The sequence below is a fragment of the Nicotiana tomentosiformis genome, chromosome 7, assembly GCF_000390325.3.
Source record: "Nicotiana tomentosiformis chromosome 7, ASM39032v3, whole genome shotgun sequence".
Lineage (NCBI taxonomy): Eukaryota > Viridiplantae > Streptophyta > Magnoliopsida > Solanales > Solanaceae > Nicotiana > Nicotiana tomentosiformis.
The window spans coordinates 77948358-78020446 of record NC_090818.1 but is presented as its reverse complement, the minus strand read 5'-3'; the positions used below and the strand labels follow the sequence as shown (position 1 = coordinate 78020446).

The following is a 72089-nucleotide window of genomic DNA, read 5'->3' as shown; positions in this document are numbered from 1 at the left end:
ATGAGCATCAGCGGCCAGGCGGATTGCTTCAGAGGCTAGAGATTCCAAAGTGGAAATGAGAGCGGGTTACTATGGATATTGTTGTTGGGCTACCACAGACTCAGAGGAAGTTCGATGCAGTATGGGTAATTGTGGATAAGTTGATCAAGTCGGCTCATTTTATTCCAGTGGTGACTACTTGTTCTTCAGAGCAGTTGGCTCAGGTTTATATTTGCGAGATTGTCCGACTTCATGGCGTGCCAGTATCCATCATCTCTGACCGGGGTACGCAGTTTACATCACGATTTTGGAGGGCCGTACAATGTGAGTTAGGCATGCGGTTTGATTTGAGTATGGCGTTTCACCTTGAGACAGACAAATAGTCTGAGCGCACTATTCAGATATTGGAGGATATGCTTCGTGCGTGTGTGATGGAGTTTGGGGGTTCTTGTGATCATTTCTTGCCACTCGCGGAGTTTACCTACAACTACTGTTACCAGTCGAGCATTTAGATGGATCCATATTAGGCCTTGTATGGGAGGCGGTGTCCGTCTCCGGTGGGTTGGTTTGAGCCGGGTGAGGCTAGGCTATTGGGTACAGACTTGGTTCAGGATGCTTTGGAAAAGATTAAATTTATTCAAGATCGACTTCGTACAACCCAATCTAGACAGAAGGGTTATGTGGATCGGAAGGTTCGCGACGTTGCATTCATGGTTGGGGAGGGGGTCTTGCTCTGGGTTTCGCCCATGAAGGGTGTTATAAGGTTCGAGAAGAAGGGCAAGTTGAGACCTAGGTATATCAAACCTTTTAAGATCGTTGAGAGGATTGGAGATGGCCTACAAGCTTGCACTGCCACCTAGTCTAGCTGCAGTTCATCCAGTATTCCATGTTTCTATGCTCCGAAATATCATAGTGATCCGTCTCATGTGTTAGACTTCAGCTCAGTCCAGTTGGACAAGGATTTGTCTTATGTTCAGTAGCCGACAACTATTTTGGACAGGGAGGTCCGAAAGTTGAGGTCGAAGAACGTTTCTTCAGTGAGGGTCTAGTGGAGGGGTCAACCAGTCGAGGAGGCAACTTGGGAGACCGAGCATGATATGTGTAGCCATTATCCTCATATTTTTACCACTTCAGGTATGTCTCTATACTCGTTCAAGGATGAACGTTTGTTTTAAGAGGGGGAGGATGTAACTACCCGGCCGGTTGTTTTGAGTATTTTAGCCTCGATCCCTTATTTATTGCCTCCTTTATGTTATATTGTGTTTATGTAACTTGCCGGGGTGTTTTGTTTTGGTTTCGATTGAGTTTCAAAGTGAAATGTGATACATAGTCCATAAGTTGGAGGTTTAAGTTGTAAGTGTTGACCGTAGTTTGACTTTTATGTAGACCACTCCAGAATGGAGTTTGGTCGGTTCCAATAGCTCCGTATGGTGATTTGTAACAACCCGAGTGATCATTTTGAGAATTAGCGTTCCTTTCGGTGGTTTAAGGTCTCGAGAAGCTTCGTATTATGTGTTATGACGTGCGTGCGTGGTTGAGTTTGGATTTCAGATGATTCATGATTGATTTGGAAGAAGAATTCTTGTTGTAGAAGCTTAAGCGGTAAGAGTTGATCAGAGTTTGACTTTCATGTAGACGACTCTGAAATGGCGTTTGATGGTTCCAATAGCTCTGTATGGTGATTTTGGTCTTAGGGGCTGTCCGGATGTTGATTTGGAGGTTCGTAGATCGTTTCGGCATGAATTGGAGAATGTTGGAAAAATGGAAGATTTTTGAAAGTTGACCAGGAGTTGACTTTATTGATGTTGGGGTCAGATCCCGGTTCCGGAAGTTGGAATAGGTTTGTACTGTAATTTATGACTTGTGTGCAAAATTTAAAGTCAATCAGAGTTGGTTTGGTATGAATCGGCATTAGTTTTGGAATTCGGAAGATCATAAGTTTATTAGACTTGAATCGATACGTGATTCATGCTTCTAGTATTTTTAGAGGCAATTTGAGGCTTCAATCAAGTTTGTATCATGTTTTGGGACTTGTTAGTATACTTGGTTGGGGTCCCATGGGCCTCGGGTGAGTTTCGGATGGGTTTGGATTGTGACACACTCTTATTTGATGTTTCAGCGTCGTTTCTTTTGGCATAAAGGGTACCACATTGTGCAAACAACCTTTGATTTGTGATTCGATTGAACCATAATATCCGTATCATAATTACAAAGCCATAGCAACAAGAATCATCGCATTCTGAGGTCGTATGAGAGAGTTATGCCCATTTTCGTGTCGGGAAAGACTGTTGTTTTATCTGGTGTTTGAGGTTTTTCTGCTGTTTTCGTGTTTTTCTGGTGTTTGAGGGAACAGAGGCAAATCGCAGGTGTCAACTGCGATTTATAAGTCTTAGGTGTCAAATGTAATTTATAAATATCAGGTGTCAAATGCGACTTGCCTGGAGAGGTTTCTAAAAATAGGGGTTTCGCAAATTTTATCATATTTTGACTTGTAGACTTCGGATTTGAGAAATATTTGAGGGGTTCTTCACGTGGTTGTTTGGAGTAAGTGATCTTTACTCGGATTTGATTTTATTTCATGATTTTATCTTTGTTTTTGTCATTAAATTAATGAATTAAATGGAAGAAAATGGGAATTTTGTAAAATCTTTCAAAAATGTAAAATGAGGATTTGAATGGCGATTCGATATCAAAATTTAAAAGTTTTGGTATGGTTGGACTCGTATCAAAATGGGTGTTTGTATTTTATAAATTTTATCGGGTTCCAAAGTGCGAGCCCGGGGTTGACATTTTAGGTTGACTTTTTAGTTTTAATTAAAGACCAAAGCTTTATTATCCAGAATTGTTTCCTATGTGTTTTATTTATGATTTGAAGTTATTTTGGCTAGATTTGAGCCATTCGGAGGATGTTTCACTCGAGAAGGGCATTTTAGAGTATCGGTCTAGCTTCTTTGAGGTAAGTATCTTGCCTACCTTTGTGTGGGGGAACTACCCCTTAGGATTTGAGTCATTTGTGTTAATTATGTCATGTGAAGGCCGTGTACGCGAGGTGACCAGTACGTACTCGGGCTTATTTGTGGAAATTTAACCGTTTAGGGCTCTTAGGTTCTTATGTTCATTAGATGTGAAGTTGTTTTAGCATGTTAAATCCTCCATTTACTAAATTCACCCTTACGTGTCTTATTTGGAATTGATTGATTCATGTTCTACCCATGTTGCCAATTAAACTCTTATGTGCCTTAATTGAAGTTGTTGCCTCTTTATTGCTTTGTAGTCTTTCCCATAGTTGCTTAACCTTAATTGAAGTTATTATTATTTCTTCTATAATTGCTTAACCTTAATTGAAGTTATTATTATTTCTTCCATAATTGCTTAGCCTTAATTGAAGTTTTGTTATCCCTTTCATTGTTGACATAATCTTATTTGGGGTCATTGATTCATGCTATCTCTCTTATCGTCAAATTGCACTCTTGTGGAATCATTGTTACACATTATCTCTCCCTTGTTGAGCTATTCTTGTTGAGATCATTATTCCATGTTGTGTCTTTCTTTGTGATTTCGTTCTTCCATTTCTTTGTGTTCTGAAGTTCTTGTATTGATTTACTTGTCGTACTCTTGTGTTATCGTTGTTGTTGTTGTTGTTGTTGTTATACTTAGTGTTGTTGAGCCGAGGGCTATGCGTGGTTGTGGTATTGAAACTGTTTTGAGTAAATGTTATGGTATATATGCATATGTTGTGAAAGACATTTTATTGTGTTGTTATATTTTGGCACACGTGGTATTGTCGAGAGGATTGTCAGGGTGTTCGCACGTGAGTTGTCCGTACTGTTATTATTGATATTTGCATATGTGGCGTGACAAGGCGGGCTATATATGTGGGTTTGGGTATGTGGTGAGAAAAGGAGGGAATATTATTGTACGCATGCGACGAGACAAGGCGGGCATTTACCTTATTATTACGCACGTGGCGAGACAAGGTGGGCTATGTAGGGGAATGATTTGTGATGACTTGTGATGGCCTGGGGGCATTGTTATTATTGATAATTGTGTAGTGGCGTGCCTACCTTGTGTGAGTTATACCTTGTATATTTTGTGATGATCGTTTCTTATGTGTCATTCATTGTCTCTACTCTTACTTGTTGACTTGAATTGGGATAGAACACTTGCACAAGCATACACGTAACTAATCACCCATATCGGTTTAAGAAGTTGAATCCTGATGTTATTGACCATTTACATGTACTTCTGTTTACTTGCCTTCTATGTGAGAGTTGTTTTATTGGCACGTGAGTTGTCCGTGTGGTCATGAATCATTATTATTGTTGGCACGTGAGTTGTCCGTGTGGATATTTAATATTGTCACTCTCTTGGTCCGTGAGTCGTCTGTGCGGTTGTGAATTGTAATGTGGGCACGAGATGCCAAGTGATTAGGATTCACGAATTGGGACCCGTGAAATGTGACTATGAGGTGAAGTACCTCGAGGAAATCTTTGAACAAATCTTATGTGGAAGCGGTTGCTCCTATTGTATTATTACTTGGACAAATTTAGAGGTATGTAGGTCATTTCGACGTGAATTGGCGAAAGTTAGAAAGTTGAAGGTTTGGAAAGGTGAAAAGTTTGACCAGGGGTTGACTTTATTGATATCGGGGTTAGATTTCGATTCCGGGAGTTGGAATAGGTATGTCATATCATTTATGAATGGTGTGCAAAATTTGAAGTCCATCGGAGTTGTTTTGGTATGAATCGGCATTAGTTTCGAAATTTGGAAGTTTATAAGTTCTTTAGGCTTGAATTGATGCGCGATTCATGGTTCTAGTATTTTTTTTATGTTATTTGACACTTAGAGGTTGTTTGTATGATGTTTTAGGGCCTTGAGTGTAATTCAGATCATGTTCGGTGCAATTCAGAACCTTGAAGAATGCTAAATCTGATGTTACTAGTTTCCTTATACGCGATCGCAAGTGGGTTATCGCGATCGAGAAGAGTTGTTTGGCACTTGTGGATTTTTGTTCTATGCGATCGCGGGGTTGAGGCTGCGATCGTGAAGGGTGCTGAGTTTGTTCATCGCGAACGCATAGGGTGGAACGCGTTCGCGCAAAAGGAATAGGGGTCTTCAGGTCACGTATCTGGTGGAGGCAGTATTTCACATTCCCACATTGTCTTCCGCGTTCGCGGAGAGTTAATTTGGCAGCCTGTGATTTGGTGCTTCGCGATCGCGAAGAAGAATAATACCTGGGTAGAATTTAAAGTTCAAAAATGAGGGTTCATCTCATTTTTCATATTTGGGACCTAGAGAGCTCGGTGTGAGGCGATGTTTCAAGGGTTCTTCAAGGAAATTGTTGGGGTAAGTGATTCTAACCCGGAATGGACTATATCTCATGAATTTATTATTATTTTCATCATCTAATTAGGGATTTGAGTTGGAAATTTGGGAGAAAATGGTAAAAACTTCCTAGACCAAGTTTTTGAGTTTTGAAAGGCGATTTGAGGTCGAATTAGAATAATTCTTGTATGGTTGGACTCATTATCGAATGGGTGTTCGGATTTTGTAATTTTGGTCGGGTTCCGAGACGCGGGCTCGGGTTGACTTTTTATTTCTTTGCAAAGATCATAACATTATTATTCAAATTAGTTTCCTATAGTTTATATTTGTAATATGAAGTTGTTTTGTCTAGATTCGAGCCGTTCAGAGTTGAAAGATCGAGGGAAAGGCCTACTAGTGGATTGAGTTAGCGGTTTTTGAGGTAAGTGTCTTGCCTAACTTCGTGTGGGGGAATTACCCCTTAGGAATGGTGTTGCTTGCGATAATTGTGATATGTGGAAGTCATGTACGCAAGGTGACGAGTGTTTGCACGGGCTAAATGTGAAAATTTACCGATTTTAGCTCTACAGATTCCTTTCATGCCTTAATTGAGGTATCTTAACATGTTATCTTCATCATGATTAGTCTATTTTACATGTTCTATTTGTCTTAGCTCTTATTTGTTAATTGCACTACATGTTTAGTTGAAGTTCTTGTTTCCTTCATTCCATATTCATTATTTACCCGTTGAATTCTTACTCGAAGTTGTTGTTTCTCGGAATATCTTGTTGTTGAAATTGGTATTGAGTTTAAAGGCCATGCTTCACATTGAGGCAAAGTGTTAAGTTGTGAAGTACCATTCTGTTGAGTTATTCATTTATGGTTGTTGTTGTTGATATTCTTGTGTACATTGTGGTTGAGCCATGGGTTCTTTATTGTAAAAATACTGTTATTGTTGGTTTCTTTGGCAAGTTGTGATATTAGAAAATTGAAGTGCGATTTGTGATACGTTGTGATAGTGATATGCATGCGGTAGTATAAGATTTTGGGGTTGAAACGCATGCGGTGAGATAAGGTGGGCTTGATACACGTGGATAGTAGGAGAACTACTAGAAGCCATGTGGTATGATAAGGTGGGCTGAAACGCGGGATGCTATTTCGGAAAAATAATTTTCAAAACTAAATGTAAAGGCTCCCGCGGTGATATAAGGAATGATTGTGAATTATTCTTGTGATTTGAGACTACGAGTCAGTACCTCGGTAGTGACTCTTGTTGGTATTTCTCCATTGTTGCACTTGTCTTTGGTTGTTGTTTCCTTAGCATATTATTAGTTGTTTTCTCCGTGTTGCACTAATTGCTTTAGTTCCGTATAGCTAACCTTGATATGATGTTTGTTGTTTCAATTTCATTACTTTCATTATTACACTACCTTACACTTGTTCAGTCTTCTTATTTATTCCAGTCGGGTCTTGACCTGACATCGTCACTATTCTACCGAGGTTAGGCTTGGCACTTACTGTGTACCATTGTGGTGTACTCATGCTACGCTTCTGCACATATTTTTATGTAGATCTAAGTGCCTCCTACCATCCTAAGCATTAGAGAGAGTTTAGCTGCGGAGACTTCAAGGTATACGTGCCGGCGTCCGCATGCCTCGGAGTCCCCCTCTACCTTGACTATTCTATTTTTCTTATCTTTTTATAGATATTAATGTATAGGATTATGCAGTACTTCTATTTAGAGCTTGTGACTTGTATTCGCCGGGTCTTGGGAGTTGTAAATGCTGAATTGCAAATTTCATATTATATAGTTGCAGAGTTTTGAGACTTCATTTATTTTTTCAGTTATTTATGTATGAATGTCAGGCTTACTTAGTCTTAGAGACTAGGTACCATCACGATATCCTACGGAGAAAAATTGGGGTTGTGATATGATATGGACATTTGTATCGGGTTTCGCGTCGCAACGATTATATTAATATTTAGGTGATGCATATGCCAGGCCCCACATTGGGCTAACCTATACTGATTTGAGGCATCACGAGCACTTGGCCCCACTATTTGGGCTATGTCATAATGATTAACACTTGGGTAGGATCCGCTCCTCCGAAATTTGATATGCCATCAGTGGGTGCAGGCACAATGTTATATACACGTGCTCGATTATGGGCAGTTATGCCAGGCACCCGTACAATGCTAAGTGTGATTGTTTTTTATGGATCAATGGTGATGAAGCGGGGTATTTGAGCCAGACACCTGGACTGTGCTAAGATTGTGTGTACTTAATGAGTTCACTATAAAACTGAGTTCTTGACATATATATCTGACATGTAGGGGGCATAGAGATATACCTTTCTCGTGCTAAACAGTGACATGACATCTGATTATTGACATGTATATTTAACATGTCGTCATAGAGATGCATTTTCCTTATACTAACTGGTAAATGAAAAGTCTTATCTGATGTTGTAAATTGAAAAAATACAGTCCTTTTGATAAACTCATGTTTAATTGATTTTAGTGGTAAGATTTAGACTTGGACCGTTATACTTGAAAAACATGTCTACTTTTCTGTATTTGTGAACGACCTGAGCATTGCATCTCCTGAGTTTTATACCTTTACTGTCTTCACTATACTGTTATGAACTGTTATTGGCCATTGATGTTGGACACTGGCCATCTTCCGAGCATGTCACTGCTTTCAACCTGAGGTTAGGTTTGTCATTTATTGAGTATATTGGATCGGTTGTACTCATACTACACTTCTGCACCATGCGTGTAGATCTTGGAGCTGATGTTGTTGTGTATGGCGGAGGCTGGCATTGAAGATGCGCCGGCTTTTCGAATACAACTGCCATTTGTCCTTGGTAGCTTTAGACTTGCAAATCTGTTTATGTATATTTCGAACAGATGATGTATTTATTTCGTACCAGTTTTGTAAATTCTAAATCTTAGAAACTCATGACTTGTACTACCAATACTTGGTGATTTTATAGACATTCAGTTATTTTACTCATTTACTCTTATATTTCTCATATGAGTGGCGTTGAATATTACTTGGCTTACCTAGCGGGTTGGGATAGGTGTCATCACGACTAATTGGATTTTGTGTCGTGACAGTTTGGTCTAAAATTTTGTGTTTTGCGATTTGGGTAACTTGGCCAGAAATCGTTTGATACCATCTTGGTTGAGATTATTTGTGGTTTGTTGTCACTGCTGCCATAGCGTCGTTTTTCTGATGTTGCCATTTCAATTTTGTATTGAATTTATGTTTAGAATATTGTGTTACCTCCACTTTAAGCTTGCCGGAGTTCATTGCCGATAAGCTGTTCTCGTGGGCTCACTGCTTTGCCGTCAATGGCGTTGCACTATTTCATGGCTGCTCGTTGTTATTGCTATTATATCTCTAAGTTTTAATGATTGGTTGGTTAAGATTTTGACTGGTTTTTGGTACGTTTCCTTAGCATGCGAGTTTAACATATTTGAGCAAATATTACACTCGAATTAGGTCGATGAGAAAATAATCTTCATTATTGAGGCCACAATGCCCCGATTGAACCTCCGGAGTGGGCCTGAAATAAAGAGGCGATGACGAAAGTCAAAGAAAAATATAAAACGAGAATGCGATGATCCGCGCTTTGGAAGGCAATACAGTCGGCCACCGAAGTTGCAACCAAGTCGGCGTTCACATTCGAATGTCTATTTGCTACGGCATAAGCTATCCGAGCCTCCCAAAACATTTTCAAATCATTGTCAAAAACAAAACAATATTTCCCAAAATATTTTCAAACTATTGTCAAAAACAAAACAACTTTTCAAAAAAACATATTCAAATCATTTCCAAACAACAATTTTCTAAAAATATTTTCAAATAAAAATCATTTCAAAATATGTAGTACTTGATTTATTTTACTATATAATAATTCACTAACAGTTTTACTTTCTTCATCTTGTGAGGTGCAATCACACCAATGCGCTTCCGAAAGAGGATACTTGGGTTGACTTAATATCCCGTCAAATTCCCACTTCGTAGCTTCCTTTTTCAGATGTACAAAACCTCTCAAGTATAGTAAAAATATTACTTTGGGTTGTTGAATAGGATTAATATTTATTTGTAGCTTACCCATTTGTTCATCACCCATAGGATAATATATCAAGATAATAAATCAACTATATTGCTTAACACGTCCTAAAAGAAAATAATTCGAATAACTTGCCTTCATATTTAGGCCTTTGAATGCGCTCCAGTGATTATATAATGGGATTAACATGTTTTGTTATTAGCTAGCTTGTTTCAGATATAAATATGTGCTTATAAAATAATCTAGTTAGATTTTATATAACTTCATGAAAATAATATGTCTTTCTTATTTGATGATTGCTATATTTGAGATAATTAGTTTATGTATCAATTCTTTATTAGATAGCAATGAAGTAATGCGACAAACCAATTCTTTAATATTAGATTAGTTCTTTGGGTTGAGTCTGTTATACTACATATTCTCTCATATCTTTATTTTTTTAACAACTTCTTATATTTTATTCATTCATTTTAAAATAAAATTATTTCATGTTTTAGTTTTTAAATTAAAAGCGCAAGACATAGTGTTTGTATATCATTTAATCTTGTCTTGTTCATTGTTTATTTTTCTTTATTACATTTTTTATACTTTAGTCAAATACATACATTATTTACTTTTACTCACTTAACCAATTCTTTAAAATATCAAATTCTTTTCTTTATGTCTTGTACACCAATTTTAAATTATTTCATACACTTTGTTCATTTACCTGTAGATTTTTTATTATTCGCTTGCCATATTTAATTGTCCTTTATTTAAATTATTTATTTAAATTATTCTTGTAAATATTACATTAACTCTCTTGTTACCTCATTCATTGCATAGAAACTATTCAAAGATAATTCTTTTCTCCACTTTCTGGCTAATAATTTGGAGTATGTTTTTCTCTTCTTGCATTTAGCCTTTCACTCAAAAGGGTTTACCTTTTGGACATAAATCAAATCCTTTCAAGTATATTCTTTAACTTACAATCCACTTGGTTAATTTACAAATACTCTACTTTACTATATATTTTCTTTATCTTTTACCAAGTCGTCAATAATATAGTTTTCACATACTTATTTCACACCCTTTTATATATAATTTATTTTTTATGACACTCATGTTCAATCACTCTTTATTTTAAATCACTTTCTTAATTCTTTGTGAATATCAGATTAATTATTTCTTACCTAATCCCTCTTTATTTAATTGAGTCCACTAGAACCACATTTTGTGGATCTTGAGTGATGCCTAATACCTTCCCCTCAAGATAATTTGATCCCTTACCTGAAATCTCAACGGTTTCGCAGACCATACTTTAGTGTACATTATATAGTGTAGTATAGGTGTCCTAGTATACCTTAAATACTAGGTGGTGACTCTAGACTTTAAATAACCTTGTAGAGTACTATAAGTTGTATGTTATTTTGACTTGTGCAGAAAAGAGTACAACAATGACATGTAACAAAACCCTCGAACAAAATGAGCTAGGCTATGAGTAATATGACGAGATTATGATGCCCGAGAATCTACCGCAGGAGATTGAACAGTTAAAAAGCTTGAAGAAGCCTAACCTCGAGAAGACAGAGGTGATCAATCAGGGAAATGAAGAAGACGTAAAGAAAACTAAAATCAGCATCCACCTAGAGGCAGAACAGAAGAAAGAATTGGTAGAGCTACTCCAACAGTACATTGACGGATTATCTTGGCCGTATGATGACATGCCTAGGTTGAGTACTAAAATCATCTCACATTGACTGCCTGCCGATCCTGCAAACCACCAGTCAAGCAGAAACCCAAAAAATTCAAGCCTAATTTGAGTTTGAGAATAAAAGAAGAAGTCACCAAGTAAATAGAGGCAAATGTGGTAAGAATCACGAACTACCCCACCTGGTTGGCCAACATAGTACCAGTGCCTAAGAAGGACAGGAAGATTATGATATGTGTGGATTACCGAGATCTCAAGAAAAAAAGTCCCAAGGATGACTTTCCTCTTCCCAATATCCACATCCTTATTGACAACTGTGTGAACCACGATTTACAATCGTTCATGGATTTTTTCACCGGATATCATAATATCTGGATGCACGAAGAAGATGCAGAGAATACAGCATTCACCACACCATGGAGAGTTTACTGCTATAGAGTCATGCCATTGGGCCTCACGAATGCCAGTGCAACCTACATGAGGGCCATGATGACCCTTTTCCATGACATGATCCACAAGGAGATTGAAGTATATGTGAATGATGTCATCACCAAGTCGCGGAAGAGTACAGATCATTTAAGTTACATGAGGAAGTTCTTCGAACGGTTGTGAAGGTAGAATTTGAAATTGAATCCTGCAAAGTGTTCGTTCGAAGTTCCCGTAGGAAAATTGTTGGGTTTCATGGTCAGTAGGAAACGGATAGAGTTGGATCCCTCTAAGATCAAGGTTATTCAAGACATACCCCCTCCTAAGAGTAAGAAGGATGTGATGAGATTCCTCGGGAGATTGAATTACATCAATCGGTTCATAGCTGTAACGACCTGACCGATCGTTTTGAGCATTTATATTTAGTTTGGTAGTTTGAGGTCATAAGTAGCTTCATATGGTATATTATAACTTGCGTGTATTGTCAGTTTTACTTTTTGAGTTGTTCGAGATTGATTTAGAAGGATGATTCTCACTTGAGATGCTTGAAGTTGAAAGAGTTGATCAAGTTTGACTTTTAGTGTATTTGACCTTGGATTGGAGTTTTGATGGTTCCAGTAGGTCCGGATGGTGATTTCTGACTTAGGCGTATGCCCGGGATATTCATTTGGATGTTTCTAGAAGGTTTAGGCACTATTTGGCGAAAGTCGGCAATTTGAAGGTTTGGAATGTTTATAAATTTAACCGGGCGCTGACTTTGATAATATCGGGTTTGGATTTTAGTTTTGGGAGTTGGAATAGCTTCGTTATGTCATTTAGAACTTGTGTGCAAAATTTGCAGTCATTCCGAGTTGATTTGATATGGTACGACACGAGTTTTGAAAGTTCAAAGTTCATTAAGTTTGATTTGAGGTGCGATTCGTGGTTTTGATATTGTTATGTGTCATTTGAGGCCTCAAGTAGGTTCATATTATGTTTGGGACTTGTTTGTATGTTCGGACGGGGTCCCGAGGGGATTGGGTGAGTTTCAGGGTGATTTCGGATCATTTCGGATTGGCTTGGAGTTGTTGGTTTCTGCTGTTTGCTGATGTCTTTGTTGTTCTTCGTGATTGCGATGATGTAGTCGCGATCGCGTAGTGATTCATGGAATGGGGGGATTTTCATCATTTTGTTCACGTCAGGTTAACCGCGTTTGCATAGAATTAAGGCTGGTCATCTTCGCGTTCGCATTCGCGTCTACTTCTACGTATTCGCGTGTGTTGGGCTGGACTGGGAAGGTAGAAGGTTTCCTCTTCACGTTTGTGATGTTTCTCTCGCGTTCGCATAGGTCTTTCTATTATGTGCATCACGCTCGTGTGGCTTGTGTTGGGAACGCGTAGAGTTAACTGAGGTAGTGTAATTTTTGTTCATCGCGAACGCGTGCATTTTTTCGCGTTCGCGGAGAGTTCACCTGGGGCCGTGTTTATAAAGTATTCTATTCGAAGGTTTTGGTCATTTTATCATATTTTGAGTTATGGAGCTCGGATTTGCGTAATTATGGAGGCGATTTTCACCACACGGATTGGAGTAAGTATTTTTGACTCGGTTTGATTATATTCCATGATTCCATCTTCGATTTTTGCATTTTATTGATGATTTCAAAAGAGAAATTAGGGGTTTTTGTCTAAACTTTCCTAATGTGATTATTTGAGTTTTGAACATCGATTCAGAGTCGTATTTGAGTGAAATTAGTATGATCGGACTCGTATTTGAACGGGTTTTCAGAATTTATGCATTTTGTTGGGTTCCGAGGTGCGAGCCCGGGTTTGACTTTTTGGTTGACTTTGAGTATTTGATTAAAGATTCGATCTTTATCGTCTGGGTTTGATTGTTATGGCTTTATTTGATTATTTCGTGTTGCTTTTGGCTAGTTTCGAGCCATTCGGAGGTTGATTTGAGCAGGATGGCGCTTCTAGTGTATCGATTTGGCTTGTTTGAAGTAAGTGTCCTGCTGAACTTTGTTGGAGAAATTTTTCCTACTAATTGATATTATTTGCTACATGCGGGGGTGATGTATATATGAAGTGACAAGCGTATATGCATGTGCCAGGGTTAATCATGCTTGGGGTAGATTATATGATTATTTATGCTCTGTTGGAATATGTTACCTTCTTGCTTCATGTTTTACTTGACTTCTAGATTAATATGAATATGAAGTTAAATGCTAGAAACCATGATTTAGTTTATTATAACTTGACTAAAATTTGACGAACTTTTTGTGAAACTATTGATGTGCTAAATTCGGTCATCAATATACTTAATCACAAATACATCGATGCAACCGCTATTCTTGAAATAACTTGATTCCATACTTGAGTTGAATATCACTTTTGAGATTTTTTGTGATACTTTAATAATAAGGTACGTAAGTCTCATTGAATTGTTGTTGGCTTGAAAGTTGTGATTGATGTTCATTTGGAGTATTTTCTTAATCACTCTTCTTGATGTTATTCATGCTTCCTATCTTGGTTGTCATTGATATACATATGCTTGGTGAGGAAGAGTGTAAAGCACGAAGGGTGATGTCATGCCATTGCATATACATTATTATATGAGGAAGAGTGTAAAGTACGAAGGGTGATGTCGTGCCATTTCATATACATTATCATGTGATGGAGAAAGTAAAGCACGAAGGGTGATGCCATGCCATTGTATTTACATTACCATGTGAGAACGAGAGTAAAGCACGAAGGGTGATAACTTTCCATTATTTTGTATTATCACATGTTCATGGCACGAAGGGTGTTTCCGTGCAGGCGAGGATGAGAGACGTGCATTATATTGTGATGTCTTTTCCTTTATCTTGAGTTGATACTGTTGCACCTATTTTCTCTATGTGACTTATCGTTGTTGTTCTGTCCTTGTTCAATTCTTAAATTGTTGTTGTATTACCCATGCCTTCTATCTGTTTAGCTTATAAAGATCATGCTTTTCTACATGTTTGATATGTCTATACTATGCCATTTCTCATTTGTTGCACTTTTGTATAAGCCTCCCACCATGTTAGTTAGTAAAATTTATGTTCTCCATCTTATTTACTATCATTACTTCTATGCCTCCCACCTAGTCTATTACCGTTGTCTACATGTATTGCCTTGTTCGTTATTGCTACCGGTGTGTTTCCCACTTTGTCATTATTGTTATTGGAATTTCTTTCACCTGGTTGGTAGTGTTATACGTATATTTGGTGAGGATGAGATAAAGGCATGAAGGGTGTTTCCGTGCCACTTGATTTGATATCTTGAGTACATTTTTCACACTATGAAAGTTCTAGGTTTTCTACCGTGGTTTGATAGTCATCGCTTTAAGGAAAGGATTAGTTGTGATATTGAGAAATATTGACCGTAATTTCTTCTTGTAATCAACGAGTCATGAGCAAGTGTCTAGTAGAGTCTTGCGGATCGGTATGATGACGTCCATACCTATCTTTGTGAGGCTACAGACGTTCTAGGAAACTTCCCTTCCTTCTTTCCTCATCGTGTGACTTTGATTCAGCTTGGCGCCTATATCTTTGATTTCTTCCTATTCACTCGTATATGATGTGGCGCACTTGGAATCATCTATGCGCCGAAGGTTTGTGATGTTGCGGATGGATTACGAAGGGCTATGGATGCTTGATTATCGTCACGGTGTGTTATCTAGTCTTGGGAGCAAATGCTATGATAGAGCTTCCGGTTGTTCATTTGTGGTACGAAGCGGATCCTTGTATTTGGTTGGTAAGCACGTACTTAGGAAGACTGGCTTGTGGCCTAGTTGTGTAATTATGGTGGGTTCATGGTAAGGTGTTGATTTGAGTACAACCGGGGGGTTATCTCCTACGTGATGAGTTTGGATCTTATGTTTCGTTTGAGGTTTCCATATAGTAGAATGCATGTATTATCATATCAGGCTTTTGGGGGATGTTTGATTGACTATTTCAAGGATGGGTGTGCTTTTGGCAGAGTCTTCGGAGATTTCTATGACCAGTATTACCTAAGCTTATGAAGTATTCAGCTGATTCGCAGTGCGAGATAGGGGAAGCTATGAAGATATGGTACTATGGATTATCGACAATATGTTTTATAGCTTCAAGCTAAGTGGGGGAGTCTTCTAACGACAATTGGATTGCAGGATCATACGTTGTATCAGTTTTCGGGCTGAGGGATTGCTTGGTTGTTTTTGTGAATAGTTATGTGCCGGTGAAGCATGGGCTGCTTGGTGCTTATTAGTTGTGTATTGGGATCAGAGTAAGGTGAAAGGCTAACGATAAGGTTTTTATGAGTTCCATATCATATGTGGTATCTAAAGACTCCTGAATTTGTGTATCTATAGGTCTTGAGATTGGTAGTGAATGGTGACCAGATTTGTGGTATTTCTATGTCAGGAATGATTCTACATAGAAATATTGGATAGATGCAAGAAACGGCTTCGGATTCGCAGAAGGTTCCTTCAGAGCGAGCATATCGGATTGAGTTACCTTTGGGTTGGCAGATTGCATGACTCGGTTGAGTTAGAGGAGATCCATTTTGATGACTTGATTATGTGTTAAGGGATTCCGAAGAATTCACCATGGTTATGGCCACGACCCGGAGTTAATGTTTTCTATAGGTATAGAAGGTATATTGCATTAGGTGATGTCCTCCTGGATTCAGTTAAATGGAAAGCTTTTGGTTGATGAGGTGTTCGTCCTCTTTGTGATTCAGAGTTGATTATGAGATTTTCGTACTTTTCTCGAGTTAGCATGATAGTTGCGGTTCACCGTGTGGGGTTAAAAGTTGCGAGCACAAGGTTGTGTTTTAGTTTCGAAGGGAAGGTCACGAGTTGTAGAGTAAACAGACGATTTCAAGTGTATAAGAGAGTACTGACACTATTGGGTATCGCTTGGGAAAGGTTGTGCATTTCAGAAGGCACCTTGTGTTTTGACTTGCTGGTGCTTGACTAGTGTTATAATGATCGCCTAGTTTTGGGCTACTGAGGTTCACGTTTTGCTATGTGGCACAGAAGATTTTTATGGGTATCCTCCGCGAGATGATTGTCCACAAGTGATGTGTTGGCCATTTGAGTAGTGGAGTTGGGATCAGATATGGAGATTCTATTATTCTAGAGATTTAAAGAAGGATGTTCTCGTAGGCAGACTATTTCTTGTTTGTGAACTGTGGAGATATGTTAAGAATTGGATAGTTGATGATATGTGTTATGTATAGGTTGTTGTGGACTTTTGGAAGGTTATTTACCTGTTTTGGGGATGATCGGAATTTGGCTTGGGGGCTATTTGTAGGCCTAATGAAAATGTGTATTCTATATCGGATCAGATCGGATTTGCTTGCACTTATACAGCTATTACCGCGGGTATATCATCGGGCGAAATGGATGTTATTCATGCCCTGGTCTATGTTATGTGTTTCTCTCTTATGTTATATGGGTTGTGAGGATTACATGATTATTCACACGCATGTTGTAATTTTGTTTAGGCCTTATGGCGTTATGGGCGAGATGGCCCTCGTAATGTTGGTTTGCTTATTGCACCATAGTTGTGCTTGTCTTTCTCAGTATTTTTTTATGCCTAATCATCTTCCCACAGTTATATTTGTACACTCTATCGTGCTTGCTGTTGACGCACATGTGATTAGTGAGCCCGAGCATTGTGGCTCGATGGGTACCCCTATGTGGATTGATATGATTGGATCGGGTTGTGTGCCGCAATAGTAGTGTGTGGGATCGGGTTGCACGCCGCAATGGTATAGTGATGAGATATAATTTCTTATGCTTATTTCTTGTGTTTTGCTTTTAATTTGTGGAAAATAGTTCATAGGAAGATGTTAATATTACCCTGCATGCTTAACTTTGTTGGTAGCCTTCTTATTTAAACTTCTTACTATTATCTGTCATATCTGAATTATTACTTGTTTGGTGTATGGACTGCGTAGTGTGGGGCTTTATATGGCTTTTGGTGTGACTTGTCGGTAGGGCTGCTTGTATTGGTTGAGATAAAGTTTCTAGACCTGAGATTTGCACTATCGCATTGGGATGGGGAATGTTTGGAAGAATGATACCATGTTTTCGCTCAGAATTAGGCAATCGTCCTTGTGGGACGAGAGAGCTTCTTGACTTGTTGATGTCATGGGTGGTTATGAGTTTCTACATTTTTCTTTTATCTAAAACAACATTGCGAAGGTCCAGAACGAGGTTTTATTTGATATGAAGTGTATTATCGGTACCGAGATTTTTGTCGGGCAATTATTGTGGTCGGAAGTTATTGCTACAGGGTATCTGAGTTAGGTAGAGTATCATATGATCACACCTTGGGTTAAGGTTGTGTCTTGATTCGGCTTGTTCAGGCTTGTACAATGTATTGATGCGCGATTTAGGTCTTATGATGAGCTTCAGATGTTGCAGATTGGGTTATAAGGTTTATGAGTTAAGGATGAAGTAAGATCTTCATTGAAGTTGTGTTGTTAGGCTTACATGGATTGGAGTGACGTGGGATCACCCACGGGTACGTGTATGGTGAGCTAATTCAGTGATTTGATGGCTTTGGAACAGCTCTTGGCACGTTCGATGACGAATATATATTTAAGTGGGGGAGAATGTAACGACCTCGACCTCTGTCTTTGAGAATTTGCATTCAGTTCGGCAGCTTGAGGTCATGAATAGCTTCATATGATATATTATGACTTGCGTGTATCGTCGGTTTCGGTTTTCGAGTGGTTTGAAATTGATTTAGAAGTATGATTCTCACTTGAGATGCTTGAAGTTGAAAGAGTTGATCAAGTTTGACTTTTGGTGTATTTATCCTCGGATCGGAGATTTGATGGTTCCGGTAGGTCCGGATGGTGATTTTGGACTTGGGCATATGCCCGGATTTGCATTTGGATGCTTTAAGAAGGTTTCAACACTATTTAGCGAAAATCGGCAATTTGAAGGTTTGGAATATTCATAAGTTAGACGAGGATTTGACTTTGATGATATAGGGTTTGGATTTTAGTTCTGGGAGTTGGAATAGCTTCGTTATGTCATTTGAAACTTGTGTGCAAAATTTGAGGTCATTCAGAGTTGATTTGATATGGTTCGGCACGCGTTTTGGAAGTTGAAAGTTCAAAAGTTCATTAAGTTTAATTGTAGGTGTGATTCGTGATTTTGATGTTGTTATGTGTCATTTGAGGCCTCGAGTAGGTCCGTACTATGTTTTGGAACTTTTTGGTATGTTCGGACGGGGTCCCGAGGGGCTCGGGTGAGTTTCGGAGTGGTTTTGGATCATTTCACGATTGCGAAGATGTGGTCGCGATCGCGTAATGATTCATGGAACTGAGGGATTTTCTTCATCGCGTTCGCGACAGGTTGAAAGCGTTCATGTAGAGTTGGGGTTGGTCTTCTTCGCGTCTACTTCTATGCGTTCGCGTAGTGTTGGGCTGGACTGGGCAGGTCGATGGTTTCCTCATCGTGTTCGATATGTTTCTCCCACATTCGCGTAGGTTTGTCTGTTGTGTGCATCGTGTTCGCGAGGCTTGCGCCGCGAACGCGTAGAGTTAATTGAGGTATTGTAATTTCTGTTCATCACGAACGCGAGCATTTTTCCGCGCTCACGAAGAGTTCACCTGGGCAGTGTTTATACAGTACTCTATTTCGAATGTTTTGGTCATTTTATCTTATTTTGAGTTATGGAGCTCGGATTCGAGAGATATTTGAGTCGATTTTCACTACACGGATTGGGGTAAGTATTTTTGAATCGGTTTTGATTATATTCCATGATTCCATCTTCGATTTTGGCATTTTATTGATGATTTCAAAAGAGAAATTGGGGGGTTTTGTCTAATCTTTCCTAAAGTGATTATTTGAGTGTTAGACATCGATTCGGAGTCGGATTTGAGTAAAATTGGTATGGTTGGACTCGTATTCAAATGGGTTGTCAGAATTTGTGAGTTTTGTCGTGTTCCGAGGTGTGGGCTAGGTTTGACTTTTTTGTTGACTTTGAGCATTTGATTACAGATCCAATCTTTATCGTTTGGGTTTGCTTCCTATGGCATTATTTGATGATTTCGAGTTGTTTTTGGCTAGTTTCAAGCCGTTCAGAGGTCCATTTGAGCGGGATGGCGCTTCTGATGTATCGATTTAGCTTATTTGTGGTAAGTGTCTTTCCTAACTTTGTTGGTGGAATTCTTCCTACTAACTGATATTATTTGCTACATTCAGGGGTGATGCATATATGAGGTGACAAACGCATATGCATGTGCCAGGGTTAATCATGCTTGGGGGTAGAATATATGATTATTTGTGCTCTGTTGGAATATTTGACCTTCTTGCTTCATGTTTTACTTGACTTCTTGATTAATATGAATATAAAGGTAAGTGCTAGAAACCATGATTTAGCTTATTATAACTTAACTAAAATTTGACGGACTTTTTGTGAAACCATTGATGTGCTAAATTCGGTCATCACTATAATTAATAACAAAAACATTTCAACGACAGCTATTCTTGAAATAATTGGATTCCATACTTGAGTTGAAGATTGGTTTTGAGATTTGTTGAGATACTTGAATAATAAGGTACTTGAGGCTCATTGAATTGTTATTGGCTTGAACGTTGTGATTGATGTTCATTTGGAGTATTTGCTTAATCACTCTTCTTGATTTTATTCATGCTTCCTACCTTGCTTGTCATTGATATCCATATGCTTGGCGAGGAAGAATGTAAAGCATGAAGGGTGTTGTCGTGCCAGTGCATATACATTATTATGTGAGGACGAGTGTAAATCACGAAGGGTGATGCCGTGCAATTTCATAGCATTATCATGTGAGGGAGAAAGTAAAGCACGAAGGTTGATGTCGTTCTATTGTATTTACATTATCATGGGAGAACGAGAGTAAAGCACGAAAGGTTATATCGTGCCATTGTTTTGTATTATCATGTGTTCATGGCACGGAAGGTGTTTTCGTGCAGGCGAGGACAAGAGACATGCATTATATTGTGATGTCTTTTCCTTAAGTATACATTTATGCCTTTATCTTGAGTTATTACTGTTGCACCTATGTTCTCTATGTGACTTGTCGTTGGTGTTCTGTCCTTGTCCTCTACCTAAATTGTTGTTGTATTACCCATTCCTTCTATCTGTTTAGCTTATAAAGATCATGCTTTTCTTCTTGTTTGATATGTCTACATCTATGCCATTTCTCATTTTTTGCACTTTCGTAAAAGCCTTCGACCATGTTAGTTAGTGAAATTTATGTTCTCCATCTTATTTGCTCTCATTACTTCTATGCCTCCCACCTAATCTGTTACCGTTGTCTACATGTACTTCCTTGTTTGTTATTGCTACCGGTGTATTTCCCACTTTGTCGTTACTGTTATTGGCATTTCTTTCACCTGGTTGGTACTGTTATATGTATATTTGGTGAGGATAAGATAAATGCACAAATGTTTTTTCCGTGCCACTTGATTTGATATCTTAAATACATTTATCACACTATGAAAGTTTTGGATTTTCTACAATGGTTTGATAGTCATCGCTTTAAGGAAAGAATTGTTTGTGATATTGAGAAATATTGACCATAATTTCTTCTTGTAATCATTTACTGTTTCGCATATTTGTTCTCATACCCTTCTCTATTATGTTTTAGTATTGTTCCTATTGCAAATTCTACTACACAGGTTATATCAGTGAATATGTTTTAACTAAAAAGCCTCATCACTACTTCATCGAGGTTAGTCAAGATACTTACTGGGTACATGGGATCCATAGTACTCATACTAAACTTTTACACATTGCGTGTAGATCTTGGAGCTGATGTTGCTGTATACGGCGGGAGCAGGGGTTGAAGATTTACCTGCATTTCGGTTATAGTTGCCATTTGTCCTTAGTAGCTTTAGATTTGCAAATCTTTTTATGTATTCCGAACAGATGATGTTTTATTTCATACCAGCTTTGTAAATTCTCAATCTTAAAATATCATAATTTGTACTATCAATCTTTGGGTTATTGTATGTAATTCAATTATATCATTTGTTGATCACTTTTATTTTATTGAACTGGGTTGACTGTTATTGGGCTTACCTAACGGGTTGGGTTAGGTTCTATCACGACTAGTTAAATTTTGGGTCTTGACAATAGCCCAGTCAACAATAATCTGCAAATAAATTTTCAAGCTATTAAAGAAAGATGCCGCCACGAAATAGACAGAAGAATGCCATAAAGCTTTTGACAGAATCAAGAAGTACTTGTCTAGCCCGCCAATGTTGGTTCCTCCTTAACCAGGGAAGACATTGTTACTATATCTATCCATAATGGATAATGCATTTAGATGCGTGTTTGGGAAGCTCGGGGAGATCGGAAAGAAGGAGCAGGTTATTTACTACCCGAGCAAAAAATTCACAATTTACGAAGCCAGATACACCTTGTTGGAAGGGAGGTGATGTGCTTTAAATTGGATCGCCCAGAAGTTGAGACACTGCCTGTCAGCATACACCACATTTCTGATATCCAGACTCGACCCGCTCAAGTACATCTTCCAGAAGCCAATGCAAACTGGAAAGTTATGGAAGGTCCCTCTCAGTGGATTCGATATTGTGTACGTGACGCAAAAGGCTGTTATAGGACAAGCTCTGGCTGATCATCTCGCAGAAAACCCGGTAGACAAAGAATACGATCCACTTACTACGTATTTCCCAGATGATGAAATATTATTCGCGGGAGAAGACATTTCAGAGTCTTACCCGGGATAGAGGATATTCTTTGATGGAGATGCAAATTTCAAGGGAGTAGAAATATTTGGGGCATTCTTAGTCTCCGAATCAAGAAAACATTATCTTATTTCAGAAAAGATAAGGTACCCATGTACAAATAGAATGGCGGAGTACGAAGCATGCATCCTTGGAATCAGAATGGCGGTCGATATGAACATCAAGGAAATTTTGGTCATAGGAGATTCTGATTTGCTAATCCACCAAGTCCAAGGAGAATGGACCACCAAGAATGTCAAGATTCTTCCATACTTGCATTGTGTGAAGGAGTTATGTAATAAGTTTTCCAAGATTGAGTAAAAACATGTTCCCAGATTCTAGAATGAATTTGCCGATGCTCTTGCGATGTTATCATCCATGATTCAACACCCGAACCACATGCATATTGTTTTCACGTAGATGAAGATCCAGATGGAAAACCTTGGTATCACGGGACCAACATGCATATTGTTTTCATGTAGATGAAGAGACAAATGGCAAACCATGGTATCAGGACATCAAAAGGTTCCTTGAGACAATAGAACCCAAATAGTGCTACTACCGCTCATAAGCGGGCGTTAAGAAGACTGGCAAACCATTTTTTCTTAACGAATTCCTATTCAGGAGGACCCTTGTAAGGACCCGACCGGTCGTTTTGAGTATTGTAGCCTCGTTCCCCCATTTATTGCTTATTTTATGTTTGCTTATTATTATGTGACTTGTCGGGGTGGTTGGTTAGGTTCCAGGGATATTTTAAAATGGATTGGGACACTTAGTCCCCAGGTTGGGAGCCTAAGTTGAAAGAGTTGACCGGATATTGACTTATATGTAAACAACTCCAAAATAGAGTTTTGATGTTTCTGATAGCTCCGTATGGTGATTTTAGACTTAGGAGTGTGTTCGGATATTGATTTGGAGGTCCGTAGGTGATTTTTGCTTGAATTGGCGAAAGTTGAAAAAGTTAAAGTTTGAAGAGTTGAGAAGTTTGACTGAGAGATGACTTTGTAGTTACCGGGCTCGAATTTTGGTTCCAAAAGTTGGAATAGGTCCATTGTGTCATTTATGACTTGTGTGCAAAATTTGAGGTCAATCGGAGTTGGTTTGATAGGTTTTGACATCGATTGTAGAAGTTGCAAATCCATTAGTTTCATTAGGCTTGAATTGGGGTGCGATTCATGTTTTCGATATTATTTAATGTGATTTGAGGCCTCGAGTATGTTTGTATGATGTTTTAGGATGTGTTGGTATGTTTGGATGGGGTCCCGGGTGCCCAATAGTGTTTCAGATGAGTTTTGGATAATTTTCTTCATGTTTGAGCAGTTGATCTAATATCTGGTATGGGCTTATTCGCGTTCGTGACATAGGGGTCGTGTTCGCGTAGTGAAAATATGTGGCAGGAGGTTTTTTCCTTTTGCATTTGCGTAGAGGGGGCTGCATTCGCGAAGGCTTGGGGAGGCTTTGCATCGCGATCGGAAGCAGGGAGCCGCGTTCGCGAAGAAGAGAGGCAGGTTGGGGGACATCACGCATTAGGCCTACGCGTTCGCGATGGAGGCTTCGCATTTGCGAAGCTTGGGGTCGTTTGGCCATCGCGTGCGCGGTGGAGTAGTCGCGTTCGCGTAAGAGATTTTGTGCTTCGCGAATGCGGGGCACTTTCTGTGTTTGCGAAGAAGGACTCTGGGCAGCAGATATTTATTTTAAAATCGAGGGCTTTGACCCATTTTTCATATTTTGAGGCACAGACCTCGGTTTTGGGCGATTCTTGCAGGTATTTTCAAGGAGTTGATTGGGGTAAGTGATCTAACTCGGATTTGGTTAATATACATAAATTTATCATTATTTTACCATTTAATTAGTGTTTAGGGTTCGAAAAATTGGAAAAAATTGTAGAAACTTCATAAACTATATTTTGAGAATTTGAAAGGCGATTTGAGGTCGGAATTGGATAATTTTGATATGGTTGGACTCGTTATTGTATGAGTGTTCGAATTTTATAAATTTTGTCAGATTCTGAGACATAGGCCCGGAGTTGACTTTTTGGGTTGACCTTTTTACTTTGATTAAGGAACTTAACTTTATTGTATGGAATCATTTCCTATATCTTGTATTGATTGTATTAAGTTATTTGTGGCTAGATTCAAGTCGTTCGGAGGGCGATTCGCGAGGCAAGGGCTTGTTGGAGTAGAAATTTGCGCGTTTTGAGGTAAGTAACACTTCTAAACATGGTTTTGAGGGTATGAATCCTTGAAATACATGTTATGTGGTTGGTATTGAGGTGACGCACATACAAGGTGACGGGTGTGTGGGTGTGCACCGTAGTAATTGTGAACCGGTTGATTCCGTGGTACCGTATAGTTATCAAACCTTGTTGTTATTCATGTAATCCCTACGTGTTAGAGTAATAAAGCTGCAATCCATATTAGAAATCATGTTTAGGCTTTATGCTTATTCTGTTGGGACCCACTAAGGTAATTTATGTTGTTAAACTATTTGCTTAAATTGCAATTATGTACTCAGTCACATCCATCATTTGCATATCATATCTCAATCTCTGTTGTCATTTATTATTACATCATGTATCATTATTTGGGCTGATTGGCATGAGATTTGTGAGCCCTAGAGACTGGAGAGATTGATGATTGAGTTGGGGCTTGAGAGCCGTGTTGTGAGTGAGGTTGTGGATCGGGCTACACACCGCAACATGCCTTCTTGGCTTTATGTATATTATTATTATGGATCGGGCTGCACGCCGCAGCAGGCCTTATAAGATTTATCTATTGTTTTGGGATTGGGCTGCATGCCGCAGCAGGCCATATTGGCTTTATATTAGCGCTTGGGCAGGATCCTCCCCTCCGGAGTCTGACATACCAGTAGTGAGCGCATGTACCGTACAGTGCTGAGTGATTGAGTGTGATGAGTGAAAGTTGTGACAGTTAGATTGAGTACTCTGAGAGTGGGAGTACATGAGCTTATCACTGTGATGCATTACATGTGACATGCACATTTGACATGTAGATTTAGAGATGTAACATTCCTTATATCAGTTATACTTGGCATATTTTATCAGTGTTGAGCTTAAACTGTTAAACTTGAAAGAGTGTCTACATTTTTGTACTGTGTACAAGCGGATTATGAGATTTCTCAGAGTTCTTACTGTCATTTTCCTTTCATATTTGTACTATTATTATCTAGATTTGGACTATACCTTTATGATCTCGTCACTACTTTCAGCCCAAGGTTAGTCCTGTTACTTATTGAGTATATTGGGTCGGTTGTACTCATACTACACTCTACACTTCGTGTGCAGATCCAGGTACATCTGGACCCAATGGCTGCTAGACTTGGAGCATTACCTGCTTGGAGACTTTTGATGTAGCTTCTTTGGCGTCTGCAGACCTTGACTCTCCTTTTTTTCAGTTTATTTAACATTGTTCTATCATTCCACACAGTTGTATTAGATGTTTTTGACTGTGTTGTCATTTAGTAGCTCATGTACTCGGTGACACCCGAATCTTTAGGGATTTTGTATTTGAGTCACTGTTTTTCCTTTCGATTATTTATGATATTTTTACAGAACTCAATACATCATGCTTTTAAATTAAAATGCATAGTTATTTTGTGATTGTCAGGTTGCCTAGTACTGTGATAGGCGCCATCATGGCATGTTGAGATTTGAGTCGTGACAACCCCATACTTGGGTCTGTTGAGGTGCGTAGATGCTGCTGAAGCAATGAGATTGTTGGAAGAGATACATGCAGAGACATGTGGGCCTCACATAAATGGTTTCAACTTAGCTAGGAAGATTCTAAGAGTAGGATATTTTTGTATAACCATGGAAAGGGACAGATTCATTAGTGCAGAAATGTCATCAGTGTTAGATTCACGGGGATTTCATTAGGGTTCCACCAAATGAGTTAAATGTTATGGGTTCTCTTTGACCATTCGCCCCTTGGGGCATGGATGTAATTGGACCCATAGAGCCAGCCGCATCAAGCGGGAATCATTTCATTCAGGTAGTCATTGATTATTTCACTAAATAGGTTGACGCTTCTATATACAAGGCCGTTATAAAGAAGGTGATGGCAGATTTCATTCGTAACAACATAGTCTGCCGATTCGGGATCCCAGAGTCAATTATAACTGACAATGCATCCAACCTCAATAGCAATCTCATAAGGTAAATGTGCGAGAAGTTCAAAATCGTCCATCGCAATTCCACAAAATACAGGTTGTAGATTAATGGGGAAGTTGAAGTAGCTAACAAGAACATCAAAAGTATCATGCAAAAGATAGTAGACAACCACAGGCAATGGCATGAGAAACTATTGTTTGCATTAATTGGCTATCGTACTATGATGAGGACATCTACTGGGGGAACGCCATACATGCTGGTATATGGTACTGAAGTTGTAATACCCGCAGAGGTCGAGATACCATCTTTAAGGATTATCCAGGAAACCAAGTTAGACAACATGGAATGGATACGCATCAGGCAGGAAAAACTGATGTTCATCAATGAGAAGAGGATGGACGCAATTTGTCATAGTCAGCTTTATCAAAATAGGATGGCCAATTCATTCAACAGGAAAGTGAAACCTCGGCAGTTCACATCGGGGCAACTGATCTTAAGGAAGATATTTCCCCATCAAGAGGAAGCTACAGGGAAGTTCGCGTTGAATTGGCAAGGTCCCTATGTGATCCATCAGGTATTGTCAGGAGGAGCGTTAATCTTAGGAGAAATGGATGGCACAGGGAGCACAAAGCCCATCAATTCAGACGTAATCAAGAGATACAAATTTGATGACAATTGAGTTAGGTTTTTGTGTAACAAAACTACGCTTGACCTGACTTCCCATGGTGGGATACGTAGGCAACCCACGTAGGGTCAGGTCCCCTTTGTAATAGAAAATCCAAATGTCATTTCCATGTATTCGGAACTATGCCATGACTTGGTTTCCTTTGATGGGAATACGTAGGCAATTCACGTCGGATTCAATCATTTATTGTAATCGAACTACGTTTTGGCCTGATTCTGTTTGGATACGTAGGCTGTCTGAGTCAGACTCGGTCATATCATTTCAAAATTTCCCTTCTTCCCTTGAATATTTATTGTAATCAAACTACATTTTGACCTCATTCTATTTGGATACGTAGGCCTCCTGAGTGAGGCTCGGTCACTTCAATATTTCATTTACTCATAACCCTAAACTACGCAGAGACCTGATTACTTTTGATATGTAGGTAACCTTAAAAGGTTCGGTCATCACCCTAGGGAAGCCTTTGTAATGCATTGTCTAGATTAAGAAATGATTGCATCAGCAAGGAAACTCTAGCGTCAGGAGCACATCCAGAAAGGCATCGTCTGCAAAGCAGAGCCATCCATATATGATATTCGCATGAAAGAATTCAAGGGGGTTTCTAAACATGCCATAGTTCAAAACAACGACGTTTATCATAAATATAAATGATTTTTCAAAATAATTTTTTTCTAAAACTAATTTTTAAATAGGCTTGCCCTACTTTTCCACCTACTGAGCCTCATGAACCAACTCATCACTGTCAGAAGGAGTTTGAAGGAGTCAGAGCAAGGCCAAGCTTACGATCAACACAAATCAACACCCCTCCCCTACTTATAATTTTTCTTTGAGTGCAGGATCGACAGAAATCAAATGGCGCCAGCTAAAATCAGAATCAGTGTAAGATCTGTTACAACCTCATGAGCTTTCAACCTCATGAGATCTGTTACACCAGACATCGGCAGAAAATTTGCAATTCAACTAAGCTCCGGATTGTCCGAGCTCACCCGAGCCACCTGGGATGCCGTTCAATCATACCAACAAGTCTGTATAAACTACCCATACCTATCCAAAGCCTCCAAACATATGAACGATCATCTCATGTACGAATCAACGATCGAACCACAATTGAACTTCTCTTAAGTTCATAAGCTTCCAAACTTTCAACTAAACGTCTGATTCCTATCAAACCAACTCGAAATGCAATTAAACTTTGTACACAAGTCCCAAATTATATAAAGAACCTATTCCAAGTCCTGGAATAATAATTCGAACCGGATATCCTCAAAGTCAACTCCTGGTTAATCTTATGAACTTTCCAAACATTTAAATTTTCAACTTTCGATAATGAGAGCCAAAACATACTAAGAACCTCCAAATCTAAATTTGGACATATGCCTAGTTCCAATGCACTCCAAAATCTTCCCTATACCAAACCAACCATCCATGCAAGTCATAAAATAACAAAAAAGCATACATGAGGCATTTAAATAGGGGAACATGTCTAAAATACACAAAATGACCGATCGTGTCATTATATTCTCCCCCTCTTAAACAAACGTTCCTCCTCGAACGAGTTTAAAATCATGCATGAGATATCAAAAAGATGAGGATATTTGATCTGCTTATCATGCTCGGTCTCCCAAGTTGCCTCCTCGATTTGTTGACCTCTCCACTAGACCTTTACTGATGCAATATCCTTGGACCTTAGCTTTTGAACCTGCCTATCCAAAATGGAAACCGGCTCCTCCTCATAAGCCAAATTCTCATCCAACTGCACTAAATTGCAATCCAACACATGTGACTAATCCACATAATAGTTACGAATCATGAAAACATGAAATATCGGGTGAACTCCTGGTAAGCTAGGTGGCAAAGAAAATCTATAGGCCACCTCATCCACTCTCTCTAACACCTTTAATGGACAAATATACCAAGGGCTCAATTTTCCATTCTTCCCAAATCTCATCACACCCTTCATAGGCGAAACTCGAAGAAGAACCTTCTCACTTTCTATGAAAGCCACATCACGAACCTTCTTGTCAGCATAACTTTTCATCCTGGATTGTGTTGTATGAAGATGTTTCTAAATAAATTGCACCTTCTCCAAATCATCACGAGCCAAATCTGTGCCTAACAACCTATCCTCACCCGGCTCAAACCAACCAACTAGTGAACGACATTACCTCTCATATAAGGCCTTATATGGAGCCATCTGGATAGTCGATTGGTAGATATTGTTGTATGTAAACTCCACTAATGAAATAAACTGATCCTACTAGGCTCCGAAATCTATGACACAAGCTCTCAACATATTTTCCAAAATCTAAATGGTCTACTCAGACTGCCCATCTGTTTAAGGGTGAAATGCAGTACTCAACTCAACCTACATGCCCAACTCATGCTGAACCGCTCTCAAGAAATGCGAAGTAAATTGAGTGCCGCGGTCTGAGATGATAGAAACAAGAACTCAATGCAAGTGGAAAATCACTTTGATGTAGATCTTAGCCAACTGATCCAAAGTGTAGGAAGTCATGACTGGAATGAAATGCGCAAACTTGGTTAGTCAGTCCACAATGAATCAAACAGTGTCAAATCTCCTCAATGTCCTTAGCAAACCTACCACAAAGTCCATAGTGATGCGCTCCCACTTTCACTCCAGTATATCTAACCTTTAAATCAAACCACTAGGTCTCTAATGCTCATACTTGACATGCTAACAATTCAAACACCGAGCAACATATCCAACAATGTTTCTTCATCCTCCGACACCAATAATGTTGCTTCAATATTACGGTACATCTTCACAGTACCCAGATGAGTAGAATACTGTGAAGTATGAGCCTCCTCAAGAATCAACTCTCTCAACCCATCCATATTAGGAACAGAATCCGGCCCTGAAGCTACAAAACATTATTATCACCAATAGTCTGTTACGTAGCACCACCTCGCTGCACCATGTCCTTAAGAAAGAGTAAATGGGGATTGTCATATTAGATAGCCTTAATCTACTCAAACAAGTATGAGAAATATACAACCTCGTGAACGTTCCCAATCAGTTATGTAGCACCACCTCGTGAACGTTGCCAAAGCCTTGCATTCGCGAAGCACGATCCAACCAATGCCCAAAAAGATCCTACGCGATCGCGGTCAACCACCCGCAAAAGCGATTCAATAGCACCCTAAGCTTATGCGAATGCGACCCTAACCATGCGAACATGACGTCTAATCTCTAATCGGCTCCCAGCCAGCCTCTCCTCTATGCAAACGCGATCCCTTATCCCGTGAACGCGAAAACCAAGGCCCCCAACTATTCGCAAACGCCATGTACGCGAATGCGAAGAACAAAAATCATTGCTGCCTCAATAAGCCTCCACGAACGCGAGACCTGCTCCGCGATTAGGAAGTACACCAGACACTAGTAGAAATATTTGCAATTCAACCAAGCTCCGGGTGGTCTAAAACTCACCCGAGCCACCCGGGACCCCATATAATCATACCAACAAGTCCATAAATACTACCCAGCCCTATTTAAAGCCTCCAAATACATGCACAATCATCACATCTACGAATAGACAATCAAACCACAAATTGAATTTCTTATAAGTTCATAAGCTTCCAAACTTACAACCAAATGTCTGATTCCTATCAAACAAATTCGGAATGCAACCAAACTTTGCACACTAGTCCCAAATGACATAACAAATCTATTTCAAGTCGTGAAACAACAATGTGAACCCGATAGCCTCAAACTCAGCCCCTGGTCAAACTAATGAACTTTTCAAACCTTTAAATTTTTAACTTTTGACAATTAGAGCCAAAACATCCTAGGATCCTCTGAACCCAATTTCGGACATATGCCTAAGTCCAAAATCACTATACGAACCTATTGGAACATCAAAATACCGATCTGAGGTCGTTTACACAAACGTCAAATGTTGGTCAACTTTTACAACTTAAGTTTCCAACCATGGAACTAAGTGTTCCAATTCACTCTAAAACCTTCTCGAAACTAAACCAACCATCCCCACAAGTCATAAAACAACAAACAAGCATAGAGGAGGCATCAAATAGGGAAAAAGGACCTTAAATACACAAAATGACTGGCCGTGTCATTACACTCTTTTTATTACATGTTATTATTGTTAGTCGTTAAGACAATATTATATTTTGTTCAGATCTTGTACCTATTACTCTATAGAGCTCACATACTTGATGACACTAGATTTTGAGATGGTTTTAAGTTGTACCGTTATTTGACTTCAGTTATTTATATTATTTCATATTTGAGACTATTTAATATCGTTATTTAAGTTTATTTACGCACATTAGTTGTTAGCTTTGCCTAGCAAGCGGGGTCAGGCGCCATCGCGGCTCTGGTGGAATTTTGGACGATGACAGGAGCTTAAAAAAAACTAATAGAAAGTACATAAAGCTAATAGAACTTATAAGCGAAATCTATAAACAGAGCTAGCTCGGAGATTATGATTGCTATGCACATAAAATAACAAATTACATGTTCGGAGAAAATAAGCATGCTAAACATGAAACAGTATACTTATCAAAAACACTACAAAGAACATCATAGATGGAGCCATGATTTTAAGCTTATGGGTTCGGGATTCTAATCGTTAAAAGTTGCTGGGTTCTAAATTAATCATTTATACATGTTCAATAGATTTTGTAAGACAAACACAGGGTTCAGATCAAAGTTACTGGGTTCGGCCGAACCCGGTTCCAACACTCTACCTCCGCCACTGAAGAACATCCATTCAATTTAATTATACAGACTTAAACATCTATTTGATTTGTAAACTACAAACGTGCATTGATAGTAATGTATAAAATCACAAGAACTACTGTTACTCAAAACTTTAAGAACGTAAAGTTTACCCCAAATCACGAACAACTTCGCATATTTTATGATAAAGAATGTGAAATACGGGTTTCTTAATTAGGTTAATAAAAGCATTTACCAACAAGAAAACTAAAAGAAAGTGCCCACAGAGAATAAAAATTGGAATATTAATGGATTTTGTTTACAAAGAATAATTAGTGTCCTGCTTATTATCTTAATTTTTTTCTTTTTAAACCTACGTGTATACAGTCGAAATAGATTTCAGCCTTGGCATGTCCGGTATGGTTCGAAGGGTGATGTATCGAAGTAAGATCCCGAAGGGGGGACGAACTAACCTCGAACCCGGGGAGGCCGGTCTGTGTCGAGATCGATATCATAATCAAACTTGAACAAGAATCGAACCATGATGCAGGGTAGACCTATCGTGCTGATAATCCAAAGACCAACCAACATTGACCTGGAATCCATTCGAGGGCTCGAACCAAGATCACAAGTTTGAGCCGAAATCAAGCTCGAACCAAAATCGAGGATCCTAAGCGAGATCGAGCTCGCAGACAAAAGCCGTTGCAATCCCACTAGAGGGAATCTTGGCAGAAATTATGGAAAAGCTGACTTATCATGGGTCTCCCACTGAATATTTATTTTATTATGCTTGGAGCCGAATCCCTCCACTATAAAAGGGCTTTGTTATCATTTCTGTAGGACAAGTTTTTCTAAGACTTACATTGTAATAAAAGTATTATATTCTTCTACAGTAAAGAATTGCTCTTCCAGTTTCTTAGATTGATTCTATTTATCGAATCCTAAGGTTCACTGTTCTTGATAACCTTATCTAGATTGCATTCTCTCCAATCTACATTTATATTTTATTTATCCTTGCATTTTGTATCAAGTTATGCCACATATCCTCAGAACTGCGTATAAATTCAACTCTATCCATTTTTCGGGTAAACAGTTTGGCGCCCACCGTGGGGCCGAGGATAACAGTGGACATCTGATACAAATCTAAAAAAACACACCATTTTTCTTTGCACTTATTTCTGAAAACATATTGAATTTAGGGTCAGCTACGAATAACCACCGATCGAATGGCTTCACCGATCGATTACGAAGCCGGCCTTCAAGATGAAACCAACAACTTGGCACCCGAGGCTCGAATCGAAGTACCCGAAATTCGAGCCGGAATACCACTGGATGTCAATTCACAAATAGCTTTGGAGGCGAACCAGCATTCCGAATCGGAAAGAAGCATACAGGGCGGTACTCGATCCGTAGCCCGAGACACCCAAAACCCAGAGAAAATCGGGGCCAGCTTACGTATGATCTTCGAGATGCTGCAAGCCCAACAAGTAGCGATAGCTCAGCTACAGAGCCAAACTCGCGCACAAAGCAGGCCGGTTTCCAATCCACTTCGAGAAGTCACCCCCAGAACAGAGCCTGCCATAGTGAAATCTAACGAGCAAGAATCGGGGACTACTCCCCGGAATTACTAAATTGCTCGAAAAACTCACAAAACGAGTCGAAGCCAACGACAAGAGGGTGGAAACGTACAATGCCAGGGTCGACCAAATCCCGGGGGCTCCACCAATGATAAAAGGGCTTGATTTAAAAAAATTCATAGAAAAGCCTTTTCCGTCGAGTAAGGCACCGAAGCCAATCCCCAAAAAATTCCGTATGCCCGAAATTCCCAAATATAACGGTACGACCGATCCTAACGAACATGTCACCTCTTACACATGTGCCATAAAAGGCAACGATTTGGAAGACGATGAGATCGAATCTGTGCTGTTGAAAAAGTTCGGGGAGACCCTCTCGAAAGGAGCTATGATCTGGTACCACAATTTACCGCCGAATTCCATCGATTCTTTTGCCATGTTAGCAGATTCATTCATAAAGGCACATGCTGGTGCCATAAAGTTTGCAACGAGGAAATCAGACCTCTTCAAAGTAAAGCATAGGCAGGGTGAAATGCTGAGGGAATTCGTATCCCGATTTCAAATGGAACGCATGGAATTACCCCTGTCACAAATGACTGGGCCGTACAAGCCTTCACCCAAGGGTTGAACGAGCTAAGTTCGACAACATCACATCGGCTGAAACAAAATTTGATCGAGTATCCAGCGGTAACTTGGGCAGATGTGCACAACCGATATCAATCAAAAATTAGGGTCGAGGATGATCAGTCGGGAGCCCCGTACATACCCGTTCATCAGAACAGGACAGTTATTAATCAAAATCAGATCGACAGAGAACAAAGGTCGAACAGAGACCGATATCGATAATAGGTCGTAGATCGGGTAAACAGCAGTTCAGCATGCAACGCAGTTCGGAACAATCGAAGGATTGATCGAGGACAAACTTCTCAGGGGCTTATGAGTAAGAGCGGCTTCGATAAATATGTCGATCCTATAGAAGCACCTCGATTATCAGAATATAACTTCAGCGTTGGTGCATCCGCTCTCGTGTCGGCCATCGGACGCATCAAAGACACTAAATGGCCTCGACCAATGCAGACCGATCCTGCCCGAAGAAATCCCAATCAAACGTGCGAATATCATGGTACCCATGGCCACAGAACGGAAGATTGCAAGGAACTAAGAGAGGAAATAACTCGCTTATTTAACAAAGGGCACATTCGGGAGTTTCTGAGTGATAGGTCAAAGAGCCATTTTAGAAGTAGGGATTTCAGCAAGCAAAACGAGCAAGAAGAACCGCAGTACGTCATCCACATGATCATCGGTGGCATCGATACCCCTCGGGGACCAATGCTTAAATGCACTAAAACATCGATGGTGAGGGAAAAGCGATCTCTGACTCAAGATTACACACCCATGGGGACTCTGTCCTTTGATGATGAGGATGCATAGGGGGTCATCCAACCTCACAACGACGCACTGGTAATATCCGTACTCGTGAATAAAACTAAAATCAAGCGTGTGTTGATCGATCCAGGCAGCTCGGCCAACTTCATCCGATTGAAGGTAGTGGAGCAGCTCGGCCTACAGGATCAGATCGTACCCGCAACTCTAGTCCTTAACAGGTTCAATATGGCATGCGAAACCACCAAAGGTGAGATAGTCCTACCAATAAACGTGGCCGGAACCATCCAGGAAACAATGTTTCACGTGATCGAAGGCGATATGAGATATAACGTCCTTTTCGGAAGGCCATGGATCCACAACATGAGAGTTGTGCCTTCGACCCTACACCAGGCCCTCAAATTCCCAACGTCGGAAGGTGTCAAAATGGTGTACAGAGAACAACCAGCCGCAAAAGAAATGTTCGCCATCGACGAAGCTAAACAAGTGTCCTCACTTTCACCGATAAAAGGATCGGGCCCGGAAGGAGAACGGGACACCAAATAGCAATCACAGACATCGGCTTCAACCCAGCCAGACAACCAGAAAATCGAAGAGGATGGTGATCAAAGGGTCCCTCGATCTTTTGTGATTCCCGATGACTCCGACGCCACAAAATCGACGATCGAGGAGCTAGAGCAAGTCATATTAATCGAGCACCGGCCCGAGCGAAAGGTATACTTGGGAACGGGGTTGAGCCCTGAACTCAGGAAGAAACTCGTTCAATTTCTTATCGATAACATCGATTGTTTTGCCTGGTCCCATTTAGATATAACAGGGATCCTGCCGGACATAACGACGCATCAGCTAAGTTTGGACCCCAGGTTCAGACCGGTGAAGCAAAAGAGAAGACCCCAGTCCGATAGAAAGCACACATTCATAAAGGACGAGGTAACCAAGCTTCTCAAAGTAAGGTCCATTCGGGAGGTGAAATATCCCGAATGGTTAGCCAACGTAGTTGTAGTCCCTAAAAAAGGAGACAAACTTAGAATATGCATGGACTATAAGGATTTGAACAAAGCATGCCCCAAAGATTCCTTTCCGCTGCCCAATATCGATTGCATGATCGATGCCACGGCCGGCCACGAGATCCTCACTTTTTTCGATGCCTATTCTGGGTATAATCAAATCCAGATGAACCCGGAGGACCAGGAAAAGACTTCATTTGTCACCAAATATGGAACGTATTGTTATAATGTCATGCCCTTCGGGCTAAAAAACGCAGGGGCTACTTACCAACGCCTAGTAAATAAAATGTTCGAAGAACAAATAGGAAAATCAATGGAAGTTTATATTAATGATATGTTAGTTAAGTCCCTGCGCGCAGAGGACCATTTAATTCATTTGCAGGAAACGTTCGATATTTTAAGGAAATACAACATGAACCTCAACCCCGAGAAATGTGCTTTAGGGGTCGGTTCGGGCAAGTTCCTCGGCTTCATGGTGTCACATCGGGGAATAGAGATTAACCCCGATAAAATCAAGGCCATTGAAGACAGCGTGAAGGCCGTACAAAGGCTAACGGGTCAGATTGCCTCCTTAAGCCGGTTCATCTCAAGATCATCTGATCGAAGTCATAAATTTTTCTCTTTACTCAAAAAGAAGAACGATTTTTCTTGGACCCCGGAGTGCCAAAAAGCATTAGAAGAACTAAAGCGATATCTATCAAGCGCACCACTACTTCACACTCCAAAAACAGACGAGAAACTTTGTTTGTACTTGGTAGTATCGGAAGTCACCGTAAGCGGTGTCCTAGTTCGAGAAGAGCAAGGTACACAATTCCCCGTTTATTATACGAGTCGAACCTTAGGAGAGGCGGAAACTAGATATCCGCTCCTAGAAAAATTGGCACTTGCACTAATAAGTGCCTCAAGAAAGTTAAGGCCGTACTTTCAATGTCATCCCATATGTGTATTGTCCACTTACCCGCTTCGTAATATTTTGCACAAACCTGAGTTATCAGGCCGACTGGCTAAATGGGCCGTTGAACTCAGTGGGTATGATATTGAATATCAACCCCGCACGGCCATCAAGTCTCAAATTTTAGCAGACTTCGTGGCCGATTTCACACCAGCCCTCGTACCCGAAGTCGAAAAAGAACTGTTGAAATCAGGTACATCATCAGGGGTATGGATCCTTTTTATGGACGGGGCTTCGAATGTAAAAGGGTCCAGGCTGGGCATAGTTTTGAAACCACCCACGGGTAGCACTATTAGGCAATCTATTAAAACTATCAGGTTGACTAACAACGAGGCCGAGTATGAAGCCATGATTATAGGTCTCAAGCTAGCTAGAAACTTGGGAGCAGAAGTCATTGAAGCCAACTGCGACTCCTTGCTGGTGGTGAGTCAAGTAAACAAAACCTTCGAAGTTAGAGAAGGTAGAATGCAAAGGTATTTAGATAAACTGCTTATCACTTTGCGCCATTTCAAACAATGGACTTTACGGCATGTACCACGGGAACAGAATAATGAGGCCGACGCACTTGCGAATTTGGGGTCGTCGGTCGAGGTAGATGATATGGGCTCGGGGAATGTTGTTCAACTTTCGAGATCGGTAATCGAAGAAGGTCATGCCGAAATAAATTCTACAAGCTTAACATGGGATTAGAGAAACAAGTATATTGAATACTTGAAAAGCGAAAAACTCCCATCGGACCCTAAAGATTCCAGAACCCTACAGACCAAAGCTGCTTGATTCACGTTGGCTTCAGACGAAATGCGGTACCGAAGAACGTTTGATGGACCGTTGGTGGTATGCTTGGGTCCAGGGGATGTCGATTACGTCCTACGGGAAGTGCATGAGGGTACTTGCGGGAATCACTCTGGAGCCGATACATAAGTCCGAAAAATAATCATAGCAGGGTATTATTGGATCGATATGGGCAAAGATACGAAGGAATTTGTTCGTAAATGTGACAAATGTCAAAGGTTCGCACCGATGATCCACTAGCCCGGAGAGCAACTCCACTCAGTCCTATCCCCGTGGCCATTCATGAAATGGGGAATAGATATCGTCGGCCCTCTGCCATCGACCCCAGGTAAAGCCAAATTCATTTTGTTTATGACTGACTATTTTTCTAAATGGGTTGAAGCGCAGGCGTTCGAGAAAATAAGAGAGAAAGAAGTTATAGACTTTATTTGGGATCATATCATATGCCGGTTCGGGATACCCGCCGAAATAGTATGTGACAATGGAAAACGATTCGTTGGCGGCAAAGTAACAAGATTCCTCGAAGACTACAAGATAAGAAGGATACTGTCGATGCCATACCACCCCAGTGGGAATGGGCAGGCCGAATCAACAACAAAACTGTCATTCAAAACTTAAAGAAGAGGTTGAACGACGCTAAAGGGAGATGGAGAGAAATCCTGCCTGAAGTCCTTTGGGCATATCGGACAACGTCAAAATCCAGTACGGGGGCGACCCCGTTCTCCTTAGTATATGGATCCGAAGCATTGATACCAGTCGAGGTTGGTGAATCCAATGCCAGATTTCGATTCGCGATGGAAGAATCAAATAACGAGGCTATGAATACAAGCCTCGAACTATCGGACGAAAGACGAGAAGCTGCTCTTGTCTGAATGGCCGCCCAAAAGCAGCGAATCGAAAGATATTATAATCGAAGAACCAAGCTCCGCCATTTCAAGCCTGGGGACTTAGTGTTGAGAAAAATTACCATCAATACCCGAAATCCGAATGAAGGGAAGCTAGGACCGAATTGGGAAGGACCATATAAGGTACTCGAGGACATCGGAAAGGGGTCGTACAGGATCGGCGTTATAAACGGCAAACAGCTATCAAGCAGCTGGAATGTATCACATCTAAAATGGTACTACTGCTAAGGCACAACCTTTCCATATTCATTTATATCTCGAAACTGACCCCTGCAGAAGTCCGAACAAGGGACGAATCTCTCGCTAGAAAGCACGCGTTGCACTCTTTTTCCCTTAGACCGGTTTTATCCCAAATGGGTTTTTCGGCAAGGTTTTTAATGAGACAACCATTGGTCATGCAACATTTATGACAATATCCGAGGTCCTGCAAGAAAGTTATTTCACAGCAACAGGGTCCCAATAGGAAAAACTATAAGAGCCAAATGGTCGAAGCGAACCATGCTCATATAGATTGGCCCGAACCCAGGCGTGTAATAACGTGCGAAGAAAGTTCTCTTTTTTATCGGCATCTTATATCCAATGAAAATTCCTCTATTTTGAGATTTATTGTGCAATCAGAATTAAGATACAATTCGACCATTAAGCCTACGGGCTACATTACTTCGAGTTCGAATCATTCACTCGACCAAGCCTACGGGCAATTTTTATTTCGAGTTCGAGCAAACATTCGCTCGACCATTACGCCCACGAGCTACATTACTTCGAGTTCGAATCATTCACTCGACCAAGCCTACGGGCTATTTTTATTTTGAGTTCGAGTAAACACTCACTCGACCATTAAGCCTACGAGCTACATTAATTCGAGTTCGAATCATTCACTCGCCAAGCCTACGGGCTATTTTTATTTTGAGTTCGAGCAAACACTCACTCGACTATTAAGCCTACGGGCTACACTACTTCGAGTTCGAATCATTCACTCGACCAAGCCTACGGGCTATGTTTAATTTCGAGTTCGAGCAAACACTCACTCGACCATTAAGCCTACGGGCTACATTAATTCGAGTTCGAATCATTCACTCGACCAAGCCTACGGGCCATTTTTATTTCGAGTTCGAGCAAACACTCACTCGACCATTAAGCCTACAAGTTACATTAATTCGAGTTCGAATCATTCACTCGACTAAGCCTACGGGCTACATTTTCGAGTTCGAGCAAACACTCGCTCGACCATCACGCCCATGGGCTATATTTCTTCAAGATCGAATCATTGACAGCTAATAAGCCTAAAGGGCTACATTGCCCCAAGTTTGAGTAAACGCTCGCTCGGTTACAGAGACTACGAGGTCCAAATTTGATTAAGTTGTTTAAAACATTGTGGAAACATTCATAAGGCGAATAAAGTCCTCGCAAGACAGGAAACAAAAACAGAAGCAAGTCGGCGAAAGGGAAGATATGCCTATACACAAATTTATCTGCATGGGTGATTACAACGTAAAAACTAAGAACTAAATTTCTCGACCGGGAGCGGTCTCTTCTTTATCAGGTTCCCCCCATTTTCGGATCCGCTCTTGCTCCCATCGTCGTCGTCATCACCATTAGAAACCAAAGCTTCAGCATTAGCTTCGAGTTCTTTTGCCCTTTTTATCTCTTCCGAGAGATCGAAGGTGCGAGCATGAATCTCCTCGAGAGTTTCCCTTCTGGATCGACACTTAGTAAGTTCGGCAACCCAATACACTCGACTATCGGCAGATTCGGCTGCCTCTCTTGCCTGGACTTGGGCAGCTTCAGCATCGGCCCGATAGACGGCCACGAGCGCATCTGCATCGGCCTTTGCCTTTTCAGCATCGGATTAGGACTTGGCGACTACAGAGGCCAACCGAGCCTCAAGCTCCTCAATTCTTCTTGCTTGAACCAGGCCTTTTTCCTTCATTTTCTGAAGTTGGGTTTCACACGATGATAACTGGGCTCGAGCAGTCTCTTTTTCTGCAGCAAAGCGGTCTATACCTTCTTTCCACCGCAAGGACTCCATCCTTATCACGTCGACCTCCTCACAAAGCTTTCCGATCATCTCGATTTTTTGCTGCAGCTGTGAGACCGAAATGTTAGCTATCATTCCGGTATCAAGCCCATAGGCTTTCAAAAGCATCATTACCTGCTCAGACAAATCATTCTGATCTCGATAAGCCTTGGCCAGCTCAGCTCGGAGGTCTTTTATTTCCTCCTCTCTCTGCCCTAAGAAAAGTCTAAGGGAGTTCATCTCGTCAGTAGCGCGGTATAGGTCGGCCGCGTATCGATGCAACTCATTCTGGGAACGAGAACATTGTTCTCGATGGATTGCCGCAGCCTACAAAGAAACAAGAAGCGAAGTTAACGAAAAACGAACATAAAGACAGTACCGACAAAAATTTTTTAAAGGCTCACCTGATTCAAAGCCTGCCGCAATCCACGAAAAAGATCCGATTCATCACCGGCACCGGCAACGTCCTCGATACCAGTAAACAGGTCACGAAACGGATCTTCTTCATCGTGAGGCCTGTCTAGATCGAGGGCTCCCAGAGCTTGAGCTTCCCGAATCACCCCTGCGGAAAAAGTGGGAAAGGTAGGCGAATCCTCGATCGCTGCTGTCCCAAATGACTCGCTTGGAGCGTTCCCCTCGGCTCAGAGGGGTTCGAGGGGCTCTTAGATTGTAACCCCTGCCGGTTGACTCCGATGAGAGGCGTCTTCGACATCCGATAGTTCGGGGACTCTACCTGAATCTTTCTCCAATATATCTTCAGTTCGAGGCGGAGCCTCATAGAGCATCATTGATCCAGTCGGCGACGAGGCATCGGTGGCTCTCTTCGTTCGGACTGCCAACGCGGACTCATTGTCCTCTTCTTCTTCTTCTTCATCTTCATCCTTAGACGCAAAACAGATTCCACGGTCAAAGGAATGACATTCTTGTTTAGCTTACAAGCCGTCCTCTTCTTCGGTTTTGGATATTCGGGAACCGAGGCTCTCTTCCTTTTATTTTTCTTCACCGGCTTTGGGACAGAGGTCGAAACATCCTCCTCATTGTATAGAGGCCTCAAGACCGCGTCTTTACCCAAACCTGCATATGGGAATCCTTATAAAAAATATATTGAGAAACGCCTCGTTCGGATCATCAGAGTCCGAGAAATGAGCTTACCATGATTTTTGGCCTCCCACCGACCCTTTGACAAATCACGCCATGAGCACTCGGCGTATGTGGAGGTCGAAACAAGAGCCCGTACCCAGTTTTTGAGATCGGGAACCGCTCCGGGCATCCAGGGAACCGCTACATCACAAAAGGAGGAGTGTCGATAAGAGAATAAATGGAAGAACAAAATAGAAGCAACAGCAAGATCACACTTACGTTTCATATTCCACTCCTCGGGAAAGGGCATCTTTTCAGTCGGGATCAGGTCCGAAGTCCTTACTCGAACGAACCTGCCCATCCAACCCCGGTCCATGTCCTCATCAATACTCGAGAACAGAGCCTTGGTAGCCCGACGCTGGAGTTTTATTAACCCTCCTCGAAAATGTCGGGAACGGTACAGCCGGATAAGATGATCGAGGGTGAACGACATCCCCTCGATTTTGCACACAAAATATCGGATCAGGATAACGATCCGCCACAAAGAAGGATGGACCTGGCCTAGGGTTACCTGATATTGTCGACAGAAGTCAATAATGACGGAATCGAGGGGACCCAAAGTGAAAGGGTAAGTATATATGTTCAAAAACCCTTTCACGTAAGAAGTGATATCTTCGTCAAGGGTAGGTATTATTACTTCTTTTTCACCCCAATTGCAATCCTTCTTTAACTGATCGAGGTGCTTCTCGGTTATCTAACACATGTACCTCGATACCGGCTCACACCGGCCAGGGACCGATGAACCTTTATCAACCTTAAAATCTGAAGTAAGGACGCACGCCCCGGAAACACACTCCTCAGGCCGTGGTTCTGCCGGTGCCTCATCGGCGACACACTGTGAAGATGAAGCCTTCTCTTTCTGAGGAATGGTTTGCGATGTTTTCGCCATTTTTGAATTCAAAAGTAGGGAATAGAAGAAAGTGATAGAGATTTGGTAGAATTGAAGAGGGATTTTTTCGGAAAGAAATCACAGCTTTACTGGTAAGTTGGAGAGTACGAAGAAGAACTTGGAAAATTTTGGAAGATAGAAGATGTAAAAATGGTAAAAGATAAAAGTAAGGGTTATTTATAGGTTCAAACGATGGCGGTTCAGTATCAGCAGTGGCCGATCACCGCCTGACATGCATTAAATGCCTTGAAAGACTAAACCGACGGGACAACTACCATATGTATCATGGTCGAACCCGGTGGAAACGACAAGATATAATCCGATCGAGTTGTTGAAAATCATATCGTTTCTCGCCATATTCTTTCTGAGAAACGAGGGGACTATCTGTATACAGTCGAAATAGATTTCAGCCTTGGCATGTCCGGTATGGTTTGAAGGGTGATGTATCGAAGTAAGATCCCGAAGGGGGGACGAACTAACCTCGAACCCGGGGAGGCCGGTCCGTGTGGAGATCGATATCATAATCAAACTCGAACAAGAATCGAACCATGACGCAGGGTATACCTATCGTGCTGATAATCCAAAGACCAACCAACATTGACCTGGAATCAATTCGAGGGCTCGAACCAAGATCGGACTCGAACCAAGATCACAAGTTCGAGCCGAAATCAAGCTCGAACCAAAATCGAGGATCCTAAGCGAGATCGAGCTCGCACACAAAAGCCGTTGCAATCCCACTAGAGGGAATCTTGACAGAAATTGTTGAAAAGCTGACTTATCATGGGTCTCCCACTGAATGTTTATTTTATTATGCTTTGAGCCGAATCCCTCCACTATAAAAGGGCTTGGTTATCATTTCTGCAGGACAAGTTTTTCTAAGACTTATATTGTAATAAAAGTATTATATTCTTCTACAGTAAAGAATCGCTCTTCCAGTTTCTTAGATTGATTCTATTTGTCGAATCCTAAGGTTCACTGTTCTTGATAACCTTATCTAGATTGCATTCTCTCCAATCTACATTTACATTTTATTTATCCTTACATTTTGTATCAAGTTACGCCACATATCCTCGGAACTGCGTATAAATTCAAGTCTATCCATTTTTCGGGTAAACACTACAATAAATTTGAATTTCGCAGCAAGCTACAATATGAACTGAAGCACTCTTTGTTACGAATATAACCTATAGGAGTTTTACAGTTATTCTTTTCTTTTTCTTCCTTTTTATCCTACGATAATTTTATATTTTTTTCCTAAAAATATTTTGAACACTCTTTGTTATGGATATTAATTAAAGAAGGAGTTTCCTAGTTATTCTTTCCTTTTATATTTTAGCTTACGGAAAAATTGTTTTGTTTTTCCATTTTTTAAAATAATTTTATCCAATTTAAAGTGCACTTACGAAAGGTAAAAAACGAATGATATTTTGTTAAAGGACTTCATTCTTTTTAATATATAAAATATAAATATATAGATAGATAAAACTATAAATAGATATAAATTACAACGGACTCAGTTGAATTTGTTTTTCTTTTTTTTCATATTTACATCGAAAAATATAAAAGAAAATAAAATTTCGTAATCAAGTAACCGGTTTTAGACGAAGGGGATCCATAACCCGAATGACCCCAATTCAAGAAAGAAACGGATAAACCAGCAAAATTTATAGATAGCACATTTCATCACTTCCAAAGGTTTTGCTCCTTCACTCAAACAATGGCTGCTTCCTTCTCTTTCTTTTCTTCCTCCATTTTCCTCTCTTACCCCAACATCCAATCCTCAAAGCACCTCCTTTTCAGATCCCCCAAACAACACTCCGTCGCTGCCACTGCCACCATCCGTTCAGAGGTCGCCACTATTCCAATTCTGTCCTTCGATGGTGCCAAGGTGGGCTCCACCAATCTCAATCTAAAATCTGCCCCTCTAGATACCGCACGCGCCGTCGTCCATCGTGGGCTCACCACCGACCTCCGCAACCAACGCCGCGGCACTGCCTCCACTCTCACACGCTCAGAAGTCCGGGGCGGTGGCATCAAACCTTACCCTCAAAAGAAAACGGGCCGAGCTCGCCGCGGTTCAAATCGAACTCCTTTGCGGCCCGGTGGTGGGGTTGTGTTTGGGCCGAAGCCCAAGGACTGGTCAGTTAAAATCAACAAAAAGGAAAAGAGACTGGCCATTTCTACGGCGCTTTCAAGTGCTTCGGAGAATACTATCGTTGTAGAAGAGTTTAATGATAAGTTTGAAAAGCCAAAGACTAAGGAATTTATTGATTTGATGAGGAGGTGGGGTTTGAACCCTAAAGAGAAATCTTTGTTTTTGATGACCGAGGTTTCAGACAATGTGATTCTGTCCAGCAGAAACATTGGGACTTTGAAAATGTTGACTCCAAGAACGTTGAATCTGTTTGACATATTGGATTCTGAGAAGCTGGTTTTAACTAAATCGGCTGTAGATTTCTTGAATGCGCGGTATGGCGATGAAAATGAATGGGAGGATGAGGAAGAAGACGACCAAGAAGATAATGATGGTTAGTTTCTCTTTTTTCGAATTTTGGAATCTGAAAATTTCCTTTTAAGATCTGTTCTTTCTCCTAACTAGTTAATTTTGAATTCAGGTGGTGAGGCGGAGGAGAGCGCTGAAAGTTCTGAGTAATAAATTGCAGCAGAAAGAAAGGGTCTGTTCCATTTTAGAGGATAAAACTAGGGGATTTTGGTTGATTCAAGCACCGTCTTTATGGATAGTTGTGCATTTACCTTCCTTGCCTTACTTTTGTCCTAATTTTTGTTTCTCCCTCGTTTCCGGCAACTCAGTTTAATTTTAATGCATTCATTTACAAGTATCTTCCATTCTTTCATAAATTTGTTTTACTAAGAGGAAAATTGTAATACCATTTCCCTTCCTGTTTCCTGTTGTTTTGCGCTGCTTGATTTGTGCTACTCTGACAGTTATATCTCTCTCCAAACGATACTGGTATATGTGCCAACATTGTGTTCTTGATAACTCTCTTAATGATTGTTTGTGTGTAATTGATACTCTGAATAGGCATGGAGAATTACTTTAACATTATAGTCCCTTGAATGGGTGCATGTGATCCACTACATTGCAAGAACTTTGTGAGTTTCTGGCAAGCCTCTCACTTTTTTTGTTATCTAACATCTTGTTAGGATTGTTGTTACATATTGTTTTATAATGTATCGTATAGTATTGCATTGTATTGTACTGTATCATTTTGATGTAAATAATATTTTGATAGATTGTAATGTTTGCCGTTATTTCACGATGTCACGCACCAACGATATGAAAAAAATTAAACTTGCAATGTTATAAAGAAAAAATAAGGTACGAGATAGAATTATTATATAAAAAGATAGGGTAAATGATAAAATTTGATTATATAATAATAAAGAAGGGCAAGATGAGAGAAAAAAATAAGGTAACAATGCGATCATACTAAATTGGTCGTTCCATAAAGTGACACTTTTCGTCGTTACGTAATGGCAGATTTAACGATACAATACAATAAAATAAAATATTTTATTTAAAATAACAATACGAGACAAATAGTAATATTCTATTTAGTTTCTTTCTTTTTTCATTTTTCTAAGGTAACTCGCCCACCTGCCACTATACCCACGAAAACCTCTCCACCTTCCACCATGGTTAAAACAAAAAAGAAAAACAAAGGACATATAAGACAAAGCAACACACAAAAAAAAACAATAATCTCTAGCCACCTCCACATTACAAACCCAAACTCATTACAATGTCATCTAGGCCGCTGAAGACAACAATCCTCACGACAAGAATCATCCCCAAAACCACCACAATTAATCGGTAAATTTGTAGTTAAAATTCTCAAATATGGGCAAGGAAGCTCTAGTCCATACATTATTCGTGGATTTCAACGGTCAAAAAATCGGACTTTAACTGTTTGTAAAAATCTTGACCCAGAATTACACCAGGCTCTGAAATTCTATTGGAGAAAAAAAGTGTTTTATAATTTCTAGGAGCAATTGATTTGGGCTTTTGATTGGGACTTCTAAATTTTTTTCTCCTAAATTGGAAGGTGGATGTCTTAATTTTTTGGATGGTCAGTGGAAGGGATATAGTTGTAATTCAAAGGGTTTTTAAAATAAAAAATAATGACACAGTGTCACAACTTTATTGGTGCGTGACATAACATATGTTTGGAGAAACTAGTAAAACAAATGGTGTGTCATAGATACACGTTAGAAAGATTGAGTATGTAAAGTGATTTTCATCCATAAAAAGTGTCAATAGAGATTTGGTCCATAATTCAGGGGTTAAGTTATTTATTTTGCCTATTTGAAATGATATAGTGTTTTTAGCAAGTTGCAGTATATCCTTTCACGTGATATCCATTTAACTTTTAATCATGTTTGTGGCCGTTCCCGTGACTTTTAACTCTATTTTAAAAAAAAAAATTTCAAATATAGAGCACTGTTAGAACTCCTTTTTTCTTCCTCCTATAGAAACTTGTAGACTTTCTCTTTATTTCTCCTTCTTCTTCCCTGTTTTTCAAAGGAATCAGTGTGGAGAAATCGAAAAAGAATGAGAAACCAGATGAAAAAATTTAAAGAGAATGTGAGCACAGTTGAAAAACTTTAAAACAAAAAAAGAACGAGTTTTGATTTAGGAACTATTTGTTGAACTAAAAGTGATGCGAAGATCCGTTAATGATGGTAGAGATGAAGAGCTTATTGTGTCATCATGTTGTAGACATATACAATTTATTGGGTTTATTCCATACAACATTTGGATTATATCTTTAATTTATTTGGATTGAATAATTAATTTGGACTTTATAATTAAATAAGTCCATTTAATTATTTTCAAGCCCAAGGTCCATTTTATCTTAAGGCCCAGACTCATGCCGTGTGTCAAGTGACATGGCATATCCATTCAAACTCAAAACCAACAAGATGACGCCACGTGTTAAATGATGTGGCAATCCTAGTCCAAAACAATGACCAATCAAGAGTTGCCAAGTGTCTAAAATGACATGTCATGGCCAATCACAAGCAAGCACATCACATAGCTTATGTGATAAGTTTGATAACTCACATGAGCCAATCAGAGTCAAGCAGGAGAGTTCATATGTAGCTGGACTGTCCATCCTCTACAACTATAAGTAGAGAGGTTACATAACTCTCTGGGGACATTCAGAACTGGAGAAGAGCATTCCACAATTGGTAAAGGTATCCGCAAACAAAGAGATCAATCATCAAGTGCATAGTTCTTCAACAAAGGAGGGATCAACGAAATCCTTCCCGGAGATCAACCCGAAACAACAAAGTACTGCTCGGTCTTCTTGGCGATTAAATACATCACAATGAGGTTTGCATCATCTTACATTCGAGAAAGACGCTTCTCAAGACCTCGAATCACGGAAAATTTCAGAAAGGAGAATCAAGGGATACATAGAATTGTATTCACAATTATTCATCAATAAAATCTCTTTTTCTTCATATTTGTTTAGTTGTAGTTTATTTTTCGTACTACGAAAATTTATTGCGAACAAATTTTGGCACGCTCGATGGGACTAGTTCTACCCTTCATCTATTCCTCTTACAAGTTGAAAACTAGAAGCTTCAGATCTACCGCTGCAATGGACTTTCGGAAGTGTGATGATGTTCCATGCAAAGATGCCACCGCTTCGCCTCCTTGAAGATGGCAAAGAAGAGCAGATCTAACATGATGTCTGCAACCGCAATATCTGGGGGCAACACCCTATTCTCGCTATTTGACGAACTTTATCAAACAATCTCCAACCTTGGTGGATTCTCCAGTTTCAACGAAAGTCAACGCCTTAATGACTGACGCAACTAATGTTGATGAAACATTTTCCATGATTGAACAGACTATAGAAGTCTTGAAGAAATCTATTGAAGACATAGACATTCAAATCACTCAACTTATGAATAAATTTGAGGCCTATGCACCTGGAGAGTCGAGCCATGTCCCTCCTCGTTCACCTGGCTTCACCTAGCAAAAAATGGTTGTTGAGGAATCTCTTGCCAAGTTCAACATTCAAAAGAAAAAGCAATCCACTTCAGTTGCAGCGTTATCTGTCCAACAATTGCAAGACATGATAACAAACACCATCAGAGCTCAATATGGCAGACCATCACAAAATTTGTTGTACTACTCTGAGCCTTATACTAAGCGGATTGATTGTCTAACCATGACAACTAATTATCAACCACCAAAGCTGCATCAATTTGATGGCAAAGAAAACCCAAGGCAACATATTGCGCACTTTGTCGAGACTTGTAGCAATCCTGGAATGCATGGTGACATTCTGGTAAAACAGTTTATTCGTCCGCTCAAAGGGAATGCATATGATTGGTATATTGACTTTGAGCCTGAGTCTATTGATAGTTGGGAGAAACTTGAGAAGGAATTCCTTAATAGTTTTTACAGTACCCGAAGAACTGTAAGCATGATAGAGTTGACAAGCACCAAGAAGAGGAAGGACGAGCCCGTGGTAGATTACATCAATCATTGGAGAGAGTTAAGTTTTGACTGCAAGGATCGCCTTTCAGAAGTATCTGTCGTGGAGATGTGCATTCAAGGAATGGACTGGGGCCTTTTGTACATCCTACAAGGGATCAAACCACGAACTTTCGAAGAACTTGCAACGCGAGCACACAACATGGAGTTGAGCATTGCAAGTCATGGAATGGCATCTCCATTTGTTGATCAGAAGGAGTTCAAGAAAGTGTTGCATCAAAGAACCAAACTAAAGAATCTATGGCGGTAAAAGCAACTTCTGTGAAAGTCACGACCAAGCAAAAAGTGAAGGAGGAGAAGTTCACAAGTCAATATCCCAAAGCAGAGAAAAATCGTCCAACCTTGAAGGAATTAGAAGCAAAGGTTTATCCATTTCCAGATTTAGACGTACCCACGACCCTTGACGAATTTCTGGCCAAGAGGGTCATCGATCTCTCTGGATCAAAGGGTCCAGAGGACATTGATAAAGTTGGCAATCCAAAATACTACAAGTTTCATCGCCTCATTGGCCACCCTATAAAGAAATGCTTTGTCTTTAAGGAGAAAATTATGGCTCTTGTAAGTGAATGAAAAATCATCATAGACATGGATGAAACAGCGGAAGCAAATCATGCAAGTGTCGTGCCCAAGGAAAAGAAGTGTTCAAAGTTGCAGAACGTGTCAAGCACTGCCGTCTTACAATTTGGATGTTTCGAGCATGTTGAAGTTGATCTTCCAAGGAAAACTCTTTAAGGTTCACTATAGCCGGACAATCACTTCAAAGTTAATGACGACGAGGGTTGGGCTCTAGTCACTTGTAGGAAGCAAAAACATCAGGTTGTTTTGAGGCTACGAATTCCTAAGCCAAGAGCGATGATGAGCAATGTGGGTAAGCTACAACCATAAAAAATATCAAATCTTCTAGTAGCACGAAGATTAATGGTGCCTTATCACAAAAGTTCTGAAATCCCATTACCTTACATGAAGTCTTTCCTGAAACATTCCTTCATGGAAGTCACGTTGGTGCGACTCATGTAGTTTCTAGCGCCGATGAAACAAAAGAAAGCAATGATAAGCTTGATCTACCAAAAAAACAAGAACATCATGATAACGGAAAAGTTGTCACATGTTGTGCAACAATTTCCTTCACGAGTGATGATTTGCTGTTAGGATCTAAGCCACATAATAGACCTTTGTTTGTTATAAAGGCTATTCGGGAACAACATCTCAATCGCATACTTGTTGATGATGGTTTGGCTGTCAACATCATGCCAAAGATGGTACTTAAAAAGCTCGGAAGATTAGCTGTCCAAAAGTAACCCCGTAGGACAACGAGCCATAGGTATGATCCGCGTAGGATTATCCATTAGTAAGATGAAGTCAAACACCCTGATTCTGTCACGACCCAAAACCTAACCCATCGTGATGGCGCCTATCGTGATACTAGGCAAGCCGACCTTTTCAACACACTTTCAAAATTTAACAGAAATGAATTTAAGACATTTAAAATAACTGAAGTTTTTCATAAAAACAGGGTAAAACCCAAAACATAAGTGCGGAAAAATAGCCTAACATCAAGGTGTCACTAAGTCATTCGCATCTAAATATCCAGTCTAATACAAACAATGTCTAAGTATCAATACAGAAACGAGAGAAAACATAGAAGGAGAGACAAGGTCTGCGGACGCCGGCAGCTACCTCGTAGTCTCCGATACTCGATCGCGCACAAACTTAACGACCTCTGTGATCAAACACACCTGGATCTGCACATGAAGTGCAGGGTGTAGTATGAGTACAACCAACTCAGCAAGTAACAGAAATAAATAAGGAACTGAGAAGGTAGTGAAGAGCTATACAAATACAGTTCATGTTCAATAATTCCAGCAAAGAGTAGACATGCTTTCAAATCCGACAGTTCAAGTCAAATCAGTTTATACAGTTACAATGCAAGTAATCCGGATATAAAATCTTTCAAAAATTTCACAACAATGACAGATAGCAACTAAATGCATCAACAAATGAAAAACAAGTACAACCTCTCAGGGCAATAGACACTCAACTCGTCACAATAGCTCAATCACTCAACTCTCAGCCCTCAGTACTTACACTCAATAAGTATCTGCGCTCACTGGGGGTGTACAGACTCCTGAGGGGCTCCTTCCAGCCCAAGCACTATATCATTGCGGCATGCAGCCCGACCCAATCATATGAGTAGCCATAAGGATCGTTGCGGCGTGCAACCCGATCCATAGTCCATAAATAGCCATAAGGCTCGTTGCGGCGTGCAACCTGATCCATATACCCTCACATAGTTCACAGCTCGGCAGTCAGGCCCTATCTCAGTCACTAATCTCTCTAGCCCCTCGGACTCACAGAATATCATAATAATCAGCCCAAATAGAGAATACAACAAGTATTAACAAGAAATGAGAGGGAACAGAGATATAACACACAAGTAAGACTGTGACTGAGTACAAGACAACAATTAGCAGTCAATTCAACAAGTATACGACATCTGCGGGTCCCAACAGTGATATCATATTGCCTAAGCATAATTTCTAACATGAAAGGCAGTCAATTTCTCAAAGACAAGGAAAAACAAGTAATAACAATGGCTATTCGACTTTACAATCTCACGGGATGGACCAAGTCACAATCCCTCATGGTGCACGCTCACACACCCATCATCTAGCATGTGTGTCACCTCCAAACACTCACATCATACCAATCCTCGGGGTTTCATACCCTTAAAAACAGATTTAAGATTGTTACTTACCTCAAACCGCGCAAAACATTATACTCCGCAATGCCTTTTCCCCTCGAATTAGTCTCCAAATGCCCCGAATCTAGCCACAAGCAGTACGAGATAATTAATATAGGCTAAAGGAATCAATTCCACAAGAAAAATTCAAAATTACAAGCCAAAATCCGAAATTGGTCAAAAGCCGGCCTCGGGCCCACATCTCAAAATCCGACAAAAGTCACAAAACCCGAAAGCCCATTCACTCACGAGTCCAACCATACCAAATTTTTCCAAATCCGATGTCAAAATCTCATTCAAAACCCAAAATCTTAGTTGAAGAACTTCTTCCCATTTTCCCCCAATTTTTAACCCAAATCCGAAATTTAATGATGGAACTAACGATAGATTAGTGGGATATAACCAAGATCAAGTGTAGAATCATTACCCAATCGATGTCTTTGAAAATCCCTCGAAATGTCGTCCAAATCCGAGCTCCCAAACTCAAGTTTTGATAAAAATGGCCAAACCCTCGTTTTGAATCTTTATATCTGCCCAGCTAATTCCTTCTTAGCGAACACAGTCAAAGCCTCGCGTTCGCGTTGAACAAAAAATATGTTGACCAGAATTCCTCTTTCGCGAAAGCGAGTGACCTCTCGCGAACGCATACCTTTCACATGCGAATGCGGGACCCTCTTCGCGAACGCATAGGCTTAAATGCCTGAAGCTCCATCTGCCCGTTCCTCTCCGCGAACGCAAGGACCATGTCGCGAACGCGTAGCCTCAGGGTTCCACATCTTTGCGAATGCGGGAACCACATCGCGAATGTGAAGAGTAACTCAGCTAGCCTTCCCAGATGCCTTACACGAATGCGAGAACTCCCTCGCGAACGCGATGAAGAAAACGTCTGCAACAAAACACCAGAAAATCTGCTATCTACCAACGTCCAAAAGTGATTTGCTAAGCATCCGAAACTCACCCGAGGTCCCCGGGACCTCAACCAAACATATCAACCAATCCTAAAATACCATACGAACTTAGTCGAGCCTTCGAATCACTCAAAACAACATCAAAACACCAATTACATCGGGATTCAAGCCTAAAGAACTTCTAAACTTTCAAATTCCTCAAACTACGCCGAAATCTACCAACCACGTCCGATTGACCTCAAATTTTGCACACAAGTCATATTGAACATTACAGACCTATTCCAACTTCCGAAATCGGAATCCGACCCTGATATCAAAAAGTCAACCCTCAGGTCAAACTTCCCAAAATTCGACTTTCGCCATTTCAAGCCTCAATTAGCTATAGACCTCAAATTCATAGTCCGGACACGCTCCTATGTCCAAAATCACTCAACGGAGCTAACGGAACCGACAGAACTCCATTCCGGAGTCGTCTTCACACACTTCCAATTACGGTCAAAATTTTGAGACTTAAGCTTCCGTTTTAGGGACTAAGTGTCCCGAAACACTCCAAAACCAAAAACAAGACCTCCCAGAAAGTCACTTAAGCAAAAATAGATACGGGAAAAACAGTAAGTAGGGGATCAGGGCTAATACACTCAAAATGACCGGCCAGGTCATTACATCCTCCCTCCTCTTAAAATAATTGTTCGTCCTCGAACGAACATAGAGACATACCTAAAGTAGTGAAAATATGAGGATAACGGCTGCACATATTGTGCTCGGTTTCCCAAGTCGCCTCCTCGACCGGCTGACCCCTCCACTGAACCTTCACAGAAGCAATACACTTCGACCTCAGCTTTCGAACCTGCCTATCTACGATCGCCACCGGCTCCTCAACATAAGATAAATCCTTGTCCAACTGGACTAAGTTGAAATCCAACACGTGAGACGGATTGCCGTGATACTTCTGGAGCATAGAAACATGGAATACTAGATGAACTCCTGCTAGACTGGGAGGCAAGGCAAGCTCGTAAGCAACCTCCCCAACACGTCGAAATACCTCAAATGGACCAATAAACCTCGGGCTCAGCTTGCCCTTCTTTACGAACCTCATAACACCCTTCATGGGTGACACCCGGAACAAGACTCGCTCTCCAACCATGAATACAACATCGCGAACCTTCCGATCTGTATAACTCTTCTGTCTGGACTGGGATGTGTGTAGTTAATCCTAAATCACCCTAACCTTCTCCAGAGCATCCTGAACCAAGTCCGTACCCAATAACCTCACCTCGCCCAACTCGAACCAACCCACTGGAGACCTACACCGTCTACCATACAGAGCCTCATATGGTGCCATCTGGATGCTCGACTGATAACTGTTGTTGTAAGCAAACTCCGCTAGTGGCAAGAACTGATCCCACGAACCCCCAAACTCTATCACACACGCACGGAGCATATCCTTTAATATCTGAATAGTGCGCTCGGACTATCCGTCAGTCTGAGGGTGAAATGTTGTGCTCAACTCCACTCGAGTACCCAACACATGCTGTACGGTCCTCCAGAACCGTGATATAAACTACGTTCCCCGGTCAGAGATGATAGATACCAGTATGCCATGAAGCCTGACGATCTCGCAGATATACACTCGAGCCAGCTGCTCGGAAGAATAGGTAGTCATCACAGGAATGAAATGAGCTGACTTGGTTAGCCGGTCCACAATCACCCAAACTGCATCAAACTTCCGCTGAGTCCGTGGAAGCCCAACAACGAAATCTATAGTGATCCGCTCCCATTTCCACTATGGAATCTCTAACTTCTGAAGCAACCCACCTGGTCGCTGATGCTCATACTTCACCTACTGGCAATTTAGGCACCGAGCTACATGCTACACTATGTCCTTCTTCATTCTCCTCCACCAGTAATGCTGTCTCAAGTCCTGATACATCTTTGCGGCACCCGGATAAATAGAATATCGCGAACTGTGAGCCTCCTGAAGAATCAACTCACGCAAACCATAAGGAAAAGCATCACCATGCTGGACCGTGTCCTTAAGGACAAGCAAATGGGGGTCCTCATACTGACGCTCCCTAATATGATCATAAAGAGAAGACTGAGAGACCACACAAGCCAATACCCGACTCGGCTTAGAAACATCCAATCTAACAAACTGACTAGCTAAGGCATGAACATCCAATGCCAATGGCCTCTCTGCTGCTGGAAGATATGCTAAGCTCCCCAAACTCTCTGCCCGACGACTCAAGGCATCAACAACCACATTGGCCTTCCTGGGATGGTACAAAATGGTGATATCATAGTCCTTAAGAGGCTCCAACCACCTCCGCTGACGCAAGTTAAGATCTTTTTGTTTGAACAGAAGCTGCAAACTCCGATGATTAGTGTAAATCTCACAATGGACACTGTACAAATAGTGCCGCCAAATCTTCAAGGCGTGAACAATAGCTGCTAACTTAAGGTCGTGTACATGATAGTTCTTCTCATGAGGATTCAACTGGCACGAAGTATAAACAATCACTCTACCCCCTGCATCAAAACACACCCAATGGCGATCCGTGAGGCATCACAATACACTGTGTAAGAACCAGAAGCTGATGGTAGAACTAGAACTGGAGCCGAGGTCAAAGCAGTCTTGAGCTTCTGAAAGCTCTCCTCGCACTCTTCCGACCACCTAAAAGGAGCACCCTTTTGGGTTAATTTGGTCTAGGGCGATGCAATAGATGAGAAACCCTCCACAAAACGACGGTAATAGACCGCCAACCCAAGAAAGCTCCGAATCTCCGTGGATGCAAACGGTCTGGGCCAACTCTGCACCACCTCTATCTTCTTCGGGTCTACCTAAATTACCTCACTGGACACCACGTGTCCCAATAACGCCACTGAACTGAGCCAAAACTCACACTTGGAGAACTTTGCATAAATCTTCTCCTCCCTCAATCGCTGTAACACAATCCTCAGATGTTGGGCATGCTCCTCTGGCTACGAGAGTACACCAGGATATCATCAATGAATACAATGACGAACGAGTCCAAATACGGCTGAAACACACTGTTCATTAGATGCATGAACGCTGCTGGGGCGTTGGTCAGCCCAAAAGACATCACAAGGAACTCATAATGGCCATATCGGGTCCTAAAAGCTGTCTTAAGAATATTTGAGTCCCGAATCTTCAGCTGGTGCTACCTTGACCTCAAATCAATCTTGGAGAACACCATCGCCACCTGAAGCTGGTCAAACAAATCATCAATACGCGGCAAAGGATACTTGTTCTGGATTGTGACCTTGTTCAACTGCTTGTAATCAATACACATTCTCATAGTACAATCCTTCTTCTTTACAAATAGAACTGGTGCAGCCCAAGGTGACATGCTAGGCCGAATAAACCCCTTATCAATGAGTTCCTGAAGCTGCTCCTTCAACTCCTTCAACTCCGCCGGTGCCATACGGTACGGTGGAATAGAAATGGGCTGAGTGCCCGACACCAAATCAATACCGAAATCAATATCCTTGTTAGGCGGTATGCCCAGCAGGTCTGCAGGAAACACATCCGAAAAATCACGCACCACCGGAACAGAATCAATGGCAGGAGTCTCTGCACTAACAACCCTTCTTAACCATCCGCTGAGCCTTCAAGTATGAAATCACTCTACTGAGAACATAGTCTATAGAGCCACTCCACTCAACCCTCGGCAACCCCGGCATCGCCAACGTCATAGTCTTAGCGTGACAATCTAGAACAACATGACATGGAGACAGCTAATCCATACCCAAAATCACGTCAAAATCGACCATACTAAGCAACAAGAGATCTACTCTGGTCTCCAATGATAGTATCGCCCACCGGAGTGGACACATGAACAGATGAAACTAGAGACTCACGGGGTATATCCAGATAATGAGCAAAATACGAGGACACATATGAATAAATGGAACCAGGGTCAAATAATACGGAGGTAACTCTATGGCAAACCGAGACAATATCTGTAATCACAACATCCGAAGCAATGGCATCTGGTCTGGCAGGGAGGGCATAGAAACGGGCCTGGCCACCCCCTGATCTGCCTCCCTCTCTCGGGCAACACCTAACTGACTGGGCTCCACCCCGAGCTGACTGAGCGGACGGTGAAGAGACTGGTGCTGATGCCTTAGACTGGCTTGTCACGCCCAACCTCGAGGAGCGCGACCGGCGCTCAACCGAGTGAACCCGGTCGAGCAAGCCTAGTAAACCTTTTCTACCCGACTCATTCATGATCCAAAAAGGGAATGCGTCACCATTTGTAAAACAGGGGAGAGATCAGTTATATAAATATATAAACGTTGCTAGTTCATTTTTTTCATTTTATGCATTATGCCATAGTTAAAATTCCAAAATACAACTCGGTCCAACGACCACCCCAACATACATACATGACCCACATAAACGTCTACAGAGCCTCTAAGGGTACAAAAGAGCAACATGACAATGCCGAAAATAAGGCCCCGGCTATACCTCAAAATATAAAAACTTATACAGAAGAAGGACTACATGACCCCAGGAAGAAATGAGGCTCACCAAGACTGCTGTGATGAGTGAGAGGGAGAGCACCACTATCTGCAATCAGTGCTATCTACGATGGAACCACCGACATCCATTCAAAGATGTAGCGCCCCTGGCAAAAGGGACGTTAGTACTGTCGAATAGTACTAGTATGTAAGGCAAACACTAATCTTAGTAGAAAGAACAGTGAAACAAAGAAAAGGCAGTCATAACAATCAATAAGTACTTCACATAAATACAAAGAATCACCAAATAAGGATCACATAATTTCCAATTCAATCTTTCCATCTTTTTAGGTTAATGATATTTAGTGCCAAAGCAACAACTTACAATGCCACCGTGTTTTTACACGGAGTCCGGTCTCGGCCCGACCAGCTAAGCCATCTCAAGTGATACATATCCATATCCACAATGTAAATCAATAATTCCAATACAAATGCCCCCATGTGTACGTCATGGCGTCCGATCTCGGCCCGATCGGCTAAGCCATCTCACTTGAGATATAATCTCTTTCAAGTATTCACTCAATTCACATCTCTTTCCCATCTTTCATTTCATGGCACAAACAACCACATTTATTAAATAGTTCTTGGCACTTTTGCACATTTTACAATTCAAGTCTATGAGTACCATTACATAAGGCATTTCACACATAAGGGAAGGAGCTTGGAAAATCATAGTTACGTTCTCAAATAGCATGATGACATGGTAAACATCTAAAACAATTAGGGAACATGAATCTTCCAACCCAACACACTAAGGTAAACAATTCTAGTATGATCAAGTCGGAACTTACACCAAATATTCGGACACCAGGAGTTCGATTCTAGGAAGAAGAGAGTTAGCCATACATACCTCAATTGCGCTTCTTTAGACTCTACAATTTTCTGGAACCCTTAGCAACCTCAATCTATTTTAGTAATATACAAATTGAACCCAAAATTAGGAAAACATTCATGGTTCTAGTTCCCTTTTCCACACTCTTTTTACCACACATGCATGCAAGATAAACAACCCTCATACCCATGGACCATCTTATTAATTACTCATTTTCAGTATAAGTTTCAAAAATTTAGGGCTAGGGTATAGATTCTTACCTCTAGGATGGAGGTCTAGATTGCTTTCCTTGATAATCTTCAAAGTTTCAAGCAAGAATAGAAGAATAATTGATGAGGATTACTTTCTCACTCTAAGGCTCCCTCTCTCACTCTATAGTATCAGAAAATGAGCTCAAAATAGACTAAAGGGGGTGTTTTTACGGAATGGGGTTCGGGTTTTAAATTAAGAAAATGGGTGCCTCGACACAGGTCTACGGTCGCATATGCGATCGCATAACGGTTATGCGGTCCGCAAAGTGATCACAGAAATGGCCCTCAGGGGCGTGAACTTACGGCTCCATTATGCGACCAGTATGCGGTCCGCATACTCATTCTGCAGTCGTATAATGCACCGCAGAACTCCCTCCACAAAAACCCAAGAGGGATTATGCGATCGATATGCGGTCCGCATAGTGGTTATGCGGTCCGCATAGTGGTTATGCGGTCGCATAATCGACCGCAAAGCTGACCTCAAACTGGCCAACATACTGCTTCACTCTGCGGCCATTATGTGGTCCGTAGAGTGATTATGCGGCCGCATAATGGGCCGCAGAAATGTGTCCTTCCACGAAACATTTTCTCTAAGTTTGTAAGGTACTTGTTCAATCCAAAAAGTCCGAACTATAATAACGCAGGAATCTAACTTTGCACCATGAAACCCCGAGTTTTTGTTTTAACTTTTTGCGGGTCCTTACATCCTCCCCCACTTAAGATCATTCGTCCTTGAATGAGGATTAAGGTTTGCTTAACATAGTTTCATTTGTACCACATACCATCAGCCCCAAATTTGCCTAACTTCCTAATTTTCTGAAACTTTCGCCAGAGTTTCTTTTGTATTTAGGCCTAACCACCGTCAGTGAGCCCCCGAAACATACCTTAGCAACATATATAGAATTAAATGACATAACAGAATGCAAAATAACACCAACCGAAGCCTCATGGGGGGGCATATAACTAGAAAGTAGTGCCTTTATATTAGCCGAACAAGTGATACAAAATTTTGGGGGGAAACAACTTCATAGAACTATTACATGACTATTCAAACAAATGAGGGTACTTTTCTTTCATTTCATTCTCGGCTTCCCAAGTAGCTTCTTCGACTTGTTGGTTTCGCCATAACACCTTCACGGATGTAATTTCTTTGTTTCTCAACTTCCAGACCTGCCTATCAAGAATAGCAACTGGAATTTTTTCATATGACAATTCTTCACTAACCTCGATGGTCTCAACTGGCACAATAGCATACGGATCTCCAACTACCTTCTTCAACATGGACACATGGAATACCGGGTGTACTAATGACATCTCAGGTGGTAGTTCAAGCTTGTACGCCACCTGACCTATCCTTTGAATGATTTTATACGGCCCGACATACCTCAGACTTAATTTCCCTTTCTTTCCAAACCGCATGATCCCCTTTATGGGAGATATCTTCAAGAATACCCAATCATCTTCCTTGAACACTAAGTCTCTGCGACGAACATCCGAATAGGATTTTTGACGACTCTGGGCAGTTCTCAACCGCTCCTTTATGATCTTAACCTTTTCCATAGTGTGATGCACAAGGTCTGGTCCTATTAGTTCAGCTTCTCCATCCTCAAACCACCCAATCAGCGATCTACATCTTCTACCATACAAGGCCTCAAACGGCGCCATCTGAAAACTGGCATGGAAGCTGTTGTTATAAGCAAATTCTATGAGCGGCAAATGATCATCCCATCTACCTTTGAAGTCAAGCACACATGCACGCAACATATCCTCAAGCATCTGAATAGTCTGCTCTGCTTGCCCGTCAGTCTGTGGGTGGAAAGCCGTGCTAAGATTTACCTACGTACCCTATCCTTGCTGAAATTTCTTCTAGAAATTAGCTGTGAACTGGGCCCCTCGATCGGAAATGATGGAAACTGGAGTGCCATGAAGCCTGACTATTTCTTTGATATACAATTGAGCATATTGTTCCGCAGTATCGGTGGATTTAACCGGCAAGAAGTGTGCTGATTTCGTGAGTCAATCCACGATCACCCAAATTGAGTCAAATTTACACGGAGTGCGTGGTAACCCTACCACAAAATCCATGTTGATCATTTCCCATTTCCACATTGGAATTTCTATACTCTGAGCTAACCCACCGGGCCTTTGATGCTCGGCCTTCACTTGTTGACAGTTTGAACATTTTGCCACAAAGTCCTCCACACCCCTCTTCATGTTATTCCACCAGTAAACTCCCTTGAGGTTATGATACATTTTTGTAGAACCTGGGTGCACGGAATATCTAGAAGTATGAGCTTCTGCCATGATTTTTTCCCGAAGACCATCTACGTTTGGAACACATAGTCATCCTTGGTACCGTAATGTACCGTCATCCATGCCAAGAGAAAAAGCCGTAGTCTTATGTTTATGAATCCCTTCCTTCAGCTGCACCAACATTGGATCACTGTATTGCTTCTCCTTAACCTCCATCACAAGCGATGATTCCGCCCTATTCCGCACAATCACTCCCCCTTCACTAGAGTCCGTAAGACGAACTCCCAAACCGGCCAACTGGTGAACCTCCCGGGCCAAGGGCTTTTGACATGCCTCCAAGTGAGCCAAACTACCCATAGATTTCCGACTAAGAGAATCCACCACCACATTAGCTTTCCCCGGATGATACAAAATGTTGATGTCATAATCTTTGAGCAACTCAAGCCACCTTCTCTGCCTTAAGTTCAATTCCTTTTGCTTGAAAATGTATTGAAGACTCTTGTAGTCCGTGAATACATCTAAGTGGACTCCATACAAATAATGACGCCAAAATTTTAACGCAAAAACCACTACCGCAAGCTCTAAGTCATGAGTTGGATAGTTCTTTTCATGATTCCTAAGTTGCCTTGAAGAATATGCTATTACCTTACCATGTAGCATTAATACACACCCAAGACCGGTCCTTGAAGCATCGCAATACACCACAAACACCTCGGTACCCTCTGGTAGGGTCAATACTGGCGCCGAAGTCAATCTTGATTTCAATTCCTGGAAACTCCTTTCACAAGCATCGGACCACTAGAACTTAACCGCCTTCTGCGTAAATTTAGTCAATGGAGAGGCAAGAGTGGAGAACCCCTCCACGAACCTCCTATAATACCCGGCCAAACCCAAGAAACTGTGAATCTCTGTTGGAGTAGTAGGTCTAGGCCAATCCTTCACCGCTGCAATCTTTTGAGGATCAACCTTAATTCTTTCTCCGGAGATGACATGACCAAGGAATATGAAAGATTTAAGCCAAAATTCACATTTCGAGAACTTTGCATACAATTGGTGTTGGTGAAGAGTTTGCAGAACTACCCTGAGGTGATCGACGTGATCCTCTCGACTTCATGAATACATAAGGATGTCGTCAATGAATATTATCACAAAGGAGTCGAGGAACGGCTTGAAGACTCGATTCATAAGATCCATGAAAGCTACCGGGGCATTTGTTAGCCTGAAAGACATTACCAAAAATTCAAAGTGCCCATACCGGGTTCTAAAAGCCGTTTTCGCAATATCCTGCTCCCTTACCTTCAATTGATGGTACCCGGACCACAAATCAATTTTGGAGAAGAACTTAGCACCTTGTAATTGATCAAACAAATCATCTATTCTAGGCAATGTGTATTTGTTTTTGATTGTGACTTTGTTGAGTTGCCGGTAATCAATACACATCCGTAGCGATCCATCCTTCTTTCTGACATAGAGAACCGGTGCACCCCAAGGTGACACACTCGGTCGGATGAAACCTTTCTCTAGCAAATCCCTTAGTTGTTCCTTTAGCTCTTTTAATTCTGCCTGCGCCATTCTATAAGGTGGGATGGATATAGGCTGTGTGCCTGGCATCACATTAATCCCAAAATCAATCTCCCTGTCTGGAGGAATTCCAGGGAGCTCATTTGGAAATAGATCAGGGAATTCATTCACAATTGGTACAGATTCAAGGGTAGGCACCTCAGCAGTGGTGTTTGTAACTCGGACCAAATGGTAAATATACCCCTTCCTGATCATCTTTGTGGCCTTAAGGTAAGAAATAAACCTACCTTTTGGCATAACATTATTCCCCTCCCACTCAACAGCTAGCTCGTTAGGAAACTCAAGCCCCATGATTCTGGCTCGGCAATCGAGTTCGGCAAAATATGAATAAAGCCAATCTATTCCCATTATTACATCAAAATCTATCATTCCTAGTTCAATAAGATCAGCCATGGTATCCAGACCACGCACCATGATAACATAATCCCTATAAACCCGTGCGGCCATAATAGACTCGCCAATTGGAGTAGATACAGAGAACGGCTCATGAAGCTATTCCGGTTCTATCCCGAAGCTCATAGCAACATAAGGAGTAACATAGGACAAAGAATATCCGGGATCAATAAGGGCATACACATCATGAGATCGAACAGTCAATATACCTGTGACGACATCTGGGGAAGCCTCTGCACTCTGTCGACCACTCATAGCATAGAATCGGCTGGGTCCTCTCGAACTCTGTGCACCACCCCTAGTTGCACCACATCCCGTGGATGCTGGAGAGCCTCGAGCTAGAGGGTGTGCTGAAGATGTGGCAGCTGTAGGACTAGATGACTGAGCTGTGCCCCTGCATGCACCCTGACGGGATGCACGACACTCCCTCTGAATATGACCTCTCATTCCGCATCCGTAACATACTGGCATGTCCAGGTAGAAGACTCCCGAATGTATACTCCCACACTTAGGGCATGGGGCCCTCTGTTGCTGCTGGAATCTCCTTCCTGATCGGCCCTGATGGTAGGACCCCCTACTGCCCTGACCGGGCCTAAAGCGACTCCCCTACTGCTGACCGTGCCCTGATGGCGGGGCACTAGCTGAAGATTGAGCATAAGACTGGGATGACCCTGATGATCCTCCCCGAAAAGCTGATCTCCCACCTCCGAATGAATCCCCAAGGTTGCCGCTGATCGGGCCCTACTACTACTTTCCCATTCTGAGCTTTAACTTTTGAGCCTCCGTAGCTTGGGCAAATGCCACCATCCTTCCATAGTTCATGTCAAAATTTAGAGCAGCTGTGGCAGCCTCATTAATAACCAAAGGGCTAAGGCCCTGCACAAATCGACGCACTCTTGCCTCCACAGTCGACATCATATGAACAACATACTTCGACAGGCGCACGAACTCTATGTGATACTCCCACACACTCCTACTACCCTGTTTAAGGGTCTCAAACTCTACAGCACGGTCTGCCTTAGTCTCAGCAGGCAAGAAATGGTCTATGAAGGCATCCGCGAACTCACTCCATCTCGCCGGAGGGATCCCCTCCTCACGGGAATCTTCCCACATTTCAAACCAGGAATATGCCACTCCTTTCAGACGATAGGAGGCCAACTCTACTCCTTCTGTCTCCGTAGCACGCATAACTCGGAGAGTCTTATGCATCTCATCAATGAAATCCTGAGGGTCTGCCCCGGGATCAGTACCTGTGAACACTGAAGGTCTAACTGAAGGAACCTGTTTACCCTGGAACTAGAAGAATCCTCTTGCGAGCTAAATAAGGTGGGTGCAACATTTGACCTCTGGGCCTGGGAAGCTACTAACTGAGTCAGCATCTGAATAGCTCCCCTAAGATCCCTATCAGAAATATCGGGACCTGGAGCTGGGGCTGTAGGTGGAATAGGTATATCGGTGGGAGGGATTGTGGCTCCCTCCGTTTGTGTAGGAACTGGGGTAATCTGTTCCGGAGTAGATGAATCAGGCAGTGGATAGTAGGGGGATTATCCTCACCTGCATTATCAAGTAGGGGATCAATAGCCACTCCTGTGTGGCATTGGCTTCTTGGCCAATTCTCGATCTCTTCTTAGGTACCATTTACTGAAATTTAGAACAATACACGAGTTAGGGGAAAACAACCTCACGTTCCGCTCTATCGCACGATATAGAACAACAATGAAGGGTATCATTCTTAAATGTCCAAGTAGCCCCCTAATTATAGATGTGGTCGACAACACACCGATAAGAAGGGCTTTACTAGACACGACTCCGAGACATCCTAGGACACTTTAAAACCTTAGGCTCTGATAACAAGTTTGTCACGCCCCAACCTCAGGGAGCGCAACCGGTGCTCAACCGAGTGAACCCGGTCGAGCAAGCCTAGTAAACCTTTTCTACCCAACTCATTCATGATCCAAAAAGGGAATGCGTCACCATTTGTAAAACAGGGGAGAGATCAGTTATATAAGTATATAAACGTTGCTAGTTCATTTTTTTCATTTTATGCATTATGCCATAGTTAAATTTCCAAATTACAACTCAGTCCAACGACCACCCAAACATACATACATGACCCACATAAACGTCTACGGAGCCTCTAAGGGTACAAAAGAGCAATATGACAATGCCGGTAACAAGGCCCCGGCTATACCTCAAAATATAAAAACTTATACAGAAGAAGGACTACATGACCCCAGGAAGATATGGAGCTCACCAAGACTGCTGTGATGAGTGCGAGGGAGAGCACCACTATCTGCGATCAGCGCTATCTGCGATGGAACCACCTACATCCATTCAAAGATGTAGCGCCCCTGGCAAAAGGGACGTTAGTACTGTCGAATAGTACTAGTATGTAAGGCAAACACTAATCTTAGTAGAATGAACAGTGAAACAAAGAGAAGCAGTCATAAGAATCAATAAGTACTTCACAGAAATACAAAGAATCACCAAATAAGGATCACATAATTTCCAATTCAATCTTTCCATCTTTTTAGGTTAATGGTATTTAGTGCCAAAGCCACAACTCACAATGCCACCGTGTTTTTACACGGAGTCCGGTCTCGGCCCGACCGGCTAAGCCATCTCAAGTGAGACATCCATATCCATAATGTAAATCAATAATTCCAGCACAAATGCCACCATGTGTATGGCATGGCGTCCGATCTCGGCCCAATCGGCTAAGCCATCTCACTTGAGACATAACCTCTTTCAAGTATTCAATCAATTCACATCTCTTTCCCATCTTTCATTTCATGGCACAAACAACCTCATTTATTAAATAGTTCTTGGTACTTTGGCACATTTTACAATTCAAGTCTATGAGTACCATCACATAAGGCATTTCACACATAAGGGAAGGAGCTTGAAAAATCATAGTTACGTTCTCAAATAGCATGATGACATGGTAAACATCTTAAACAATTAGGGAACATGAATCTTCCAACCCAACACACTAAGGCAAACAATTCTAGTATGATCAAGTCGGAACTTACACCAAATATTCGGACATTAGGAGTTCGATTCTAGGAAGAAGAGAGTTAGCCATACATACCTCAATTGCACTTCTTTAGACTCTACAATTATCCGGAACCCTTAGCAACCTCAATCTATTTTAGCAATATACAAATTGAATCCAAAATTAGGAAAACATTCATGGTTCTAGTTCCCTTTTCCATACACTTTTTACCACACATGCATGCAAGATAAACAACCCTCATACCCATGGACCATCTTATTAATTACTCATTTTCAGTATAAGTTTCAAAAATTTAGGGATAGGGTATAGATTTTTACCTCTAGGATGGAGGCCTAGATTGCTTTCCTTGATAATCTTCAAAGTTTCAAGCAATAATTGAAGAATAATTGATGAGGATTACTTTCTCACTCTAAGGCTCCCTCTCTCACTCTATAGTATCAGAAAATGAGCTCAAAATAGTCTAAGGGGGGTGTTTTAACGGAATGGGGGTCGGGTTTTAAATTAAGAAAATGGGTGCCCCGACATAGGTCTGCGGTGGCATATGCGACCGCATAATGGTTATATGGTCCGCAAAGTGACCAAAGAAATGGCCCTCAGGGGCCTAAACTTACGGCTCAGGTATGTGACCAGTATGCGGTCCCCATACTCGTTTTGCAGTCGCATAATGCACCGCAGAACTCTCTCCGCAAAAATCGAAGAGGGATTATGCGATCGATATGCTGTCCGCGTAGTGGTTATACGGTCGCATAATTGACCGCAAAGCTGACCTCAAACTTGCCAACGTACTGCTTCATTCTACGGCCATTATGTGATCCGTAGAGTGATTATGCAGCCGCATAATGGGCTACAGAAATGCGTCCTTCTGCGAAATATTTTCTCTAAGTCCGTAGGGTACTTGTTCAATCAAAAAAGTCTAAACTATAATAACGTAGGAATCTAACTTGGCACCACGAAACCCCGAGTTTTTGTTTTAAATTTTTGCGGGTCCTTACATGGCTCCTCGGCTTAGCTGGACCTCCCTTAAGGCGGGGAAAATGTCTCCTGATATGGCCAAACTCTCCACCCTCATAGCAACTCCCCGGTGCTAGTGCTGGGGTCTGAAGGGAGCCCCAAGCACCAAGATGACTGGTAGAAGGACCTGGCATGGATGAGCCCTGACCCGATGGAGCATGGGACGAACTCTGAGCTGGGATGGCACTGAGAGATGAATGGCCCTGCTGATAACTATGTGAACCATGGCTAAATGATGCACCACGGTGGACTGGGTGAGCCGTCTGAGCATGTCTGAAAGGACAACCCCGACTGTGGTGGAACTGACCCCAGAAGGAACACCGCTAAATCCACCCTATCCACGAGGCCTCTTGGCCTCCCTCCCAACCCTCTCTTGACTGCGAACCATCTCAATCTGACGAGCAATGTCGACAACCTCATCAAAAGTAGCACCAAACACTCTCTCTATGGTCATAAGCAATCGCAGCTGAAAAGTGAGGCCATCTATAAACCTCCTGATCCTCTCCCTGTTTGTGGGAACTAACCAGATAGCTTGATGGGCCAACTCCGAGAATCACATCTCATACTGTGTCATAGACATATCACCCTGATGAAGCTGCTCAAACTGTCTGCGCAGCTCCTCTCTGTGGTACTGTGGCACGAATTTTTCCAGGAATAGACCGGAGAACTGCTACCATGTAAGGGGTGCTGCGCCGACTGGCCTACGCCTCTCGTAAGCCTCCCACCAACTGAATGCAACCCCAGAGAACTAAAAAGTAGTGAACGAGACCCCACTGGCCTCTAGAATACCTATATTACGGAGTATTCTCTAACATACTTCCAAGAAACCCTATGCATCCTCTCCCTCAGTACCACTGAAAGATGGAGGCTGGAGTCTCCCAAACCTCTCCAATTTATGCTGCTCATCCTCAGGCATAGCAGGAACCACATAGTCCTAAGCAACTGCAACCGACTGGGCTGTGGTGCCCCCGGTGTCTGGAATCCCTGTACCACCTGCTCTGGTATGCGGGCAGCGGGAGTCTGAGAACCTCCCCCGGCCTGAGAAGTGGCTGCTGCGGCCGGAACAGAGACCGCCTGAGCAAGACTGTACCCGCGGTCAGAATCTGAGCTAAGGCCTCCTGAAGGCCTGGAATCACAATAAGCACAGGAGGTGCCTGAGATGGTGCATCAACAACTGGAATCTAGTCCTGATCTATGGCACCTAGTGGATCTGCAGGTACTGCTCCAGCTGCTGTGCGGGCTACACCTCTGCCCCTACCGCGACCTCTACCGCGACCTCGACCTCTCGCGGCCCTAGCTGGTGGTACTGGTGGCTATCCATCCTGCCTAGTAGTATGAGTCCTCACCATCTGTGAGAGAATGAAACAACAGATGTTTAGTTACTAGAATCAACATATTCGCACGATAAGAATTCAAGAATGTGGAGTTTCCTAAGGGTTCTGCAGCCTCTCAAAGATAAGTACAGATGTCTCCGTAGTGATCCGCAAGACCCTACCAAACCTGATCATGAGTCGTGAGACCTATGTAACCTAGATTTTGATACCAACTTGTCACGACCCAAAACTTAACCCGTCGTGATGACGCCTATCGCGATACTAGGCAAGCCGACCTTTCCAAAAGACTTTCAAAATTTAACAGAAATGAATTTAAGACATTTAAAATAACCAGAGTTTTTCATAAAAACGGGGTAAAACCCAAAACATAAGTGCGAAAAGATATCCTGACATCGGGGTGTCACTGAGTCATGAGTATCTAGATATCCAGTCTAATACAAATAATGTCTAAGTATCAATATAGAAAAGAGAGAAAACATAGAAGGGGAGACAAGGTCTGCGGACGCCGGCAGCTACCTCGTAGTCTCCGATACTCGATCGCGCACGAACTCAACGACCTCCGTGATCAAACACACCTGGATCTGCACATGAAGTGTATGGTGTAGCATGAGTACAACCAACTCAGCAAGTACCACAAATAAATAAGGAACTTAGAAGGTAGTGACAAGCTATACAAATACAGTTCATTTTCAATAATTCCAGCAAAGAGTAGACATGCTTTCAAATCCGGCAGTTCAAGTCAAATCAGTTTATACAGTTACAGTGCAGGTAATCCGAATACAGAATCTTTCAGAAATTTCACAACAATGACAGATAGCAACTAAGTGCATCAACAAATGAAAAATAAGTACAACCTTTCAGGGCAACAGACACTTAACTCGTCACAACAGCTCAATCACTCGGCTCTCAGCCCTCAGTATTCACACTCAATAGGTACCTACGCTCACTGGGGGTATAGAGCCTCCGGAGGGGCTCCTTCTAGCCCAAGCGCTATATCACTATAGCGTGCAACCCGACCCAATCATATAAGTAACCATAAGGCTCGTTGCGGCGTGCAACTCGATCCAGTGTCCATAAATAGTCATAAGGCTCATTGCTGCGTGCAACCCGATCCATATACCCTCACATAGTTCACAACTCAGCACTCAGGTCCTATCTCATTCACTAACCTCTCCAGCCCCTCGGGCTCAACGAATATCATAATAATCAGCCCAAAAAGAGAATACAACAAGTATTAACAAGAAATGAGAGGGAACAAAGATATAACACACAAGTAAGACAGTGACTGAGTACAAGACACCAATTAGCAGTTAATTCAACAAGTATACGACCGATGTGGGTCCCAACAGTGATATCATATGGCCTAAGCATGATTTCTAACATGAAAGGCAGTCAATTTCTCAAAGGCAAGGAAAACCAAGTAATAACAATGGCTATTCGACTTTACAGTCTCACGGGATGGACCAAGTCACAATCCTTCGTGGTGCATGCTCACACGCCCGTCACCTCCAAAAACTCACATCATACCAATCCTCGGGGTTTCATACCCTCAAAACCAGATTTAAGACTATTACTTACCTTAAACCGCGCAAACAATTCTACTCCACAATGCCTTTGCCCCTCGAATCAGTCTCCAAATGTCCCAAATCTAGCTACAAGCAGTACGAGATAATTAATATAGGCTAAAGGAATCAATTCCAGAAGAAAATTATGAAATTACAAACCAAAATCCGAAATTGGTCAAAAGCCGGCCCAGGGCCCACATATCGAAATTCAACAAAAGTCACAAAATCTGAAAGCCCATTCACTCACGAGTCCAACCATACCAAATTTATCTAAATCCGATGTCAAAAGCTTATTCAAAACCCAAACTCTTAGTTGAAGAACTTCTTCCCATGTTTCCCCAATATTTAACCCAAATCCGAAATTTAATGATGAAATTAATGATAGATTAATGGGATATAACCAAAATTAAGTGTAGAATTATTACCCTATCGATGTCTCTGAAAGTCCCTCGAAATCTCATCCAAATCCGAGCTTCCAAACTCAAGTTTTGATAAAAATGGCCAAATTCTCGTTTTTGAATCTTTATATCTGCCCAGCTAATTCCTTCTTCGCGAACCCGGTCAAAGCCTCGCGTTCCCGTTGAACAAAAAAGATGTTGACCAGAATTCCTCTTTCGTGAACGCGAGTGACCTCTCGCGAACGTGTACCTTTCACTGGCGGACCCTATGTGAACGCGGGACACTCTTCGCGAACGCATAGGCTTAAATGCCTGAAGCTCCATCTGTCCGTTCCTCTCTGCAAATGCGAGGACCATGTCGCGAACGCGTAGCCTCAGAGTTGCACATCTTCGCGAACGCGGGAACCACATCGTGAACGTGAAGAGTAACTCACCTGGCCTTTCCAGATGCCTTATGCCAACACGAGAACTCCCTCGCGAACGCGATGAAGAAAAATTCTGCAACAAAACACCAAAAAATCTGCTATCTACCAAAGTCCAAAAGTGATCCGCTAAGCATCCGAAACTCACCCGAGGTCCCCGGGACCTCAATCAAATATACCAACCAATCCTTAAACACCATGCGAACTTAGTCGATCCTTTGAATCAGTCTAAACAACATCAAAACACCAATTACACCCAGATTCAAGCCTAAAGAACTTCTAAACTTTCAAATTCCACAAACGACGTCGAAACCTACCAAACCACGTCCGGCTGACCTCAAATTCTGCACACAAGTCATATTCAACATTACAGACCTATTCTAACTTTCAGAATCCGAATCCGACCCCCATATCAAAAAGTCAACCCCCCGGTCAAACCTCCCAAAATTCGACTTTCGCCATTTCAAGCCTAAATTAGCTACAGACCTCAAATTCACAGTCCGTACACGCTCCTAAGTCCAAAATCACCCAATGGAGCTAACGGAACTAACAGAACTCTATTCCGGAGTCGTCTTCACACACTTTCAACTACGGTCAAAATTCTGAGACTTAAGCTTCTATTTTAGGGACTAAGTGTCTCGAAACACTCTGTAACCAAAAACAAGATCTCCCGGCAAGTCACTTAAGCAAAAACATATACGGGAAAAATTGTAAGTAGGGGATCGGGGCTAATACACTCAAAATGACCGGCCAGGTCGTTACAGATTCATATCATAGATGCTAAAAAATCATAAAACGTGTTGCTTGGACGTCCTTAGATTCTTGAGAGTAGAGTGGTATCATCTATTTTGCATCAATGTCTGAAGTATAGAAAGGACGGAGAGATGTCAAAATTGATGCAGACATCAATCCTTTCACCGAGACAGAGTCATACTTTGTAGATGCAAAATTCTAACTAGGTTCTTGTGAAGTGAGTGTGGAGAAACCATCATCAATTGACAAAGTTGATGTTAACTCAAAAGAAGAAAATGAGGCTCAATGGACTGTTGTCAAGTTGTCTAAGAAGAGAACTGGAGAAATCTCCATTAAGATATCATCATCTGAAGGTGACATATATGCAAAGACTGATAAGGAGCATCCAATCTTCTGCTATGTTCCGCGTGAGCATTGAAAGAAAGGGCAACCTCTATTAGAGGAATGCACTCCAAAGAAGAAAATGAGCCACAAAGCTATCTAGGATTTGAAGGATCATATGACCGTCCCAGTTGCCCAAATTCCATCCGTGACTTGTAAGTCCGCTGAAGGCAATCCCCAAGCTGATAAAATAAAAGGGTACTTTGACTAAGGCCTTCATACTGCTTGAAAAGTCTGGTTATGACTTCTAAAATCTATCAAGACTAGGAGAGCTCAAAGGCGAAGTCACTGGTGAAAAGATACATGGGCTTACTGAGTCCCAAATGAGGTTGAGAAAGCAAGGGCACTACGTCGCCACTCCTATGTTTGGGTTGGGAATTAGTTTTGCAGAACCTCTTCAAATTTCATCTAAGAGAGGCAAAGAGATAGATTCATCACAACACAACTCGGTAGAGGAGACAAAGGAAGTTAAGGACAAGAGTATAAAATAACAGGCTTCAGTGTTTGATCACATTGGAGGATAAACCCCTCGTATCTCAGTGTTTGAAAGTCTGAGTCACAAGGGTGAACGTGTAGCTTCCAAACATCTAAAGGAAGTTCTCACCACCTCAAATATCTCTATATTTTGTCTCCTAGTAACTACAAAGAAGTCACCATCAAGAAAGATATTGTCGAAACATGAGGAGCAAGGTCACCGTGAAGATGTTGCTGACAAATAATTATGTAGTGCTTTCCCATCACGCATGTTGAGGAAGTCTATTTTGTCAATATCCACATATGGTCCAAT

General features: G+C 41.5%; 4 protein-coding genes across 4 annotated transcripts; 2 read left to right on the top strand and 2 right to left on the bottom strand.

Annotated features, from left to right (window-relative positions):
* The first annotated feature begins 26492 nt into the window (after nt 1-26492).
* LOC138895857 (uncharacterized) lies at nt 26493-27023 on the top strand. Its single transcript, XM_070180597.1, has one exon. The coding sequence runs from the start codon at nt 26493-26495 to the stop codon at nt 27021-27023; it is 531 nt and encodes a 176-aa protein (XP_070036698.1).
* A 1660-nt stretch (nt 27024-28683) lies between these two features.
* On the bottom strand, nt 28684-29223 carry LOC138895856 (uncharacterized). Its single transcript, XM_070180596.1, has 3 exons — nt 29195-29223; nt 28924-29068; nt 28684-28812 (listed from the first exon to the last, which is right to left on the bottom strand). The coding sequence occupies exons 1-3, from the start codon at nt 29221-29223 to the stop codon at nt 28684-28686; spliced, it is 303 nt and encodes a 100-aa protein (XP_070036697.1).
* A 14800-nt stretch (nt 29224-44023) lies between these two features.
* On the top strand, nt 44024-45227 carry LOC104097668 (large ribosomal subunit protein uL4c). The gene is made up of 2 exons (XM_009604274.4): nt 44024-44915; nt 45003-45227. The coding sequence occupies exons 1-2, from the start codon at nt 44105-44107 to the stop codon at nt 45038-45040; spliced, it is 849 nt and encodes a 282-aa protein (XP_009602569.1). The 5' UTR covers nt 44024-44104; the 3' UTR covers nt 45041-45227.
* A 17942-nt stretch (nt 45228-63169) lies between these two features.
* Nucleotides 63170-63631, bottom strand: LOC138895855 (uncharacterized). The gene has a single exon (XM_070180595.1). It carries the CDS (start codon nt 63629-63631, stop codon nt 63170-63172), a length of 462 nt encoding a protein of 153 aa, XP_070036696.1.
* Nucleotides 63632-72089: the final 8458 nt, after the last annotated feature.

What these genes read in the sequence shown, in the direction of transcription:
- LOC138895856 (XM_070180596.1), bottom strand. Translation starts at nt 29,223, where the DNA reads ATGGCTCCATATAAGGCCTTATATGAGAG. An exon ending in TATAAGGCCTTATATGAGAG is followed by an intron (nt 29,069 to 29,194) that starts GTAATGTCGTTC and finishes AACACAATCCAG; the next exon opens with GATGAAAAGTTATGCTGACA. An exon ending in GGTATATTTGTCCATTAAAG is followed by an intron (nt 28,813 to 28,923) that starts GTGTTAGAGAGA and finishes TATGTGGATTAG; the next exon opens with TCACATGTGTTGGATTGCAA.
- LOC138895855 (XM_070180595.1), bottom strand. Translation starts at nt 63,631, where the DNA reads ATGCATAAGACTCTCCGAGTTATGCGTGCTACGGAGACAGAAGGAGTA.
- LOC138895857 (XM_070180597.1), top strand. Translation starts at nt 26,493, where the DNA reads ATGCAAAAGATAGTAGACAACCACAGGCAATGGCATGAGAAACTATTG.
- LOC104097668 (XM_009604274.4), top strand. Translation starts at nt 44,105, where the DNA reads ATGGCTGCTTCCTTCTCTTTCTTTTCTTCCTCCATTTTCCTCTCTTAC. An exon ending in CGACCAAGAAGATAATGATG is followed by an intron (nt 44,916 to 45,002) that starts GTTAGTTTCTCT and finishes TTTTGAATTCAG; the next exon opens with GTGGTGAGGCGGAGGAGAGC.